This window comes from Mus caroli, unplaced genomic scaffold, assembly GCF_978045245.1.
Source record: "Mus caroli unplaced genomic scaffold, Mus_caroli_1 scaffold_16, whole genome shotgun sequence".
Classification (NCBI taxonomy): Eukaryota; Metazoa; Chordata; class Mammalia; order Rodentia; family Muridae; genus Mus; species Mus caroli.
Window position 1 is genome coordinate 7,286,709 of NW_028227271.1, and position 72,089 is coordinate 7,358,797.

A 72,089-nucleotide genomic window follows, 5' to 3' on the forward strand; every position below is an offset into this window, starting at 1 on the left:
CTTAAATCCCAGTTAGAGTGGGTTTAACACCAGTTCACACTGTTGGGGCTGGAGAGATAGTTCAGGGGTTAAGAGCACTGACTGGTCTTCCAAAGGACTTGGGTTCAAGTCTCAGCACCCACATGGCAGCTCACAACTGTCAGTAACTCCAGGGGATCCGACATCCTCACACAAGCATACATGCAAGCAAAACACCAATGCACATAAGATAAAATCAAGTTCACATTGTTATTAGTCTTATGTTGGTGAGATGTTAAAATGGGCTAATAATAACCTCAAAGCTTTTGGCCTGAATGTAGAAAAATAACATGTGTACACAAAGAAACCAAAAACTTCTCGGTGTCTGACTTCCCTTGTCTTAATAGGTCTTCCTGGCTTTCTGAGGCTTTGGATTATGTCATAAGAACTAAATGTACGCCTGCAATCCCATCACGCTAGAGGCAGAAACATGAGGATCATGAGTTTAAGGCCATCCTTGCCTACACAGCAAGTTCAAGGCCAGCCTCGGTTACACAAGACCCACTCTTAAAAAAAAAAAAAAAAAGAGCCAACTGAACATCTTAGACCTGTGCTGTGCTCAGTGTAGACACAGCATTTACGCAGCCCCGTCCCACTCCACAGAAGGGAGCAGTGTGTGCTTACATGTGGTACAGTCACAGTGGTGGCCTGCTCTCCTTACACATGAGTCTCTGCATGCCTCCCTCCAGCGCAGCAGTTTCAGAATATCCAGAGTCATCTGTCAATCACCAAAGTCTAGTCAGGCCCTTTTCTGGGTCAGAAGTGCCCCCATGAGTGAGGGTGAGGGTCTATCAGTGACACCATTGAGCATTACCCCCTATGACCCCTCACCCCCCCTACCCACAAGCTCCTCCTTAGGACTGTGCCCTTTGCCCAGGCTACCCCCTTCGGTGGCTACTTCTCCCACTGTCCTCTAGGCTCTTTAAGTACAACTCGAACATCCACCATCTTGGCTCTGTTACCCCTCCACAGCACCCCCTTCACCTGGAATTGCACCACTCTCTGCCTGCTGTAACTGTGGCATTTTTATACAGCACTGAGCTATCCGTTGGCATAGCCTCAGCTCCCCATACTCCCCATAGTCCTAGAGACCATGACTGTTTCCTTTCCCTATGTGGTGGTTTGAATGAGAATGACTCATAGATTCAAATGCTTGGTCCCAGGGAGTGGCACTATTTGAAAGGATTAGGAGGCATGACCTTGTTGGAGGAAGTGTGTCATTGGAGGTGGGCTTTGAGGTTTCAGAAGTCCGTGCCAAACCCAAAGTCTCTCTGCTTGTGAATCAGAATGTAGCTCTCAGCGACTTCTCCAGCATCATGTTTGCCTGTGCGCTGTCATGTTCCCCACCATGACATCAATGGACTAAAGCTCTGAAAATGTAAGCTCTAATCAAATGTTTTCTTTTATAAGAGTTGCTATGGCTATGGTGTCTCTTCACAGCAACAGAACACTAAGACACTGCCCTTTAACTAAGTATGTCACACACCGTAAGTTCTCACTAAACACCTAATGAATAGATGGATGAATGAACCGACCACACTCGTCTTCAGCAGCAGACACTCCCATAACCTGCCTTTTACCAGACGTGGCCTCTCACCACCACCTTATCCCCTTCTGTAGAGGAAAGCAAAAGAGACTTCCTCTACACCCTTCTTCCTATGGGGGCTCTCTGGTGGGCTCTAAGAACCCAATTAATCAGAAGTGTAACAGGAGACCAGCAGAAGTCTGCAGATCTTCACAAGGGGGGGTAAAGTCAGCAGAGCTGATGAAGGAATGGGGCTACCTCACTGTTTCAGACCAAGAACGGCACATCTGGGTCACGATATGGGGTCAAAGGAGAGGTGAGCCAGAGTAATAGCTTCGAAGGGTGTTACTAAGAAAGGGTTGAGGGTGGGTAGGCATAGAAGATAAGGGATACTTCAGTTTGTTCATCCGGGTTCAGTGTAGCTCCAATCCCAGTCTCTTGTGACCAAGGCTACTCCCCAGGCCTGGTGTGGGGAAGGGACCCCTCCTGAGACAAGTTTTATGGCTTACTGTAGTTAAGGAACTTGGGTCAAAGGGTTACTCTAAGGTTACAGGTCTTCGGGTGGTTTCAGCTTGAAATGATCAATGTATCCAGTTGGCACATCCATTGCTACAATGAAGTCTCCATCTTTAAACCTTGTTGTCCAATCAGTACCAAAACTTGACCCAGGTCCAGCGAGAGAGACTCTGTCTAAAACCGCAGGTGGAGAGCAATTGAGGAAAAAAGTTGACCTACGGTCTCCACCACACACGCGTGCACATATATGTGCCCACCAACTTGCAAACATACAAATCCACCCACTCCACCCAAAACATAACTCGGTCCAGGAAGTTTGGACGAATACACTGCTCTGCACAGTGCTTTCATAACATGCTGGATGCAAAAAGTTGAGCCAAAAAAGTAATACATTCTGACTGTGGGGCCTCTTAAGCTGATGAAAGTCATAAGTACCAGCTCACATTTAGAGTTCTATAACAGCTTCCAAACCTCCGTCAGTTCCTGAGAAGAAGTTCTCAGGCCCCAGGAAGTCGGTGAGTCTCACACTGGAAGGGCCAACATTCTTCTAGATCCACCGATCCTGAGAATATTTGAAAGTAGATATCTTTTATGTTTTAAAGTAAAGACTGTAGGCAGACATCATAGTTCATGCCCAGAATACAAGCATTTGGGAATCTGAGGCAGGGGATGGCAATGAGTTCAAGGCCTGTGTGAGCCATACAGTGATTTCTTTTTTCAGATAATGATGGGTGGTAGCGTGAGATCTCATCTAAAGGCAAACAAGACTCTGGAAATAAATTGCTTATTTAATTAAAAATAAAAAACAAGGCCTCACATAAAAAAAAAAAAGCTTAGCGAGAGCTTTCCACGGCATATCGGACTAAGAGGGCTGGAGTAACAAGTGCTTATCTCTAGTGTGAGAAGTTGCGATCATGAAACCTTAGTAGGGACTGAGTAGAGAGAACCCCCACACCCCACAGTCATCTCAGCCTTTCGCATGTCAAAACAGTGAGTGTGAGGGTGGGTGATCTCAGAGAGCAGCCAACACACATCTGGCTCACCCTCCCAGAGACCCACACAGCTCACCAAGTACGTGCCAGGCTCTCTCAGGATGACAATATTGATTGGTGTACCTCCCCAAAGGTGTCATCCTTCCAGAAGGGACGCATACTTCCCAATGGTACCTCTCATGAGGGTGCAATAACTTGTGCTTAAGACAGGTATACAGAATTCTGCCTGTTCTACGCCAAGATGGCCCCTCTCATCTGCCAAAGCAGAGAAACTATTATGTCATGGGCAGTGACTTATAAGTTGCTGGGTCAGAACTGCAACTAGGCCAATAGACCCACCTTCTTCCCAGTGCCCACTGCATGGTGACAGGGCCCATGCTGAGACATGAAAACAAACCCTCTTAAGTTCTTCCGGACTCATAACAGCATAAGGAGTATCTCAGACTAGAGATTTAGGGATCATGACAAGACTCATTGAAAGTCTTGGGCTATAGCATCACTCTGTGGAGATATACTCTCTTGAAAGAACTGATGCGTCCATTGTCAAACCTAAGATTCTCCATGGGTAACGGAATGCAAGCCACTTCCGGCAGACCCAGTCGCAACAAACTGTAGTGAAAGAAAATGCCATCTCCAGTGTAAAGTTTTCTGATACTCAGGCCACCAAACACACACAGGCACTTCTGGCATTTGATTCTAATGTGCTAAGATACGCTAGCCACCCAGGGCTGTGTACTGGTTTGGAATACAAAACAGAGCTGAGCTTCAAGTCAGGTTGGCGGGGCTCCAACCATTTTAGTGAGTTTGAGATTCCAAGGTCCACCCCTTTTAGTGAGTATGAGATTCTGGGGGCTCCACCCCTTTTAGTGAGTGTGAGATTCCTTCACTCCCTGACAGTCCATAACCCACAGCCGAGCAAAGCCCTGGTACCACAGACACACTGGGGTGATGGCCTGGGACTCAGCAACTTGCAGGTACTGAGCTCTCAATAAAAGGTGCTACAAGGCAGTTGTGCTGATGGTAACAGCCAAGGACCGTTCATAGGTAGTGCCAGGACTAGAACCTCGTTCTAGTATCCTGGTGGCTTTCTCTAGAGCACGACTTTGAAAACTGTTAGGGCTGCCAATCATTTTTAAGCAATTTGACGGCACTTCACTATGTGTGTGCACAATCAAGATTACCAATATCAACTGAGTCTGGTTTATTTTAGATAACCCGAATTATTTTCTCCATTTCATTTCATGAAAGGGGTCCAGGCATAGAAAGCAAAGGCCACTGGGCAAACCCCCGAATGATGGCTTTCATTAAAATTGTGTTTGCTGGAAATTTAGACAATAAACTGCCCTATCTCTGGGCTCCAGCTGTACACTTGACAATTACCAGCACGTAAACCTGTCTTTTCGCAAACGGACTCCCACAAGATGCCTCAGACTTTTACAAAGGCTAAGAAAGACTGCTGGAAAACAGCTGGGAACCTCCTAAGATGAATCCACAACCTCAAAGCAACGCCAAGAAAAAAGATAAGACAACCCTGCCTCTTTCCAATGTGGCAGCAATAAAATGCACCTCAATCTCCCACTGGAACAGGGGACAAGAGGGACCAGCAAAGCCAATCTTTCTCTCCCCTCTGCACTTAAGAGCATCATCATTGCCCAGACACAGAGCATATGAGAGTCGCATGGAGGGGGTCTTTTGGAAAGGGGATTTGTGATCAAAAGAAGCTTCAAAAATTCTTATTTGATCAAAAGTAAAGGGAGAAAATTAATCAAATTTCTTCACAGAAGTAAGTACTACCCAGGTCGCAGTCTCCACAGAAGTCCTACCCAGGTCGCAGTTTCCAAAGGCCTTCGCCAAGAAGGCACAGCCGTGCATGCAACTGTCAGACACAGGCACATTATCCATGGTTAAGCATGGTGGATTTTAAAAAGTCACATGATTTCTTTGCAGAGGAGCCATCAGAACTATGTGTTCAACAAGAAAGAACACTTTGGAGTGTCCTGGCTTACAGCTAGGTGTTAAAAATCCCCTTCCAGTACCGCAGAAGCTCTATTGTGAGAACATACTCTTCCACTAGATCCTCAGCTCAGGTATTTCATAATCACAATGTACACATTGCTCACACGGAGCACGGGATTTGAGTTCACACTCACCGTGAAGAGAGCATGCCTCACTTCACAGCAGAAGAGCAGGGCTTGTTTCTCTACCCACTGCCTACCCACTGGTTGCTATTGAAGCCTTAACTCTTGGTCTGGAAAACATGAACTCCATCTCCTTCTCTAGGTCACTAACACTCATCCAGCTGGCTGAGCAGGCAGGATGTTTTAAGCGTAACTTTAAGTCTCCTTCCTGTGAAATTACACTTTGCTAGTTAGATTAAAACTTGGGAAATACTGAAAGAGTCTTTAAAGAAATGATCGTGAGTCAATGTCGCAACTTGGAGAGAAACCTTGGCACGTCCCCTGCACAGCTTCTCTCTCCCAATCTTTCGACATATTAGCAACACACACAGGCACAGGCATCGTTAAGCATGGCAGATTAAAATCACGCGCTTGTTTTCTTTGCCGCTTGCTATAAAAAGAGCATATGGGGTGAATTTAAGAGTAAGCCTCACCCTTCCCTTTGGAGAGGTTGGAAATCAGATGAAGGTATGGATGCCGCACGGAAGAGGAAGCGCTGAGAGCAAGCATCTCTCTCAGACAACTTCATCAAAGAGGAAGCAAATTCACTGTAACCTTCCTCCCAAGTCCAAGATGTTATGCAGACATGGCAGCGAGACACACAACTGAGACAGCCTGGCTTCAAATCTTTATCAGCAGTAGACAACCGGGCTCCATAACTACCTACCAGAACTATGTTTATAGGACTGCCCCGCAGAGTCAGAGGATAGAAACTGTGGCTAAAAAGCCAGGGATGACCCAAAAGCCTAGCATTATAAAGAGGAGAGATAAAAGTGAAAATCAAGAGCCCACCCAGCCCACCACTGTCAGCCAAACTGATACCTGTAAGGTGCGTGTGGTGGTTTGAATAGGTTCTGCCTGCATGGATTCATGTGTTTCAATGCTTGGCCATAGGGAATGGCCCTATTAAGAAGTGTGACCTGGTTGGAGTAGGTGTGGTCTTGTTGGAGGAAGTGGAGGTGGGCTTTGAGGTCTCCTATGCCCAGTGTGGATTCAGAACCTCCACCTGACTGCCTTTAGATCAAGAAGTAGAGCTCTCGGCTCCTCCAGCACCATGTCTGCCTGCCTGCTGCCATGCTTCCTGTCATGATAATCATGGACTGAAGCTCTGAAACTGTAAGCCAGCTCCAATGAAATCATTGCCTTTGTAAGAGTCATCTTGGACATGGTGTCTCTTCACAGCAATAAAACCTGACTAGGATAGTATGGAACCATGAAATCCTTCTGTGGACGAGGAAACCATGTAAACTCATGCCCGCACAGAGTGACTAGTATTTCACGGATAGCCAGTCCTTTCCCTGGCATCCCACAGGATGCCCTCAGTTCTCAGGGCCTTTGCAGTGCTACTCTGACAGGAAACTGGAGAGACAGACCCACACCCAGAAGGAAGGCTTGCAACAGAAAAACAACCAAACAGGTTTGCAGTGGGAAGATGCCTGGAGGGAAAGGGCATGTGCTGTGTCAGCAGGGGATGGCAGCTTGAATCCCTAGAACCCACTGGAAAAGCCAGGAGGGCATGGCAGCCACTTGTCATCTCAGTCTAGGGAGGTACATACACAAGACTCTCAAGAAAATTCGCTAGCCAGACTCAACCAAACATCAAGCTAGGTCCTTCAAGAGAGCCTGCACTGATATATGGATACATGGATAACTGATACATGGATAACAGTAAAGAGAGAGAGATCTAATGTCAACCGGTGCAACTTGTGTCCAATGTATATTCAAGCACCCATATATGCACAGAACACACACATACACACAGTTTTTTTTTTAACTTGCCCTTAACCTCATCCATTTTAGGAACAAGGATGAATCAGTAATGCAAAGCTAGAATAAACATTGATAAATATCCATAAGAGAAAATACTGGAAAAGTTAAAATGAGAAATAAAATCCAGGACAGCAAGGAAGAGATAAAGGAAAATTGAAACACTTTTAATCGACAAAATTTTATAGGAGAAAATAAAACCGGTAAGAAAATTAGAAGATATTGAAGATATTCTTGGGAGTTGAACAGAAAGACCAACAAATCCACAGAAGAGGGAAATGAATAGTATTAAAAGGTTAAGCCAGGAAGTCTGGTATCTGACTGGGAAAGGCATCTATCAGCAGAGAAAATAAGGTGAGAGGTTAAGTGTATATGATGTTGCAGTAGACACACTTCTATGTGTGGAGAATGCTCTACGCAGACTGCTTTTAGACACTGCAGAAGTGAACAGAAAGGCATCTTTCCCACCTGCTCTCCCACACACGTAGCTTCCTATGAGCCACACACTCCAGCAGAGGGGCCCACACGGACATGGTATCACCCCAAACCCAAGGTCTGTACTGGAGTTTGCTCTTGGCATTGTGCTCTCTGTGACTCTAGAGAAGTGTTTACTGTATAATCGCTGTGAAGACAGTATGGAGTGATTTCCCTGCAGAGAGCATCCCACACGCTCTGCCTGGTTGTCGTCTTCTCTAACCTGCTGTCTTCACAGGTTTGCCTGTTGTCACAGTCATTCCAGTGTGTCTTAAGACAGCAACACTGTACTCATATACATAAAATAAATAAATCTTAAAAAAAAAAGAAATGTGAGGGGGAAATGTGACATCTGTGTATGCACATGTATGTGTGTGTATATATACATATATACACATACATGTACACAATGCATATATACATAAATCTATATATTACATATATACATATGTACATATACATGTACACGCATGCATATATATACATAAATCTATATATTACATATATACATATGTACCCATCTGTGTGTATATATATGCACATATCTGCATATATGAATATATGTGTATATGTCACATATATGTGTATAATACATACATATATACATACTTGAATACATATATGTGTGCACACATATTAATGCATATATGTGCATGTATGTATCAGTGCACACAGTTATGAACATCTGTGTGTGTGTGTGTGAGTATGTAGAGGCCACAGATCAACGCCGAGCGTTTCCCTCTATTACACACACTCTTATTTTCTGAAACAGGCTCTCTCACTGAGCCTGGAGTTCACCAGTTTATCCCTGAAGCCCAGGGGCATGCTTGTCCCCACCTCATCAGTGCCAGGATCTACAGGTGCATTTACAGGTGCATGCCTCCTCCACACCTGGCTTTTCACCCGGGAGCTGCGGATCCACACTTGGGCCCTTCCTTATGTAGCAAGCTCGATCTTTACCCACTGAGCTGTCTCTCCAGCCCAGATGTAGACGTTTACAAGTTTTCTTCCTATCCCAAGCTTCCATGGTGAATAGATGTGACTTTGTGACTTTGCCAAGTGCCCTTCCTGCGCCAACTGACATAATCATGTGATTCTTCCCTTCTTGGAGATAAAGGAGCTGGTGGCTTTGATCAGGACAGACTCTGTATGCTATACAACACGGAGGAGAGGAGGCTTCTGGATATGAGGTGCAGAAACTGACGGGGGGCGGCTGTTAGAGTAAATACCTACTGGGGGAAATACAATTTTACATTTTCAGAAGGAAATACAAGAAAGTATCACTATAACTTTGGGGTAAAGGTAGTTTTTTAATCCGTATGTCCGAAAATATTGCTAAGCAAGATGACACGAAACTGGAAATGTCCTAAATGTGTCACTAAAAACAGTAAAAAGACAGGTACCAGAAGGAGAATAGACATTAGCAAAATGTAAAACTGACAACTGATTAGTGTCTACATAAGTAAAATGTTCTTACAAATCAAGGGGAGGGGTGGTAAAAAATTGAATAAAAGAATTAGACAAAAAGATAGGAATGCACAAGGTCAGTTAGCCAAGGAATATCCAAGGTGGCCAACAGAGATATGCAAATCAAAACTTCCGGGGGTCTCGAGAGGTGGCTCAGCCGGGACGAGCGCCAGCTGCTGTTCCAGATGAGCTGTATTGGATTCTCAGTAGCCACATCAGACTCACGACCATCTGTAATCACAGTTCCAGCCGATCCAGTGCCCTCTTCTGGCTTCTGGGGGTACTGCATGCCCATGGTACACAGACTTGCATGCTGGCAAAACACCCATACATGTAAAACAAATATATATATATATATATGTTTTTGTTTTGTTTTGTTTTTAAATGAGCCAACAGTTCTAAGTGTTGGCTAATCTCACTTGCGTAGTGATTATGTTCCTAGATCTACCATTCCCCCATAAAATTATCCGAAGTATTGAAAAATCTGTGGACATCCTCTGACATAAGATATTATTCTTTATTATGAAAGCGTCATCCCCAAGCTGCTTACTGTATTCAGAGGGAGAGGCTCACAGTCCATATTCTCATACATAGTATAAATAGAGAAATTCAGGGTAAGCAGCAGGATAGTGGTAAGTCTCCACAAATTTTCCTCAATACAATTATTTCTATAAAAATCACAAATGCCCCAAACAGAAGAGGTACCATCTCAGAAGCCCCTGAGTGCCAGGCACATAACATTGAACTTGCCTGTCTCCACAGGTCTGCTGTTAATAGGATGGGCCAGGGATGGGTGGAAGAACTATCTTGTTAGCTGTTGCATATGGCCTTGCACCTACTTACCTACTTAGATATTTTAAAATTTAGTCTTACCCAGAATATTTCCACTTTCAGCAATGTTGGGACTGATAAGTGCATTGCTTTTGGTATGTGTGGGAGGGGGTTGAAGTGGGGATTAGAGGGTTGAGGTAGGAGATAGGGTTTGGGACTGGGGACACAACACGTGACCAAATGCTCAAGGGACATCTCATTTCCACCCTTCAGAGCACCCTTTGGAGTTCGCGTAATCCTGGAGAACGTAGATGGGTTGTTGTTATTTGTTTGTCTGGTTTTTTGGGGTTTTTTTTCCCCCTTTCCCATCTTCCAACCAGGTTTCATTCTTCCCTTAGCAGAGGGTCTAACCTGCTCTATCTTCCCTTAACAGAGGGTCTAACCTGCTCTACCTTTTCCTCCTCTGCCCAGGCAATGCAGGTGACAGAACTTCCCATTTGGTGAAGGTATTCCGGCCACATCTTGTTGGTGGCTGTCCATCTTGCACCTTTCCTTTCCTATTCTAGCTGACACAGTGAGTTGTCTTCTCTCTGTCTTCAATTCCTGAGCCAAATTTCTTTCCTTTCTTTCTTTCTTTTTTTTTCTTTTTGATTGTTTTCATTTATTTTTTGTTTTGTTTTTGCTTTTTGTTTGATTTGCCTTGGTTTGGTTTGGGGACATTTCTTTAAGTGCTTGTCTGCCACTCAAGATTCCTCTGTTGAGAATTCTGTTTATCTCTGTACCCCATTTTTTAAAATTGGGTTATTTGGATTGTTATTGCCTAGTTTCTTGAGTTCTTTATATGTTTTGGATATTAGGTCTCCGCTGGATGTAGTGAAGATCTTTTCCCCAATCTGTAGGCTGTTGATTTGTCCCAACAACAGTGTCCTTTGACTTAGAGAAGCTTTTCAGTTCCATGAGGTCCCATTTATTAATTCTTGACCTAGGTGCCTGAGCCATTGTGTTCTGTTCAAGAAGTTGTGTCCTGAACCAACGAGTTCAAGAATATTCCCCAGTTTCTGTTCTATCAGATTAATTGTGTCTGGTTTTGTGTTGAAGTCTGAGATCCCTTTGGACTTGAGTGTTGTGCAGGGAGATAAATATGGATGTATTTGCATTCTTCCACATGCAGACATCCATTTAAACCAATGCCATTTGTTGAGGATGCACCTTCTTTATCCCACCATCTGGTTTTGGCTTCTTTGTCAAAATTCAAGTGTCTGTAGGGGTGTGGATTTATTTCTGTCTTCAGTTCAATGTTTGATTTTTCAAGACAGAATTCCTCTGCATAGCCCCAACTGTTCTGAAACTGGATCTGTAGACCAGGCTGGCCTCAACTCACAGAAATCCGCCTACCTCTGCCTCCGACATGCTGAGATGAAGCGCATGAGCCATCACCACCATCCTTTCTTATTATCTATGTTCTCCATTATCTTTAAGGCCTCAATCTAGAAGAATGACAAAGGTCACTCAAACTCCTGTCAGGGACTTCAGACAGAGACAGACCTGGAGTCAGACTAGAACTCAGAACTGTGTGTGGGCTTGGGTGAGCATCTTAATCTCCCCAGCTTTGTTCTGTTATCTACTCCTTCAACAATTCTTTCAATGGATGCTCTGGCTGGTTTTCAGAGAAAGAATGTGTGCAAAGTACCTGCTGTTCAGCTAATACTGAATGAATACTATCTGTTATTGTTGCTTGACTTAACATCAGCCCCTGTCCCCTCCCCCTTGCCCCCTCCCCCTGCCCCCAGCCCCCAGCCCTGCCTCACTATCACCTTTTTCTCTGGCAGAAGGGCACTGACCTATAACCCAAATAGCTTATTCTCTTGGCTAAGGTGAGGTGGGTACCGCCCAGGAAAGAGCAGAAGACAGAACCTGTCCCATCCACTCTACTCTCTGAGTCATATTGTTTTGGGAAAAGGGCAATTACAGCTAGGTGAGACCGGAGAGTCATACAGTCAACCACCCTTCCTGCCTACAATGAGCGTGTAGAGATGTTTGTCAAAACTTGAAGACTTTGGGTGCTAATAGTCATCCCGAGACCCAGTCCTCCTTCCGGATGCCTCTGCATGCCTCTCTATAACCACAGCCAGTGTCTCCAGACCATGGGTCCCTGCAGATGCGCTCCTTGGCGAGCTGAACTGCTGAATCTTCTCACTGGCACTGGTTCAGTTTCTCTGCAGATTTCAGTGCCCTTGGGGGATGAAACTTGGCTGAAACTCACAGGCAAAAGTCCACCTCCCATTCCAGAACAGAGAGGAAAACCAGACCTGGAAGGGTCTGGGCCAAAGGAACTCAGAAAGCCTTTCTCTTGGGTCAGCCCTTTCCCTGAGCCCCGGAGCCTCCTGCTGCCGGCTTGCCTGTGACCTCTCAGAAGAGCTTCATTTTCTCAGCATCTTGGGCCACACTGGCTCGACCTCATGTCCGGATCCTATTGCATTAATAATGAGCCCCCAAACCATGGTCACTGTAGATAAAAAGATAAAAGCAAACACATCTCGATGCTTTAGTCAAGTCTGCGTAACTGAATCCCAGTTCTGATCAGCGTTTATCAATAATCATTGGTTCAGGATATCATCTGCCGTAACTGGCGTTACATAAAGACATTTTATTAAAAACCGTGCTGGCCTTTTCAGAGCAGTTGAATGACTCATGTGGGGAGTCAGCATGTAAGTATGCTCCATCTGTGGGGAGGAAGACAGTAAGAGTGGACAGTAATCACATATGCTCTAAAACACGCTCAGGAGCACGTGCTTGTGTGTGCACATGGGCGAGACCGCAGGTGTGCTTATATGCTTGTGTTGGGGGTGTTGTGAGAACTCTGGATGTGTGTATGTGTGTGTGTGTGTGCTTGCACGTGTGGGTTTAGCCAGAGCTATAATTACAGTGTTACTAAGGATGTGAGGTGTATTAGTTAAGATTTTGTCAGCACTTTTATTGTTAATACTTAGCGAGATTAGTCATTTTCTTTGCTCCCTTTTAATGCCAAAAATGGAAGACAGCTGTTTGTGCACTAAAATCCCCCTTTTAAAAGATAGTTCTTTCTGTTTATCAGGCATATTTTGCCCCTAGGGAAATGTATTTTTAAATTGCACCGTCAAATGAAGTGAGACAGAAGGATTACTTCAGCTGTTACTTCTAAATAATAAGAAAACTTGAACATGGGGGAAACGCTGCTAAGGGCTGGCGGGAAATATCTGACAGCACTCATAAGTACTCAGCCCTCCCCGCCCCCCATTGGAAGGCTCCCTCGGAACACTCAGTCCCTAGATTCATCCTAAGGCTGAGAAGTTCAATGGTAGACACATGGAAAAAGAAAAGGCTAGGATTGGTGACTTGCATCAGATTCAGCCTCCACCAGGACAGGAAGCCATCTTTTGTGAGACAGCCTTAGTCAATCAAATCCAAACCCCGTGCTTGTTGCTGCGCTGGGGTTATTCATCTTCCAACTATAAATTTCCAGCATTTGTTTCCACTAGCATGCATTCAATATTTACCACCCAACAGGCCAGAAACTTAGAAGCTTAATTACATTTTAAACAAAGCTCGTATTTATCATTTGTTCTTCGTCCCAACTTGTCAGGTTCCTCCGACAGAGGTAATATTTATATCTCCTCTGTGGATGTTTTTGAAGACGTCATTCTTTTTATTCCGGGGGGAGAAGGGGAATAGTCATCTCGTTCCTCAACTCCAACAATGACCTAAGAGGAAATCTACCAGGCTGCTCTGTAGAAGGGGTGTTTTCTTAATCCCATAAAGTAGCCCCAACTCTTAGTCAGGATACATTGTTATTGCTGAGGTAAAACCTAAAAGCCTGCAGCCTCTGAACCATCACAAATCAGCACACCAAAGATGTCTCTGGAACACAGTTCTGAGAAACTCCTGCATGCGCAGCTGCTGACTTCTCGACAGCTGGCTTCTTTGGCTTCTAAATCAAGTCGGATTCCTCTCAGGAGTCCTCCTGACGATGTCGTAGAGGAGCAGTGTGACAGTATGAGGCCTGGTCATCTCTCTAGTGAGTGTTCCTCTGGCCGGCCTTTGGACGGCAGTGGTTCTATCCTTCTGCAGTTCTGTGGCTCCTAGGCCTGGGCCTGAGTCTCCTTTTCCTTTCTTTGTTGTCCTTCCTCCATAAGCCTGTGCCGGAGGCTGATTGCTGAACCCTGTAACCTGCAATACCATCAAAATGTTAGGAGAAGTGCAGAGGAAGTTGGGCTCAGAACTATGGAGACATGTTGGGAGAAATGTTGAGTTCCTTAAGGAAGTTGTGTTTATTGGTGATCTTTGAGTCCTCTTGCCTTAAATGATGCCTGCCTTTGGAAAGCTAAGGAAGACCAGGAAATGAGCCAAAGAAGAAGAATCCCGCACAGTCCAAGGAAGCAGGGACAGAGGAGAGACTATGAAAGAGAACTTGGTAGTGATGTACCCAGGAAAGCTCAACTGAATCCTAGCTCTCTCTTCAGTGACCTGTGTGATCCTGCAGGCAGTAGCTCTCTCCTTAATGACCTGTGTGATCCTGTAGGAAGGCCACTCTACCTCCCTGGGCTTCCTTTGCTCCTGATTCACTTGCCTGCCCCACTGAGCAAGACTCTAGAGTCCAGTGGGATGGCCTAACCGCCCACCTCAAGAGAGCCTGAAGGATCATTATCACATGACATGAAAGAGGCTAAGAGGAAGCATGCGTAGGCATGGCTGAAGAACACCCAACATTCCCCAGATGCTGAGAATGGGTGGGGTCCACTCACTGAGAGGCAACACCCAGCTCTACCTCCTGAGGCTGAGGCAGACACCGCAACCACCCAGTCAGTGGGTCCTTACTTTCCAGGTGTCTTAGTTGTTCAAACCCAGACACTCGTCAAGTATGTGTTGCATGGAGTTAAATTGATCTCGGTCATTTATTCCTTCCCATTGCTTATGAAGGCTTCCACAAACTGTGTTCTAAATCACCAAAGAATTAAAATTGATTATTCTTGGTGACATGAGAGACTCTCGCTAGATGTTAAAAAACAAAACAAAACAGTCTAGCCACCACAGTCCATAGAGAACACATGAAAATAACTGTTTGTGAACATGAGTCCATATTCCATGAGTTGACCCCAGAAGCAATCCTTCAGTCCCTGAGGTCATGACTGTTTGGTATCATCTTGAAAATAACTGTCTTCTACACATGATGAAGAGGGACAGCCATTGTTTCCTCTTGCCCAGTGCACCTTTTGTTTTTCTCTGATAGGAACACTCCCTGGATCTCCTCCCACACTTTGTTAGGAGAGAATGTACCCAACAAATCTCTCCCTCTCCATCCTTTTAATTCTGAGGTAACTGCCAATCAGAATAATTATGGTTCTGGTCTCCAGGGACCAAACTCAGGGTGGGCTCCGTCTTGGTGTTCATTCCTCATGCCTCAGTGACTGACATGAAAGTCTAAACATCACCAAGGCCAGTTAATCTGTGTAATTTGTAGATGTGTGCCCAGAGTGGACTAGCCTCATCTTCCAGAAACCGCAGAGGGCTGGTATGATCATGAATCTATTGAAGTCAAACTCCTCTTTTCCTCATGTGGAAGGTGCTAAGAGGTGGGGGAAAAACAGGATCAAACTGGAAAGGGGAAATAGAGGCAATAAGGAAAAAAGAGAAAAGAGGAAAAAGAAGGAACCTGTGGTGGAGATATAGGGTGGGGAAGGAGGGGAGAAAGAAAGAGAGACAGAGAGGGGGAGGGGAGAGAGAGAGAGATCAAAAGAAGAGAAGGGGTTACTAAAGGAGAGAAGGTATCTGAGCCAGCAGGAGGAGAGAAAAGCGGGGAGGAAAGAAAGATAGAGACCAAAGGCCAAGATACAGTCATGGTACAGGATTGGCACAGTAAAAGGTCTTCAGTGCTGTGTTGACACACTCGGTTAAAGCTTTGAACGAGTATTAAGAAAACATGTTTGGCCATGGAGAAAATAGTTTCTTGTCTAGACGGGATGGTACAAAGACCTACAGGAAATTTTACAATCATTAACTTGTAAAATTTTGAATTATGCCAAATAAGGGGAAATTGCTTTTTTTCCATTTCTTATGGCTAAGTAAGTAAGTTAGATTTCTCTGTCAAAAACCATGTCCTTGTGTGTGTGTGTGTGTGTGTGGTGGGGGTCAGCCACCCGAGTGTCTTATCTCAGTAGTGTCAGTGAACACCTGTTAAGTGCGGAACAAACACTCTAAGCATGGAGACTCCCATGCTATCTCTCCAAGGCTATTGCTAGGGTCCCATCACACAGTAGGAAGGGACATTTGTCATGGGCAGCCTGCTTCTGGACACGTTTATCCCGTTGTGATGTCCCAACCCCAATGTTCTCTGCAGTTCCTGTACAGTAAAACCCACTTCAAAGACCAACTCGAAATCCCTGCTGGAGCTGTGAAGTCCAGTAAAAGTTAATGATCTCATGGCTCCCTCCCCGTACCCCATCCCCATCTCCCTCTCTCCCTCTCTCCCTCCTCCCTCTCTCCCTCTCTCCCCCTCCCTCTCTCCCTCTTTCCCTCTCCCCCTCCTCCTCTCCCTCTCTCCCTCCCCCCCACTCTCTCTCTTCTCCCTCCCCCCTCTCTCTCCTGACCCCTGGGACCTCCTAAAGGTCATCTAAAAGGAGGCAAGGATTAGACCTTAAATCACAGAGTAGAACGTCTGGCTCTGGACCTTCCAGCCCAGCGCTCCCATACAAGAAGCTTTGGAATGGCAGCACTGGCGGGCGGGAGGCCAGGGTCAGAGGGACTTCCATGCAGTGGAGGAGGAGTTCCGTGCTCATGCAGGGAGCCTCGGCTGCCAGGGTGCCAGGCTCAGAATCCCTGAGGTCCTCAGCTGCCAGGCTCAGAATCCCTGAGGTCTAACCGTGGGGGGCCCTGAGAGAAAGCAGTCCGTTTAAGCCTGAATCATTTTGCTTCTGTCTTTTTTTGCTTCCAGAAAAATAAAGATGGCTTTGGCCATAGTGTACTCACTCAAATCACAAGATGTTTCCAAGGCTTTTGAGGATCGCTCTGTAAAGAACAACCATATTACTATTCCACAGCATATATGCTACTATAATAACAACATAGTTCTCATTAACAAACACACATTCATGCGCATGAAGTCGGGAAACTAAAAATGGTGATCGCTGATCAGCTTTGACCCCGCCATAGAATTGTAGACTGCTTCAAGCTAGATTTACTTTTTAAAAAATATGTCTGGGTATTTTCTATCTCTAGACCCACAGTGTTATACTATGTCAGTCCTGAACACCACCCCGACAGAGCTTCAGCAGTCATAGCCAAGCGCGGCCATAATAAAAGGCTCGGTGAGCGATTAGTAATGTCTGCCATGGGTGAAGCGTTTCTCCCTGGGTAGGAAACAGGTTGATCTGTGTGTCCTTGATTCCAATTCTCCAGGTTTCCTTGAAGTGGCAGCTGTTGGGGGATGGTTGTGTGCACTGTGCATTCAGATGCCGATTACTGGGCCCAGAGATCTGGCTGCAGTCAGATGTTGGCATTGTCAAACATCTCCTGTCTCAAAGTTGTATAGAAATTGCTTCCATCACCTCTGATTGGTTAATAAGGATAAGTCAGCCAACAGCTGGGCAGGGGAGGAAGAGGAAGGACTTCGGATCCCTGTGAGGGGGTCCCAGCTGGAAAGAGGAGACAGGAGAGGTGGGCACGAGAGAGTCCCCAGGAGAGGACCGGTGGAGCAGAGGTAGCCAGGGAGAAACTAAGATTGCAGATAACACCCCATGACTGGGAACTTGCTGGGAAGTAGGCCAGGATATCATGGTCAGGTTAGAATAAATGAGAGCTTTGACCTATAGTGCAGGAAGCTTTTAATAAATATACCACATCTGGCCATTACCTCTGAACTAGGTGAGCTAGGTGTGTGTAGAATGGCCCTAGATTTTTACAAGCAACTAACTTTTTGCCAGTCTGAAAGCTCTACTGGGCCCAGCACAAGGACAGTAGCTTGGGTTAGAGGAAACCGTTAGCTCCCCGCTCCCCTAGTCTCAGGCTCAACACCAAAAATGAGCAACGGCCACACAGCAGCTTGCTTCTCTGCTTCTCCGTGAGGAAGAATGGAGTCCTTATAGGACTGAAGGCCTCCGGCACAGTTTGTGAGGGCGTGGAAGGTGTGTTTGTGTGTTGCGGGGGGAGGGGGGGCCAGTATTTTCCCACATAAAGCCACCCAGTGGAGACTGTAGTAGTTGTTGGTTTTATCAAATGTCCGGCAAGCCACACAGAGGTAAGGAAGCAGACAAAATGGGCAGAGCTATTCTCAACAAAGACATGCGATAAATCATCAGAGATTGGCCTCAATGATATGGAATCATGTGATTTATCTGAACGAGAATTTAAAATTCTAAAAAAAAGGAAGCTCTCATTAGAGTAAGGTAAACATGCATGAGCAACATGGGAACTCAAGAAAGGGAGAGAAAGCACTAAGATGTACAAAAGAAATTGAAGAACACGATAGCTGAACCAAAAACTTACAAGTCTACAAAGCAAACCGGATGACCCAGAAACCAAAACCAAACTGGATCATCCAGGAGATATGACCCGTGAAGCAAAAATACCTTATGCCCTACGTGGGAACTGCACATGGCTGTCAATGCATTTATCAAAAGACAAAGGAGAAGAACGATATCCTCAAAATGCTAACAACAGCACAAACCAAGCAAAAATATTATACTTTAGCTGGGTATGGTGGTGCAGGCCTCTAATCCCAGGACTCGGGGAGCTGAGACAGGAGATGAGAAGGCCAGCCTGAGTCCAATATAAATATTTATTTAGAACAAACAAATACATAATACATACATACCTGCATATATATGAAATGAAGACAGGAGAGAGCAACAAGATCCTATGCGAGCTCAGAAAACTAAAGAGCATGCGCGTGACACTGGTTCTCTACTTTCTGTTTTCTACGAGATTTAAAATATCAACACGGCTTTCCCCTACATACCGTGGTAACTGCACCTACTGTGTAAGAAGCCTCATGGAGTGTGTATGCATGTGTGTTCCTGTGTCTCACACACACACACAAACACACACACGTCTTTCACAATGAACTTGGAAGCTGTGATTTCTAGTTTGAACACCTATGAGAGGTGGCTGCCAGGTAAGTTATGTCTTCTACCTCCCAAGATGCTGACAGTGGTATGTGCTGTGTGGTCCTTTCTCTCCACAATAGCCTACTCAGACGCAACAAAAGAATTGAGAATCTGTTGCTAAAAGACCCGATGTCCCTTAGAACTGAGTCATTTGACATGGTGACATTTCTATGAAGCCTCAACTTTCCAAGGCTGATCTGTCCAACTTTTTTTTTTTGGATCTATAAAAGCACTTAGGATCATTTAAAATTACTCAGTAGGGGCTGGAGAGATGGCTCAGCGGTTAAGAGCACTGGCTGCTCTTCCAGAGGCCCTGAGTTCAATTCCCAGCAACCACATGGCGCTTCACAACCATCTGTAATGGGATCCGATATCCTCTTCTGGTGTGTCTGCAGACAGTGACAGAGTGCTCGTATAAAATAAATAAATCAAAAAAAAATTTTTAAATGATTAAGCAGTTTTTTTTAAAGTCATGTTCTGTGACTCCTTAACAAAAAGACATTCTCTTACTCTATGTGTATGGGGTTGGAGCAGGGAGAGTGTTACAGTGTCCCAGGCCAGATATTGACTCTTATTTATCAATTTATCACCTCATTTGTTCCTCATTAGCACTCTGAAATTTGATATTGTGGAGAACTAAGACAGGATAATAGGAGTGGTTTCCGGTTTTGTTTTGGTTTTGTTTTTATTGTTGGTTTGGTTTGGAAGGTTCTGGGGTAGGGGGTTGGTTTCGTTTGTTTGGGTTTGGTTTGGTTTTGTTTGTTGTCCTGGAAAACTCTTTATGTGCACACGGTTGAACTCAAATTCACAGAGGTCTACTTGCCTCTGCCTCCCATGGGCTGGGATTAAAGGTGCGTGCTCCCATGCCCCTTGGAGTAGTGTATTGATAGTTATATAGGGATTGGCGCAGCCTGCCTAATAATGCCTGTGACCTTCTAACTGGGAACACCTCTCTTTATTGATTCAAATTTCTCAAAGGCTACATTCTGTACATTTTATTCCAAACCCTATAGAACTTACACAGTGAAAGAGAATGATTTTATTGCCTTGTTGTTAGAATCCCTAATATGGAAAAGAATCAGCTTTGTAAGAAAGATGCATCCATTCTTTTTTAAAGGAAAACACCACACATTTGGAAGTCCCACGTTCATGCTTTATTGAGTGTCTCTGCCTTGCGATCGAACTTAACTGTAGAAGAAAAGAGTACTCAAAAAACCTACAGGGGGCTGGAGAGATGGCTCAGTGGGTAAGAGCATTGACTGCTCTTCCAGAGGTCCTGAGTTCACTTCCCAGCAACCACCTGGTAACTCACAATCATCTGTAATGGAACCCAATGCTCTTTTCTGGTGTGTCTGAAGACAGCTACAGTGTACTCATATACATTAAATAAATAAATACATAAATAAGTAAGTAAATAAATAAAAACCCTGCAGGATCCTTCGTGCTTGTAGGGGGGTTCTATTTATACTATCCCTAACATAGGTGAAAAGCCTCTGCTGTAGATCTAGCCGGTGGCAGCCAGCACCTTTGGAAAACCATCACTTCCTACAGAATCTTTCCCAGGTTGAAGTGGGGGTGGGATTTTGAAGAAACAGTTTCTCACCATTTACCCTTCCATTTTCCTCGTTTCAAATACCGATTAACTCCGCTTAACCACAGCGATGATCTAGCTAGCTAGCAATCAACTATGCAATCTACTCAATTTCATAAACTGTCCAAGCAATAAGGAATATCTCTAAATTCAGAACACATATTAAAAGTCTTGTTAAGTGTTTTATTCTCCCTATACGCTGATATTTATGCTAGCTATGTTAAATGATCTTTTAAATGTTCTTCAACGTGATCATTTTTTTTTTTTTTTTTTTGCATTGTGGCAAAATCTCTAGTGAGGAGAAGGAAGTTGTCCAAGACCCAGTGTTTAAACATAATTTTAGCTGGGCTTGGTGGCCCATATACCTTTGATCCCAGCACTCTGAAGGCAGAAGCAGAGAGATCTCTGTGAGTCTGAGGCCAGCCTGATCTACATAGTGAGACCTTGTCCCAAATATACAAAAAAAGACACCTACTTTTAAAAAGTGATTATCTATGGACACAAACACAGGGCTAGAAACTGGAATCCCACATGTTTGGTTGAATGTTTTATTTTAAAACTCTCCTTTTGAGGATGGACAGATGGCTCAGTGGTTAAGAGCACATGTGGTTTTTGAAGAATGTAGGAAGAATTAAATATGAGTCTTTTTTATAAGATACTATAAAACTTTATTATAAGGAATGCAGAACTTTTTGTCTCTCTCACCTTGAAAAACTTTTATGCACATGTTTTAATCTACCCTTGACCTAGTGAAACCCTTTGTTTACACAAAGGGCCTGTTCCACTCTCAGATTAAACTTCCTTCCTTTCCTTTGCACTGAGTCTTTTAAAACTAGCCAATCCTCAAAGACCTGTGAGGTCCAACCTCAGCCACTGTGGAAAAGACATAGACACCAACCGAGTTAAATCAAACCAATGAAACATATTTCCTGTGTGTTTGTACTTGGGAGTGTAAAGGCCAAAGTTAACCTGAAAGCCCACTTGCCCAAGGACAGGTAACTTCTTGGAATGCTGGCTGGAGGCTGTTGTTCAGGTAGGATAACAAGTCGTGTGTTCTTACATCAGTAAATAAGGTTGGTTGCCTCGACTGCATGGGATGTGCTTGACCAGACAGAGGCAAGGGGTACATCAACAGCAGGTACATCAGGCTGTAAGCTTGTCCTCATTGGACCAAAGCAGGAAGCACCATACCCTTGTGAGGTTTGCCTGTATGAGCACACGCGCAACCTAATCCAGTGCCATTCTCTGGGGATTCCAGGTATGGACCTGGCCGGTGTCCATCTTCCTGCCCAGTATTCAGTAAAGCTTGTTTTCACTGGGAAATTGTGGTTTTGCAGGAGTCCTGTCCTCTTGACCAAGAAGAGTAAAGTTTTGCCTCTCCCAGACATTTCCATTGGAGTGGCGGGCTCTTTCCTTGCCACCCTGAACTTATTTCCAGTGGGAATACCAGGGATCAATTCATTCCCATCACCTAGATGGCAGCTCACAACTACCTGTATCTCCAGTTACAGAGGATCCAATGCCCTGTTCTCAGCTACTCAGGCATGTGTCTAGTACACAGTCATTCATGAAGGAACAACGCCCATACACAGAAAATAATCTTTTTAGTTTAAAATAAAAATTAGAACAAAACAAACAAACAAATAAACAAACAAAAAACCCTCCCAACTCCCGCAAAAGAAGTCTTCTCTCTATTTAAATACATATCCAAGAAAGAAGGGTTTGGATTCTTATAAGAGATTGCCTTTGTGACTAGTTTTTCCTCAAAAACTACTTCCGATGTCTACCTTAGGACTAAGCTCAGGGCCACAAAGAATGAGATAGCCATTCTAAAATGAATTTAGGATGAAACTTTACTCTTGATCAGGAGGGAGCACTGCTCACCAGCGGGCAGAGAGAGCACCGCCAGGACCGGAAGTGTGCTTGGATTTTTATTCTGGTGTAAGTAGTGCCTGTGTCTTTTCCCTGTTGGTTAGAATCCCACGTCACAGACTTTGGTGATTGGCTACCCTTTGAGTCTTTTAAGACCATGTGCACAGGAAATGGGAAAGACTTTATTGCCCCTGGGGAAGAAGGGGTCACAGCTCGACATCAAGCGCCTGAAACAGAGCAGGCACGAAAGCTTTATTGGGTGGGGAAGAAAGATAAAACATTTACAGGAATGGTTTCCCAGTGTAGGGTAGGAAAAAAGAAAAAAAAAAAAAGACTTGTAAAAACTTGTCCTAAACACAAGTGTTAAAGTATTCACTAGAAAAGACTCAGATAAAATGTTTCTTATACTTAGAAAGTAACAGATTGTGGCAAGCAGTCAAGGCAACTGAACTCACATCTCTGAGCCTTTATCGGCCTCACCCTCCTCACACACGAAATGTCTCTGCGTTTGATGAAGGTCCGAAGGACACATTTATTACAGTGCCTGCCTGACCTTGTTCCCACTGTGGGAAGTCCCAACTTCTACTGCAGGTGAACCTTCCTCTGTATTCCACAGGTGGTGTACAAACAAGCTCAGAAAGCCATTGCAGTAAGAGTCATCTGTCTGTACCCATGGTTACAAGTGCTCTGTAATGCAGATTAGAGGGTAGATGCCCCCTCCCCCAAAACAAGGCAGTGCTTTCTGAATGAAAAAAAAATATTGGAAAGGACAGGACATGACGCTCCTAGGTATGGTGGAGGAAAAAATTATTATAGATACGTGGGCGAGCATAGCCAGGGGCAGAGAGGTATCTGGGAGAGTCCAGAGAGTTCATGACCCTGAACCATGAAAGGAGTGAGTGAGGGCAAGGGAGAGAAGGAAACCGAGTGCAACAGCCAGGAAGCCAAAGCTACAAAAGGAGCAAAAGGGAGTGAGTTACCAATATGTCTGGATTACATAGGGAAGAGCTGCTGGGCGACAGGCAGCCCAGGCTCTGGGCTGGAAAGTTCAGGGTAGAAGTCGGGATGTGCCAGCCATACCCTGTAAGGAGAAGAGACTGAAGGATGCTGGGAGAACCTGGCAGCCAGGTCCACTTTGATTATGTTAAATGTGCACCTCAGCTGCTTGTCCCTGGTTTGAAAGTTAATACTGTCCACTAAGGGAAACTTCCAGAATTGAAGTCTTTCTCCATATTGGCTATTCACTTAAATTTAGATAAATTGATGGTACCGAGAAGTCTCCCAACAAATGTAACTGAGTCTCCTTCTGGAAGCCCTTGATAGTGGTGAAAAGGGTGTTTACACTCTGTCTTCAAAGCAAGGTAATGCAAGGATGCCAAAAATTCAGCTGATGCCTCTCAGGTGACAATCCTGCCATCCTGGGAGCTGGGAGCTGGGGTTGTGGAATTTTCCATCCATTTTCCTTTCAATTTTCATAGTTTCTGACTTCAAGCGTCAGTTGGTTCCTCTCAGTCAGTACAAAGCACGAGGTTTTTAAAACTGGCCTCAGACCTATGCATTATTTATCCATTCCATTTTGTCTTAAGGGAATAAAGAAGTACTCTTATTTTCCAATGAAATATTTAAAGCTGCCCCCACCCCCACACCCAGGACTGGACAGAAAATTCCATCCGTGGTTGATGTAAATACAAAAAAAAAAAAAAAAAAAAGTTGTGTGTGAATGTGTGTATGTGTGAATGGGACTTTATTAGAATGTAGATCTGTGAAGTTTGCCTCCTCTTACGTCCCATAGTACTTGTGTATGAATATGTAACAAATTCAACGTTTTCATTAATTTGTGAGAAGACTTATGTACCATAATAATGCCAAGAACACCCTGTACTTTCCCTAGCACGTATTGACTCAAAAGACACTTTGTTGACATTTGTGGAACATCCTTGACTGAAAAAAAAAAAAAAACATATCACAGAATGTTGGTTTGCTTTCTTTTTTTCTGACTGTAAATAGACAGGAGCTTAAAATTAAGTGGTTATTGCACATGAAATAATTATGTTTGTCTCTGGGTTGTTATTGACTGAAGGCAGAGCAGGCGAAGGTCACCTTCCCCTCACCAGCGGGCTCCTCTGTCAATAACGGAAGGAGGTTCGCAGAGCTCAGCACATCCCTTCCTATCTGGCAGAATCCAGTTAAGTCCCAGAATTCCTATATGGAAAGAAGGAAGGAAATGTAGGTGTCAGCCCACACTTTCACAGAGTCATTCTACAATGCAGAGTAATCCCTTGCCTTCCAGGAGACAAGCCCACCACCCTGGCCGCCACAGAACCACTGTGGGAGGGGGGTTAGCACACACCGGGTGGGATCATCCCCCGCCCTCCAGGCTGGATCCCACTCTCTTTACCTGAAGAACTGAGTTCTTAGACAGCAACAGCCACACTGAGCGAAAAGGGGGTAGGGCCTGAGAACCATCTTCTCAACCAGGAGATAAAAGTCACATTTGCAGAAAAGGCAAGCGTGGCTCTGTCAGCCAAACAGACCGCTCACATCTGACCTCCTGAGCCAACACTCTCTCATCAGGAGGGCTCGTGGCTCTAGGTCAACAAACTGTGGAGAGGTCTGTCTGCAGGCAAGTGGAAACAGAGCTCGCTGAGAGCGAGGTGTGTGAGGGAGATGATGAAATGGACATACTTTCCTGATTAATTCATGAGGAGGAAACTGTGTGGACCCAAGCGGGCGTTTTAACCCTTCTGGTTGCAATATCAAACATGCGGGGATGCAACGGTGGCAATGTCTCCCACTGGTGACCTGTTCTGCACCTGAACACTTCTTATTCTAGGACTTAGATTTGTCTCAAGACTTGGTAGACACACCGTCCTTTTGCATACGGCAAGGCCCACATTTAGGCATCCTTCATTATTTTTGTTTAAGCATGTCCAGTCAAGGAGGTCGTATTCTGTGCCACAACCTGTCACTGACAGCTGAGGGTCATTTCTGGGACCCGTGGGAAGGTGGGTGGTCTTGTCACGGATGACTCTGGAAGGGAGTATAAATTCCTTCATGTGGATCGCCGCAGGATCGGGATTTTCCAGCTTTGCCCAAGCCGTGACACACACACACCCTTGGTGACCCCACCACCTTCCCTTGGCTTCAGACTGCCCTCTGTTCACTTCAGCCTGATTGGGTCTGGATAAACATGTTGGACTAAAGGAAAGACTGGGGTGTGGGGTGTTGTTTCCTATTTTTTTCTTCAAATGAGTTCAAATGTCTTGAAGGGTTAGCATAGCTTATGCTTATGTATAGGAGTCATAATGACTTGTGACTTTTGTTCACGGCTAAACTGAGTATAGGAGTGGGTAGAGATAGGACGCCCTAAGTCCTTAGCATATACCCAGTGAGCCTTCTCACTGGCCCCCACTGTAAAGAAAAAGCAAAATAAATAAATAAATGTAAATATTATTGCTTAGCCATTGTTAGCTGTGTCACCTGGAGTAATTTACTTCGACTCCCTGTGCCTCAGCTCCATCATGTATAAACTTGAGATAACAGTATGCTTGCTAAGACAAGCAAATCAGTGCTCATAAGAACCTACAGTAGAACCTGGAAATGTGTGTTTCATAAAAACCCTCTGCTCTATTATCACGGCTGTTGCCAACACTCAGACAAGTGGAACAAGTGCTTCTTGCTGATGAACTGCGGCTTGCTACACAAGGGGATGGTGGGACACAGCTCCCCTCACAGGTGACAGAGAAGGGGGCTGGACAGCTGTCTCCATGGCAAACGTCACTCATCGTTATACAAACACGTGTCTATGGTCATGTTGTACTAAAACACTCCGAGATTGGAAGCCCAGCCTTCCGGTGAGTCCCGCTTTTGGTTTTTAGGAACCTGGAGCAAGCCTGTCCCATGGTCATCTCCCTGTGCGGTGTGACTAGCAATCTCACCAAGATGGCTGTAAAGAATAACAGACCTACGCTCATCTTTGCGCTGTGCATTTTACAGCACATCGTGCATTCCTTGGAAGCATGATATCCTAAGCAGCTTTGCAATCCTAAACATTTTTCTCATCTTAATATCACCAGGGCTGGGGGAGGAGGTGGGGAAGGTAGGTCATTTCTGATTTCTTTCTAGAGTTTTGTGCTGACCATGGAAATAGAGCCACGTGGGCCAGAAGATCCATGGGAAAATGTGTTCAGAAGAAAGAGCCCTGAGCTCGGAGGTTTAGGGTTCCGGCCTGGCTCTCCTGTGGGCACTTCGCAGGGCGTGGTCTGGGCAAATCGTCTCCACTGTCCTGGCAGCCAGTTTCCTTCCTGTAAAATGCACATTTGAGCATCTCCTCCCTCTGATTCCATAACTCAAGCCGCCATGCCCCCGTTTGCATGAATCCATGAGTCACTAAAACCTGGCAGATTTCAGAAGACTATGTAATAAGCAAAATGTCTCATAAGCATTCAACAGAACTTGGCTCCGGTTCCCAAAACATTGCAAACTGTGTTTGAGCAAAGACTTCAAACTTAAGAAAAGCTGTTTCTTGCTTCTGCGGGGCGCAAAGCTGTGAGCGATGTTTAGACTCTTGGGCACGTGCATGCTTGCACTTTGGGGGGCTCAGCAGGGAAGGGTGGTGCCTCTTTCAATATGGAAGGGAAGCCGAAGAGGACACTGCGTCAGTGTGACACGTTTAGTATTTCATGTTGTTTTTTTTTTTTTAATGGTTTGGCTGTGTTGCTCCTTCATCTGTCACTTGGACAGTGTGGTCACTTGGCAAAACAGTGAAGTTATTGTGTTATATATTATCATGGTTCCCATTTTGCAAACGAATGTCCCGGGACAGATACGTCACGTGTCTTTTCTTGGTGCTGACCTTCCTCAAATATGGATCTTCTGTGCTCCGATGAGGCTTGACTGGATCTACGGGTGGCCTCTGTACTGAAGTCCTGGGCACAGTGCCACCCGTCTGCGTGTCACAGAAAGGCAAATCAGTAATGTGCCGAGAACAAAACGCTCCCCTGCCAACCACCCAGCCACTGTCTGTGGCCAAGGACAGAACTGAAGTGGTTCAGCACGTTTAAAGGACCTCTCTGGAAAACAGCAAGTTTCTAGATAGAAAGAAGAACCCTAAGAAGAAGAGCTGGATACAGCCCTGCCCCCCGGGCCCTGAGGTCTCTCATCCCGAATGTCTTTCCTGTGACTCAGTGGCCACGTTGGGAGGGTGGCAGAGGACATGCTCACTGGGGCTCTCTTTCTATCCCAAAGTTTTAGTCATAACTCGGTTTATTGAAAAGGGAGGAGAGACGAATTCGTGCCCTAGAGAGAAAAAAAATCTTACAAGGTACTAGACGTTTTATATCCTTAGGGATAATTTGGGGGATATGAGAGTTGTGGCCTTTTCCATTCAGAGACCAAGGAGTCACCAACCTCAGTTTGCACGTGCAGGCTTCTGAAAACAAAGCTCTGTGTAACCAACACCTCAAGCCCTTACTGGAAACAAAGCCCCTCTCTCCACGGAGCTTTTGCCAGCAGGGCTGGTAGGTTGCAAAGGAAAGAATCCCCCAGAGATTGCCACCACGGGGACTCCCACCTGCCAAGGTTGTCAAACCTTCACACATCTCTTACCCACGGCCTCTCGCTTTTTTTCCTCCATGCCACTTGGCAGAAACAGCTACGCGGCAGTCCACACCATCCCTTTTCCAGTTCTTTAAGACCAACACTGTCACTTTTTTCTCAGGTTACTGAAATAAAATAAACACAGATCTGACTACTGGCTCCTTTTCTTCAAGAGTGGAAGGCATCCTGTCTGTCACATGTACTACGGCGCCTAATTTTGGTCTACCCATGCCAAGGACCCACTGCAGGCAATCCATCCTGGTGGGTATAGGAAATCTAAACAAATCACAGCCCCAGTTTCCAAACCATCAAGTCCAAGGAGTCGTTCTTGACAGGAGAGGACGGGTCATAATGCAGTGATCACAAGTCTTCCACTTGCCACTGAGAATCAGTCTTGGTTTGGGTGTCTTGTTTTGTTTTTTGTTTTTGGTTGGTTAGTTTGGTTTTTACACCTAACATAGCATAGAAGATCTTGAAATGCTGCTACATTCCACCAGTCATACTTAAAACAATGGGGAGAGACCCTCCCTTTTCCTCCTCACATACTGCTAGGTTTCTTCCAGCAGAAAGGTCCCCACACACTGTTCTACCGGCCTGGTACAGCCTTCCCAGCATCTTTCTCCCTTGCTGGTATCTACGGCGACAGGACAGAAGATGGGATGACATAAAGCCAGGGCCCAGGCTTTGGAATCAACTGAGTTCTAACCCTATCCTCTCTTCACCACCCACTTGACTGAATGCTCAGTAGCAAGCCCCATGCTGTCCCTAAACTGATGCCTACCCACATGGTAATATGAGTCCAGACCTCACTGGGACACTTTTTACTAGCCTATGGACCTAACACATAACAACCGAGTAGCAACCTGTACTGGCTGGTTTTGTGTGTCAACTTGACAGAGGCTGGAGGTATAACAGAGAAAGGAACTTCAGCTGGGGAAGTGCCTCCATGAGATCCAGCTGTGGGGCATTTTCTTGGTTGGTTATCAAGTGGGGAGGGCCCATTGTAGGTGGTGCCACCCCTAGGCTGGTAGTCTTGACTTCTATAAGAAAGCAAGCTGAGCAAGCCAGGGGAAGGAAGCAAGCCAGCAAGGAACATCCCTCCATGGCCGCTCCTACTTCCTGACCTGCTTGAGTTCCAGTCCTGACTTTCTTTGGTGATGAACAGTAACGTGGAAATGTAAGCTGAATAAACCCTTTCCTCCACAACTTGCTTCTTGGTCATGATGTTTGTACAGGAATAGAAACCCTGACTAAGACACAACTATAACCTAGTCAAGATTATTTTTTCTATTGAGGCTGCCAGTGCTCCTCAGGGATGCTTTCATGCCCAGATCATGGTCTGCCTAGTCCCCTTGTACTCTGGCTCTTTGCACCTATTGTAGACTTAATTTTGAATTTACGCCATGCTTTGAGATGACTTCTGTCTTCTCCACTAGGCTGGTGGCTTCCTCAGAGCAGATCTTTGTGGGTTTGTCACGTACAGAGATCCCAGCCCCTCCCACAAAACCTGTGCCAATAGAGAGCTGGCTAGTTTATGTCAAGTTGACACAAGCAGCTGATCGGAGGGGTTCGCACATGAGAAGATGCTTTCACAAGACCGGCAATCTTAGATGTCCTTCTGGACTCCTCGCCTCTGGAAGGCCACCTCCCGTTCAGTCAAGCAGCACTGAAAAAACTTTCCCTTTGTGTTTCTGAGAACAGAAAAAGGAGTCTTGAGGTCTTCTCGGTTCCCAGGGACCCCAGCATAGTCCTGTGTCCTCTGATCCTTTCTCTGTTTGTCCCTGACCTGCTGTTATCTTCCTTGAAGCAATAAAAGCGCAACCCAGCAGCACTCTGTGGTAGCACCGATGCTAAGAACTGAAACCTCTCACGGCAGAGGTTAAGGCACTTCTTTGAAGAAACCCATCACTATCTGGCAAACTTCTAACAAAAATGTCTTGGCTTTTAGAACTGCGAAGCAGCTAAGGAAAGGTTTACAAAACACCAGTAGCAACCTTTGCCTTGCAAAGTCAGACCACTGTGAAAGATTGTAACCATCGGAAGATTAGACCGCCAGATTGACAGGAACCAGAAAGCAACATCAAGAGCCATTTACTAAAGTGGCAGATCAGAGAGGGTCCTTTTCTTTCTCTTGTTTGGTTTCTGCTCTTGTCATTACAATATTGTTGATACAACAAAAGGTTGTCAGCCGAGCGTATACACTGCGCTTAAGTTATTTTGGGAGATCATAACGTGCTTACAGTACAGACATTAAAAATTATAATCCACCTTAAAACTGAATGTAAAAAAGAGAGAGTTTTCTTCTTTGCTCTTCAAAAACGATTACTTATTCTACAGAATAAAGCAGAGAACAACTTTTAGACTTTTTTTTTAATCAGCTAAAATGAAATTCCTTCATTCCGTTTAGCATCCCAGACAATAGCCACAAAGCTACCCCCTTCAGTGAGAAAGGGCTAGCCAAAGTCGTGTTTATTAAGCTTTCTTTCTATTATCCAGTAGATCAGAGAACTTCCCTGGAGGCTGGAGGAAGACGACCACAAATTCGAGGAACCCTTATTGGGAGTAGCCCAGAAAATGTTTTATCTTCTACTTGCCTACGACAAGCACTGAAAGACAGGATGCTGGCTGGATGCAAAAGGCCAGACGTGAATCACTAAATTGCAGGTCTGCAGATTGAACTCAGAAAAAAAGGCACTGTTCCTGTTTCCTGACTGTTTATTCAGTCCTTCATCCGCCCCCAGAACCTATTGCCAGTAAACAGCACGGAATAGCGGGTTAGCATAGATAGTATCCTGGATGGACATTCCCTTCATTCCAGATATTTGCCTTTTAAATTAAATGGTTCCTACCCCTAAGAACAGACTGTTAGCTGGGCAGATCTTCGATTTTAGCACTCCAGTGGCAGAGGCAGGTGGATCTCTGTGAATTAGAGGCCAGCCTGCTCTCCTTAAAGATTCTGAAGCAGCCAAGACTACACAGTGAGACCCTGACTCAAAACAAACAAGCAAACAAAACCAAGCCAAACCAGGGTATCGGTGCTTTAAGGTCACGGTGGCAGGATGGTAATAAGAATTCGCCCCCCGTGAGATCAGATGAAAGAAAGTCACCGAGAGAGTAGTAAGGGAAACAGTTACAAAAAACAGGAATAAGACTGGGTGGGATGCTCTCCACAAAGGCCAGCTAGCACCTCCAGCCTTATTAACCTGCTCACTCTGAGCTCCGTCCCCCAAAGAGAATCTTGTTCAAGAACTCTGAGCACAGGTAGCCATAGACCCAGCAGGAGAAATAGTGTCTGCTACTAGAAACCCAAACTGGATGGAGAATTCAGTCTGTCTGGACTGAACAAATGACTGTAACACAGGAAGCTGTGGGCACAGGATCGGAAAGGGGCCTGGGAGTCTGCAATGTCCACCATTCCTTCACCTCTACCACTGCCCAGAGGAGCAAGGGATCGGAGGGGCGGGAGGGAGGGCACCGCAGAACTCGGAACCTGCAGTACCGTCTTGATGACAGCACAGATGGTGGAGACTGCAAAATTGTGATAGGAGTCTGAAGCTGGGAGATCTCTCTAGCTTGTAACACATTATACCTCCACTCCACCCCCATGTCCACGATAAGGAGGGGCAAGCTGTGGAATCTAGGGGTTGAGAACCTAGGATGTGTGCGTGATGGAACTTCCTTCAGTGTCCGGAGGCACTGAAGAAAGGTGAATGTAGGGGGCTAGGCCCTTCATATGACCTCAGGGTCTCAGGCAAAGACAACCCTACAGAGAAAAAGTGATCCCACAGAGCCCCAAAAATATCAACCTTGGGAATCAGACACCAGGGAGTCTGGCAAGAAAGTGGCTGTCTGGGCCTGCACTCTTTTTTTGCTGTCATAAAAACACCACAGAAAAAAACCAACGTGGGCAGGAGAGGGTTCGTTTGGTTTACACAGCCAATCACAGACCACCGTTGATGGAAGTCAGGGCAGGAACTCAAGCAGGAGTAGAGGCAGGGACCTCTGAGGAGAGAAAGCGGCTAACTGGCTTGCTCTTGGATTCACATTGAGCTACACTCTGAGGACCTCCTGCCTAGAGGTGGCCCCCTATACAATGGGTGGGGCTCTCCCATGCCATCACTAATCAAGAAATGCCCCATAGATTTGCCTACAGGCCAGTCTGCTGGAGGAGGGTCCTCGATTGAAGTTCCTTCTTCCCAGAGGACCCAAACGTATGTCAAGTTGACAGAAAAAGACTAAAAGTACAGGGTCTTCAACCACAAAACCTTTCTCTCTGGTAGGGTTGGGGGTTGAACATGCTTGAATCCCTGAGACTAGCAACACTCACCATCAGTTTTGGAGGCTGGTGTAAGGTGTGTGTGGTGGAGGAGGGAGGGAAGGAGGAAAGGACATAAAGAAAGCAAGCCTATGAAACAGGAAGCCCCAATCAGGATGAAATACTGACTTGGGGCACAATATCGTCTATTTCATTACATTGCTCATTTTTTTCTAATTTTGTTTTTAGTGTTTTTTAAAATCTCTTTATTTTATTATTTTTTAAATATAACTTTTTATTTGATTTAATAATTGCCCTCTGATTGGGGTTTTTTTTTAAATGTATGCTTTTATACTTTAATTCTGCGTGTGTTGTGCTATAACATGAGTGTCACTGGAAAAGTCCTTTCTGTTGTCTTTTCCTTTCTCTGAACCTAAAGCTCATATTTTCTCTGGCGATTCTCACACCCTAACACACACTTTCCTTCCATCTTTGCTTTGTCCCCTATCCCTGCCCTCCAATCCCATCCCGCTCACACAACTTAAATACTGATACTCCTATCCCTAAAAAACACCATGAGCTATATACAGGTGTGTGTGTGTGTGTGTGTGTGTGTGTGTGTGTGTGTGTGTGTGTGTCTGGTCCCCTGGAACTGGAGCTGTAAGCTTTCATGTGAGGCCTAGCAATCAAACTCTGGTTGGACATCCCCAGCCAGGTGTGTAGTATCACTGTGCCTTAGGAGAGCACGTGTGTCTTTTCCGGTGGCTAGCTCACTAGCTGCCGTCAAAGCACTGTGTTTATTACTGCTGCTGGCTTCCCTAAACATAAGCGCAAGCAAAGGCTACTTACCAAGAGGATGCACACACAGTGAAATGGGAAAAGGGTGGAGACAGAGAAAGAACTAAAAGCTGGAGGCCACATACACACCAACAGATATGTAAAACACAACAAAGGAACACACACACACACATCAGACAACACTCTACTATAACACCCGTGAGCTAGTGACTTCTCAGAAAACAATGAAAGATCTGAAAACCAGAAATATATTTCAGATCCCACTTTTAAAAGGACCAGTGTCCTTGTGTTAAATAAGCAAAGGAAGGAAGAAAGAAAATCAGTTTGGAACCTAAATAAGAAAGTTGCCAAATCAACCCAGGACCTGCACGAGAAAGACATCAAGGTGGATTAAACAGTCAGTAGCTTAAGGGAAGATTTTAAAACGTGGAGGGGAAAAAAGGGAAGGAGGTATAAAGGCCAAAAAAGAACCAACTAGAAAACCTAGAATGGAATAAAAGAAGAAAGAGGTGAAAGAAGAAAGAAAGAAAGAAAGAAAGAAAGAAAGAAAGAAAGAAAGAAAGAAAGAAGGGAGGGAGGGAGGGAGGGAGGGAGGGAGGGAGGGAGGGAGGGAGGGAGGGAGAGAGGGAGGGAGGGAAGGAAGGAAGAATTAAGCCATCAGCAGAACACATCATCAACAAGAAGACCTTGTAGAATAGAAGAAAAGATACAAATATAAGAGATGAGGATCCAGTCTGGCAGTAACACCTATAGACAAATACAGAAAAAAAATTAATGACCATGACCAACCCTCACAAAAACTCTGAGGTATGTTCAAGAGACCAAAGGGGCTGGAGAGATGGCTCAGCAGTGAAGAGCACTGACTGCTCTTCCAGAGGACCTGACTTTGATTCCTAGAACCAACACGGTAGCTCACAACTCCAGTTCCAGGAAAGCAGATATTCCAAGCTGACCCTTAAGGGCACCAGGTATACACGTGATATGCAGACATACAAACTGGTATAACATCCATACACATAAGATAAAAATTAACTTTAGAAAGGTTTTTAAGAGGAATCCATGGTATAAGAATGATGAGCTGAGATGAAAAATAAAAAAAGAATATAGTCGATAAAATTATAGCCAAGAATTTCCCAGTGCTGGTGAAAAGGGGAGGGTCTGGCTGTAAGTGACAAGAGTCGCTTAGAACTCCAAGCAGATATGATCAGATAAGAATCTCTCCATTATGCATCCCAGTCAAGATGTCAACAGTACAAGGCAAAGAAACAACGCTAAAAGCTGTGAAGGGAAAAACAAAACTCAAAGGGAGAGAGCCATGAGGATGGTATCCGATCACCTGCTCCATACTTTCACTCATAAGAAGTCAGGAAAGAATATGTTTTATATAATAAGTACCTGGAAGAGAGCCAAAGGGAGCCAGTTATGCCCAACAGGGGAATTATCCTGACCACGGAAGAAAGGGACAGACAGCCTCAGGTCACCCAACTAGATCAACCAACAACAAAGCAGGGAAGAACACACCCTTCGCAGTAGTGATCTTAAATGTAAAGGGTGTTGATTCACCAATTAAAAGATGCAGACTAACTGAATAGATTGTAAAACAAGATCCGGGGCCAGCGAGATGGCTCAGTGGGTGAGAGCGCCGGCTGCCAACCCAAATGGCCCGAGTGTGATTCACAGAACCTGCATTGTAGATAGAAAGAACTGACTCCTGCAAGTTGTCCTCTGATCTCCGCATACATCCCACGCCACACACGCACCCACATGTCATAGACATACCCAAAAAGATAACAATGAAATTTTTAAACAAAACCCAATCATCTGCTATCCCTGAAAAATCTCACAATTACTATCAGAGACACCCAAAAAGGAAGAGTCAAAAGCTGGCAGTCAATCTACCCAGTAAAGGGAAGAAACTAGAATCCTGGTTCTCCTGCCTGATTTAGTAGACTTCAAACTAAAACTGGTCAGAAGAGATAAAGAGGCTCACTTCATGGTTAATGCAGGATGTGATTCATCAAAAAGGTATAGCCATTGTAAATACTTATTCATTGACTCTTAGGGCTGCAATTTTTATGAAATTAATATTAAAAGGCACACCACATGGGTCCTGACACCGTAGTAGTAGGAGATGTCACTGCCCCCACTCCATCTTATTTAGATAAGTCTGTCAATCTAAGAATTAATAAAGAAAGCTTCGAGCTAAACAATACTGCAGATCTATGGACTTAACAGACAGTTAGAGATATTTCACTTAGCAGATAGGGAATACATAGTCTTTCAGGAGCTTATGGAAACTTCTTCCAAACAGATCACATTACAGGATGCAAATCAAGGTTTAACAAGGAAAGAAGTGACTCTTTGTATCCTATCAGACCATCACACACTGAACACACAAACCAATACCAAGAGAAACTCAGACACTACATAAATACTTGGAAACTGAACAATCCACTTTTGAATGAACAAGTGGGTCATTGAAGAAATCCGGAAGGAAATTTCGAAATTCCTAGAATCAAATGGACTGGAGCATAACTTAGCAGAACCTCTGATAGACAGCGCAGGCCGTCCTAAGAGGGAAGCACAAAGCTGAAAGTGCTCATGGTTGTGAAAAAGCAGATCTCAGAGGAATAAGCTACTGACGGGCCTCAAGGTTCCGGAAAAACAAGAACAAGTCAAACTCAAGTGCAGTGGACTGAAAGGAAGGCAAGAGATGAGGGCAGAAGTGAGTGAGATCCAGTATATAAACTAATCAATGGAGTGTTTGTTCTTAGAAAAGATTGACAAGATCAACAAACACCTAGCCAAACTAACCACAAACGTGAGAAGAAACAAATTAATTAAATTAGAGATAAAGACGGAGTTGTCGCTACAGACTCCAGTGATAACCCAACTTACTGGAAAGGCTTTCAATACTTATAATCCCCAAAGCTAAAAACCATAAAAGAAATTGGTAAATTTGTACCTGCATATGACCCATCAAATTAAACCCTGACAACATAGACAATTTCATCGGACCCATAACAAGAAATGAGACTGTAAAACTCTCCCACAAAATGAAAATGTCCAGGGCCAGAGGAGTCCACTCTGGTAGAAGACCCAACACCAACCATTTTCAAACTGTTCTTCCATAAAATAGAAATGAAAAATTAAACTCATTCTGTGAAGCCAGTATTACATTGATACTGTCCTGGCCAACTCTATATTATTTTGACCCAAGCTAAAGTCATCATAGAGGGAAAATAAACACCTTAATTGAAAAAAAAAATGTCTCCATAAGATCAGGCTGTAGGTAAGTAAGCTTGTAGGACATTTTCTTAATTAGTGATTGATGGGACAGTGCCCAACCCATTAGGGGTAGGGGGAACCACTGGGGGGTTGGTCCTAAGGTTATAAAACTGGCAGGCTGAGCAAGCCATAGGGAGCAAGCAGTAAGCAACACCCCTCCATGACCTCTGCATCAGCTCCTGCCTCCAGCTGGAGACTTGCCTGGTTTGAGTCCATGCCTTGGCATCCCACAATAGACTGTGATGTAGAATACACGAGCCCAATCAAGCTCTTCCAGTTTTTCTTTCCCAGTTGCTTTGGTCATAGTGTTTTTCATGACAGTAGTAAGAAAGTAACTAAGAAAGAAATCAAAACCAGAAAAAGACAGCCAAAAAAGAAAGAAAACTATAGGACAATTTCCCAGATGAGCAGAGATGCAATAACTCTCAACAAAATGCTTACAAACCAAATTCCAGACCCTAGCAAGATCATACTCGGTGGCTAAATTGATTTCATCACAGGGATGCAAGGTTGGTTCGGTGTACACCAATCAATAAATAATGCATCATTTAAATTGGCCTAAGCGTATGAATCATGGTCAACTCTATACATGCCCGGAGGACACTGGACAAAGTTTGACATGCTCTCACGATAGAAGTCTGAAGAAAATAAGAATTAACGGAACACACTGCAACGGATTCAAGCTGTTTACAACAAACCCACAGTCAACCTTCTACCAAGTGAAGAAACACCAAGACTATCTCCTCTGAAATCTAGAACATGGGAAGTGTGCCTGCTTTCTCCAGTCTTACTCAAAATGGTGCCCACAGTCTCAGCTGGAAGAGTAGGGTGAGCGAGCAAGATACAGAAAGACTAAAACACAAAGAGGAAGGAAGAAGTGAAAATACCCATTAGCCAACAGCATGGGTCTAAACCTGAAAGACCCCATAAACTCAGTGGAAAACTTTAAAGTTTGATGAGCACTTACAGTGAAATTGCAGGATACCATGGTAACGTGCACTCGGTCGTTTTTTACAAATGCCAACAACAAACTTTCAGAAAGAAATTGGAAAGTTACACCATCCAGAACAGCATAGAAGACAATTAAATACCGGAAAAATAAACCTGACCAAGGAGGTCAAGGGGCTCTGTGGTGAAAAGTGAAGCCACTTTGAGAAGAGATTTGAGCGTGAGATTGGAAAGACCTTCCATACTTGTAGATTGATAGATCAGTGTGAAAATACCTCTATCACACAGAATAATGTGGAGTCACTGCAAACTGCACTAAAATTACAGTGACACTCTTTACAGAACTAAAATAAATAGATAGATGGATAGATAGATAGATAGATAGATAGATAGATAGATAGATAAAAGCGTCTTAATTCCTACTTCCTATAGAGACAAAACATTGCGTGTGGAAAAAGGAAGACAAAGAAGAAAGCTCGTGGCCATTGATCCCACAACACTCCACCTCAGATTATTAGTGATGGCAGAAACAGTCCTGGAGACCAATGGGACAAAACCATGGGCCCAGAACTAATGGGCACACCTATGGATAACTTGTTTTTTCAAAAGGAGGAAGAAGAGATAATCCATTCACCAAACGGTGCTGGTGAAATTATATACACACATAAAGAAGAATGTCAACCATAACTCTCACCCGGCACAAAATCTCAAGCAGAAAAAAAGTGGACCAAAACCGTTCATTTAAAACCTGCAACACTGAACGACCTGAAGGCAAAGCACTTCATGGTACAGACAATATGTGAGACTTTCTGAACAGGATTCAAGAGCGTGGGGGATAACGCATCGATAAGTGGAATCACATGACACTAACAGACTTCTCTGTCCAACCAAGGAAGGTGTCAGCAGAGGGAAGAGGCAGCCCACACAGTGCGAGAGCATTGCCAGCTTCAGACAGGGAGTTAACATCTAGACTCCACAAAGAACTGCAAAAACTAACACACACACATGAACACACACATTCACCCTCGTGCACAGACAGCCAATCAGTAAACGGACCGATGAACTGAATAAGCAGCTCTCAAATGAAGAAACAGAAATGGTCCATAGCTAGGTTTTGTGTTCTGATGTTCAGCACCCTTAGCCAACAGGACAGTCCAAATTAAAAGTACCTGGAGATTCCAGATCACCTCACCAAATTAAAAGTACCTCAAGATTCCAGACCACCTCAATCGGAATGGCTAGTATAAACTGACCACATGTCCGCTTGATGCTCTGGTTAAGGGGAAGGTTTTTATTGAGATGACAGAGGGAACAGCCAGAGGCATCTGGAAATGTCCAGAGCAGAGAGAGGAAGAAGTAGACTGAGCATGGCCAGCAGCACGTACGTGGCCAGGGGTGAAGCAGGAGCTGAGCAGAGGGATAGGGATGGACAGAGTGTGTGAGCATGCATGCGGGTGTGCCTCTGTGTCTGTGTGTCTCTGTGTGTTGCCTGTGTCTGTGTGTGTTTATGTATGTCTCTTTGTGTGTCTTTGTCTGTGTCTGTGTGTGTCTCTGTGTGTGTCTGTGTATGTGTGTGTCTCTGTGTGTGTGTCTGTATGAGTCTGTGTGCCTATGTGTGTCTGTGTGCCTGTGTATGTCTCTGTGTGTCTGTGTGTGTGTGCCTGTGTGTGTCTGTGTGCCTGTGTCTGTGTCTGTTTGTAGGTGTGTTTCTGTATGTGTGTGTGTGTGTGTTTCTGTGTATGTGTCTGTGTGTGTCTGTGTGTATCTGTGTCTGTGTCTGTGTGTCTTTATGTGTGTCTTTGTGTGTGTCTTCGTGTGTGTCTGTGTGTCTTTGTGTGTGTCTTTGTGTGTGTCTGTGTGTCTTTGTGTGTGTCTGTGTGTTTTTATGTATGTCTGTGTGTGTCTGTGTGCCTGTGTGTGGTGGGGGCAGGGGCCATTTCTGGGTATTTGGACTGCCGTTTGGGGAACTGCCGTTTGGGGAACTGGAGTCTCATTTGGACTACAACTATCAAAAGGACAATGGCACCTAGTGACAATGTGAGTGTGGGAAATAAGAAATCCTTATTCCTTGCTACTGAAATTATAAACTCGAGCCACTGTGGAAATTCGAGTGGATAGAAACTGCTCATAAAACTACCGTAGGATCCAGTGATACCACTCTCTGGCATATGCCCAAAAGCGATCCCACCACAGAGATCCTCACATATCCTCCATTCACAGCAGCAAGGAAATGTAATCATCCCAGAAGCCCATTGTTCTCCTGGCTACGTTTTCATCAGCTTGGCACAAGCTACAATTATCCAGGAAGAGGAAGCTCAATTGAGAAAAATGTCTCCATCCAGATTGCCTCTGGGCAAGCCTAGGGGACTTTCCTTGATTGATGTGAGAGTCAGGCCACTGGAGGAGGTACAGCCCTTGGACATCTGGTTCTGAAGTGTCTAAGAAAGCAGGCTGAGCAAGCCGAGAGGAGCAAGCCAGCGAGCAGCCCTCCTCCGGGCTTCTGACTCAGTTCTTGTCTCCAGGTTCCCTCCTTGAGTGCATAGCCTTGCTTTCCTATGTGCACACTGAAATTAATCCTTCCTTCCCAAGCTGCTTTTGGTACAAACCATGGTGTTTTATCACAACAATAGAAACCCTGACTAAGATATCTATCAAGGGCCAAATGGATAATGAAATTTTCATACATACACACAATAGTCTTTTATTAAGCCATAAGGAAAACTGAGATTTGCATCAAACTGGATGGATCTGTGAATTATTATTTAAGTGAAGTATCCAAACTTAAACTAATAAGATTATAAACTATCACCAGAAACATAAATATTAGCTATTCTGTCTTATATTAGGATCTTAGCTTCAATTTTTTCTAAAGGTTTATTTATTTTACATGAATACACTGTAGCTGTCCTCAGACACACCAAAAGAGGGCATCAGATCTCATTAAAGATGATTGTGAGCTTCTATGTGGTTGCTAGAATTTGAACTCAGGACCTCTGGAAGAGCAGTCAGTGCTCTTAACCTCTGAGCCATCTCAACAGCCCCTTGACTTCTTATAAATTTGCATTAATGTGAGTGCGCTAGGCATGGGTCATGCAACTTTAAAGGGAAACACAATAGAGAAAAAGAGGGTTTAAGAAAGAGAACGGGAGGGTGACTGATGCATGAGATTTGAAAGTGGAAAGGACCTGCCGTAGGCTGCGAAGGGACAAGCTAAGGACAAGGAGATGACGGGGAGGATTGGCCAAAGCAAAAAGAGGGATGAAAGCATCATCAGGAAAGCTGTCACTGTGTATGCGAGTTCTTAAAAGTTAATTTAAAAAATTAAGCTGCATTTTCCTTCCAAAGTAACAGCAAAAGTCACCAGGCTATGGCCTTAGAACTCGGGTTCTTTCTTAGATGCCAGTTCAACCCAACAAAAGGGTACCCAGTTGAGTGGCTTCCCGGAGCTGTTGGGTCAACAAGCTCTCCTACAAGGCTATGGAGTCACTCTGTTGGCCCGTGAGCGCAAGTGGCTCATTATACTGTCACCCAGTTCATGCCACATAGCTTAGTTAAGAGCTGCTGGGCTGTGCACTCCTAACTCACCTCTTCATGGAATGGGTTAGACTTGGTAAGAATCGTTGGTAAAAACTGGTAAGTCCCCTGCTACAAAAAACAGAAATCTTTTTAGAACAGTGAAATACCCAATACTTCTGATTCCCATGAAGAACAGAAGACATGTTGTCCTTTGAAAAAGATAGTGACAGCATGATCTGAGGGTGGGATGAGAAATCAATCTAGAAGTGGAATAAATACAGATTGCAGAAGGTAAAGACAGAATTGTGAACAAACAGGAGGTTACCGGAATAGTTTAATTTACTTACACAAAAGCAATGGGACAGAGAAATGGAAAGAGAATAGAGAAATCAGTTTAAAGGGATACAGTTAATCAAGGGGATAAAGAAAGCAATAAGACGCAAGACTCTCCAGCCTAGGTTACTGCTAGTCTGGGTGGTGCCATTAATGGGCTTGAGGAGATAGAAGATTGGTTGGTACAGAGAGAAGACAATGAGTTGGTTTGGGATCCGTATGAGCTACTTCTCCGTTGGTGTGATAAGACACTATGAACAAAGGCAGCTTATGGAACAAAGAGTTTGGTTTGGCTTACTGCTCCACAGGGATAAGATTCCATCATGGTGGGGAGGCCTGGTAGCAAGTGGGAGGCAAGACATCAGAAACAGGAAGATGGGAGCTCATATCCTCAACCACAAGCTCAAAGGAGAGAGAGCAAACTGGCAGTAGGTGTGTCCTAGTTAGGGTTTTACTGCTGAGAACAGGCACCATGACCGAGGCAAGTCTTAGAAGGACAACATTTAATTGGGGCTGGCTTACAGGTTCAGAGGTTCAGTCCACTATCATCAAGGCGGGAGCATGGGCAGCATCCAGACAGGCATGGTACAGACAGAGGTGAGTTCTACATCTTCACCTGAAGGCTGGTATGAAGAGACTGACTTCCAGGAAGCTAGGGTGAGGGTCTTATAGCCCACGCCCACAGTGACACGCCTACTCCAACAGGCCAGCCACTCCCTGGGCCAAGCATATACAAACTATCACAAGGTAAGGCTTTAAGCTCTCAAATCCTGCAAGGCCATCCCTCCTAAACCTTCCCAGACAATGCCACCAATTAGTGACAGAGTACTCAAATGTAAGAGCCTGTGGTGGGCATTCTCTTTTAAACCACCATGGAGAGTAGCAGTTTGAGAATCTCTGGGGACATCCATGGGAAGCAATCCATCAGACTCTGAAGATAAACCAAAGCTTAAAAGGGGCAGTATAATAGTACATTCATTAGAATTAAACTAAAATTGAGTTAATTGATGAAATCAAACTTTCGTGTCACCCAGATTGAATAGCCTTGGGTGAGGTAGAGATTAACACTGAGCCTTCTAGTTTCAATATTTTTCAATATTTGAAAAGTGAAGATAGTAATTATTTACACCACAGGACTCTGAATAGTGAGACGCATGCATAAGAAACTCTTGCAGTGTCTGACACAAGGAAACACCCAAAAATCAACTCTCCTATCTCCCTCAGTCCACCTCTGCAGGACAAACCAAGAGATCTTGTAAAAATGAACAAGATGTTTCCTTCACTCCCCCCTTAAAACTGTCAGTTGTCCATCACCATGACAAAAACAAAACAAAACAAAACAAAAACCCTCAGATAAACAAGTTAAAGGAAGCACTATATGAGCTCATAATTTCAAATTGTTTAACCCATGGTAGGCTGTCTTTTATGTACATGGTAAGGCAGAAAGGACAAAGGACAGTCTATCCTCATCAAAGGATACCCTCCTACCCTATGATCTTTGAAAGAGGACTAGCCTATGTCCTAATATCCCGTTCATTGCTAAATTCATTAATGGATTAATCTATTGGTGAACTCGGTGCCTTCAGGATACCACCATTTCTCAATGGCACAACCAGCTGGAGACCAAGCCTTCAGCATGGCGTGTTTGAGGACACCCTTGATTGAGACTATAATGTGTGCTAAGACATCCATCTTACCCATGGTCCGTGTGACATCATTTTCCTTCCTGTCTGTGCCAGTGTCATGCTAGGGGCCTTTGCCACTGCTGTTTGTTCTGTGTGAAGTGTTCCTCTCATGTTTTCTAAGAACTGGCTTTTCATTCTTCTATAACTACCTCACATGACACTATGTTGTGGAAGCCCTTGATGACTCTCACTTCATCTATCCCAAACATCTCCTATCCTGTTATTGATATTTTACTATAGAACATTACGTCTATGAATATATGTAACACATATCCATGGTGTCACCTGTCCCACCTCTGCAGTCTTGTCATGTGCTTGTCTTATTCCCTACTCCTTACTGTTTGATACATAGTAGGTCTCCATAATAGTTGTTGAAAAAATAAATGAATATTCATGAAAGCATTATGGATCCTTAAGTGTACTGTGTACATTTCTTCCCCAGTAAGACAAAACACTTTGATTCAAAGTGTAACCCCATTGTGTTGGCCGTCTGTAACCCGGATGTTACACAGAGGTAAGGCAGTTAACCTCCTGACCTCTATTGTCTGTCTCATTAAGAAAGAACCAACAATTGCCACCCTCTTGGTGAAGATAGAGGTAGCAAAGAATAAAGGAAATGAATTCTGGCAAGTGTCTGGAATTTTACAAATGAAAGGCACTCTGTCTAACTATTCAACCCATCATAAAGATGACAGGCATAGGCTAAAGTGGTCTAATCAGAACCCCTGAAGTCACGTCAAACCACTGGACAATGACATCAATCCACCAGAATTTCCACCAAATACAATGACAGTGTAAATGGCAGGATTACAATTCAGGGTGGTAGTTCCTGAAGTAAGATTAAAAACAAGGTCACTACCCAGATAGACTGGCAATTACAAAGAGAATGTAGAATCCATTGGAGCAGAAAATGACCCACCCATGCACTCGCAATCTCCAGGCTTCCTTCCTTGCACAGACCCAGCCTCTCTGACACACAGGAAGCCACTTCTGGAGCACTCTGCCAGTGCCTTCTAGGAGACTTGTTCTAACTTTTAAAAAAGCTTTATGAGGTTGACAGCCTGGTCTGGTATTTTAATTTCAAGCCTAGAATACAGGAGCTGGTTTTGTAAGTGCGTGGATAGGGACTCAGCTCAGAAAAAAATATGGTTGTATGCACCTTCTGTGAATGCTCTTGTTAGAACATAGCTCTCGAGCAAGCCTACATCTGACATGGAAATTAATTAAATGGATTTTTCACTTAGGTACCCAAGGCTGTCTGTCTTTGTCACCTGAGAGCTGTGTAACCTCAGTGTGTTACCAGAGATTCTCAGGAGCTTCCACTTTTAATTTCCAAAATGAAAATAACACCTGCCTTTAAAGCAGTGGTTCTCAACCTTCTGAGTGCTGTAACCCTGTAATACAACTCCTCATGTTGTGGTGACTCCAACCATAAAATTATTTCCTTGCTACTTCATAACTGTAACTTTGCTACTGTTATGAATCATAATGTAAATATCTGATATGCAGGATGGTCTTATACTCCCTCCAAACATCATGTGATCCTCCACGGATCTTACCTTATTATGTGTTTTGCCTTAGCACATGGGTTTGTCTCAGCAAAACTCCACAAGAGTCTGCATCAGCTGACACCACTCTGCCAATCATCCAGAGTCCGCAGAAGTGGTAAGAAGCTACAGCACACTACCAGAAGTTTTCTGTTGCATTTCTTTCTATGGAATCCTGACAAATTGAGCTCAACTATGCAATATAAGGCAGACCAATACATGTGTGTCGTTAGCCAGGAATCCTTCGTCACGTGTCCTTTCACGTGCTTGCTTTAGCAGAACGTCTGCCTTTGTAAAAACATCCTTTCATCCGTGTTTCTTTGGGAACTTCATGTGTTTGCCCCAGCAAAACAACATCTTACACAACTGACTTTCCAAAGAACCCTTAAGTTTCCACTTCACATTACAATGTACTATAGTGGGTGCTATGATGGGGAAAGTTGAGAGCACCCACAAGGTTACTGGAAGGGACAAGCATATGTCAGCCAGTGGGAAAGGCCATGGGTGGAGATATACTGTATACTAAGGATGCAATATGAAAGTGAAAGAGGATGGGAACAAAAGAAATCCTATATAGAAGGAACATTATCTGCAGGTGCCCAACAAGTGCAAATCAATAAATTCTCATGTTTTGAAAAACAGAACCATCAGGAACACTGTGTGTTTTTTAATTCAAAAAGGTGGCATAATTGAATTCCTACTTTACAATGATTGATATAGTTATAGTATGAAAACTAAATTAGGTAAGACAGACATATTCTAGAGAGATTTAGGAAGGACAATAACAAGACTTAGCAATCAACAGGAGAGAAAAATGAAAAGGGGGGTGGGGCGGACAATAGTAGGTTTAATGGCAATGGCACCGAGACAGGACACACAGAGGAGAACAACTTTTGAAGACTCAATATGTCATGAGTTTGGGATGCCTCTGGGGCTGTCTGGTGGAGCATCCAGCAGTAAGGTGATGAATTGAGCCCTGACTTTCCTTTTCTCCATGTTCATCATGATAGCCACTTTCTGTTAATATTAAATGTCCTGTAATCCAGCCACACAGGACTTGCTCATGTCTGATTCTACAGCTTTGCTTTCACTGTTCTAATAGGAACCTCCTCCTATTATAGCAGTATAGAAAGCTAAATTCTGACACCAACTTGGACATGACCTCCACAGAGGGAGCCTCTCCTCCTAAAATGTATTGGTTACTTTTCTGTTACTGTGATAAAAGACCATGATGAAAAGCAACTTATGGAAGAGAGAGTTTATTTAGGTTTACTGTTACAGAAGGATAAATGTCCACTGCATATCTAATGCCAAGTGGACTTCCTTGAAACCATATACATATAAGTAACAGTCAGACTGAGCAGGCTGTGTTTCTTAATTAATGATAATGATAATAATAATAATAATAATAATAATAATAATAATAATAATAAGTGTGTGTGTGTGTGTGTGTGTGTGTGTGTGTAACAATAATTAAAGAAATAGAGGCCATGAGCTTGAGAAAGAACAAGAGTGGTGTATGGGAAAAGTTGGAGGAATTACAAAGGAAAGGAAGAAAAATAGGTAATTATATTTGTCTCAGTTAGGGTCCTACTGCTGTGAACAGACACCATGACAAAAGTAACTCTTATAAGGACATCGCTTAATTTAGCTGGCTAATGGGTTCAGAGGTTCAGTCCATTATAGGCAGGCATGGTGTAGGCAGAGCTGAGAATTTTACATCTCCATCTGAAGGCTGCTAGTGGAAGACTGACTTCCAGGCAGTTTAGATGAGGATCTTAAAGCCCACGCCCACAGTGACACACTTACTCCAACAGGGCCACACCTTCTAGTAGTGCCACTTCCTGGGCCAAGCATACACACACCATCACGATATTTTAGTTTTTAAAAATTAAACAACTATTTTTAAAAAGAATCCATTCTGTGGATGGAATGTGACAGCAAGCAGCAGGCACTAGATGATCACGTCCCAACCACAAACATGAAGCAGAGAGAGGGCATGGAAGGAGGGAGAAGCTGTGAACTCTCAGAGCCTACCCCCACTGGTATCTTCCTCTAGCAAAGTTCCCCGACCTTCCCAAGCAGTCCCACCAACTGCAGACCAAGTTCATATGACTGATCCTATGTGGGACACTTAATGTTCAAGCCATGACACCCTCTGTCCCCAGAGACACAAGGATGTTTTCCAAACTGTCAATTAGTACATTAGTTCATTGAGAAGCCTAGTAGCTTCTAACCGATACAAGTTTTATTGAAATACGGGAGAAAGTGAGAATGCATATCACATCAAACAGAAGGAATACAAGAATTTGTCAAAGAAAATCATGTATTTGTTTCCTAGATGAGATTATAAAATATACTTCTTACTGTATGTGATAGTTAAAACAAATATGTGTGTGTATACATATATAGATATAGACATAGATATAGATATATAGTACTTATAGTAATATGGGCCTGGTGTTGTTTGTTGATTCGGTAAATAGCATTAATTTACTCCTAACCATAGTTCTATGAGGTCAGAATCATTATGCCCATTTTAAAGGTTAAAAGAAGTTAATGGTATACATATCAAGTGCCTTCTTGAGATAACAAAACTTCTAAAACTGGGTCAAAAGTAAAATCTTGGCCCCGCAGATTATGAAACTGCAACTGACTACTCTAGAAATGGGTGGATATGGTGAGCCCACACAGTGTGAGAAATGAGGAGAAACTTGGCCTTGGAGCGTGGGCAGGGGAGAAAGATGCTGGAATACTCAAAGAGCAAGCAGAATAAAATCCCAGGAAGTAGGGAAGCACACAAGAAGGAATAATGGTGAACACTGAAGAATGGTCCCACCTTCAAGGAAGGGAAGACTGAAAGCTCGTGGAGATGAAGACTTGACTTGAAGAGAATAACAGTAAGTTAAGAATGCAGCGGCTGAAGGGTGAGGGTGAATGAGAGATGAGTGTAGAGCAACTCAACTAGCCTTGGCTCTAGAGCAACTCACCAGTCTTGGTTCTCTCTGTGAGAACGGAGGATTATCCAAGGCAAATTGTCTGCACATTTCCCTTTGATATAGAATGTTCTGAGAACATCTGTGTATTGTCAGAAGAGGAGAGGTCAACACAAACAGAAGGGGCGTGAAAGGTTCAGAGTTCCTACAGATATGGAAGGTTATAAAATATGATGAGAGATGGAGAGACCAGCCTTGGGGCACCCTCTTTGGTTCATTCAGGTTAAGGGAAAGATAAGGGTGACTCAAGCTTTAATCCTAGCCCTCAGGAGTACAGGCATGAGATTACTCTGAGTATGAGGTCAGCCTGAACCACAGAGTAAGACTGTGTCTCAGACAAACACACATCAGCAAGTCTATATTTACATTCAGGATATAGATGTATGCATAGTCCTGAACTACAAAACCAAAACAACCCCATTACAACCAAAGGAGAAGAAATGCACAACATCAAAAGACGTGAATTCCAGTAGGGTGAGGACGAGGGAGGGGCTCTCTGGGATACCCTAGAGGACTCCAGGAAGGCTGGCATCCATGAACTTCCAGTGACACCGGTCAGCAAACTTACTGGAAATAATCAAAAAATCTCTCAATCTGCTTTAGCTGTTTAACACAGTGGACATTGCACAACCAGAGCCTGACGTCATCCTGCTGTGAACAGTTACAGATAACCAAAGGCTCAGCAAAGAGCCAAAGAAAAACATACATTCTGTGAAATTTACCAGAGCTTCTCATGTATAACGTCCAAAGCAAAGATGTACCATTTTTACACTCTTTTGAGCATTTCTTGCCTTCAGTGAAACTCCCTGGGGTTCTTTGAATTAGGATGCTCCCGTAGGCTCAGCATTTGGACACTTGGTCCCCAGTTTTTGGTACTGCTTAAGGAGAATTAGGGGGCCTAGCCTTTGTGGAGGAAGAACATTATTGGGGGCCTCTCTCCACTTCCAGTTTACTCTCTCTGGTTCCTGTTCGCAGCTGAAGATATGATCTCCCAGCTTTCCCCAGCTGCCACCAGGCCTGCTACTTGCTTCCATGTTTCCTCCACCATGATGGATGCATTGCTCTGGTCTATAAGCCTAAGTAGTCTGTTCTATAAGTCACCATTTTATGACAGCAACAGAGAAGAAATAATACCATTCCCAATCTCAAATTGGCAGGCATATAAGATGTCATTAATAGGACACAGTTATCGTAAGTTCAACAAGCAAATGCATCCAAAGGTTGGTCCAGGGAGCTAGAGAGATGGCTCATCAGTTAAGAGCACTTGATGCTCTTGCAGAGGATCCAAGTTCCGTTCCCACCACCCTTTTCTGACAGCTCAAAATTGCCCGTAATTCCAATTCCAGGAGATTCGACACCCTCTTCTGTCCTCCAATGGGTTCCCAAGCACTTGAGGCATACACTTACACACACACACACTCACACACACACACAGAGAGACACACACAAAGTTCTTAAATTGTTCAGTTATTCCACATTGGATTTGCAAGTGCCATCTCCTCTTCACATGGTCACTCAATATGAATAGGAAATATGGACATCAATCCCACATCAATAATAAAACCAGCTCACCAGCTCTTACAGTTCGTGGGACATGCTTTTATTGCACCGCCTTCACAGCCCACTGCCCACCTGCAAGTCGGAATTCTCTGGCTGCAGAGTTCTTATCATCTTCTGCAGAGCCCCCAGGTGCCAATATTGCACACAGACTGGCAGTGAAGTGCATACTACCTTATGCCCTCATTAAAGGCCACGGTGGCTTCTGTAAGGCAGAACCATAGCCTCTTCCACTTTGTCAAGATGCTTACTGGTCTCAGCGCTGCCCAAAAACAGAGCTTGACAAGTGTGTGGAAGACCCTCAAAACCCTCGGGGGACTCTTACCCCACTCCCCACACCCAAAATATCCCAATTCGATTGGCATCTAAACGAGAAACATGAGCCCAGCTCAGTCCCCAGCACCCATGTGGCAGTTGACAACTGTCTGTCACCCCAGTTCCAGGAGATTCAATGTCTCTTCTGACCTCCACAGTATCCTGCACGCACACAGTGTACATTTGTATGCTCAGGCACACATGCATACACATAAAATCAAATAAATATTAAAAATTAAAACATGAAACAGTGAAAGTGTCAGAAGAAAAAGGCGAGAAAAGAAAAACCTTTCACAACTCCAAAGAGACACTGTGCCATTCGTATGTAATTCTTTAAAACCCACATTTAAGTTGCAATGAGATCATCATTCAACAATCTGATTGGCAAAGGTCAAAATTTTTTGAGAATTTGATTTTATTTAATGATATGTATAGGTGTGTGGCTCTGTGCTCACGTGTGCACGTGTAACACGTGGAGACCAGAAAAGGTCTGAATCTCCCCCCTCAGAGGCAGAGTTACAGGTAGGTGGGAGTGACCTGGAGAGGGTCTGAATGACCTTTGTCTGCAAGAGCTGATCCATCTCCAGCCAAGACAATTTGACAATCATCACTGAACTTATTTGGGCCTGGAAGTGACTCCCAGTATTTATTTGGTAATACATTCTCACGGGTGACATGCATCTTTGCTTGTAACAGCTAAGTATTTGGAAACAAACTAAATGCCCTGGTGGAAGGCTAAGGCCGAGTTACACCTTTAGATGGATAGACCTCCAGCATCTGGCAAGATTCAGAGAAGAATAGCATATGTAGATAGCATGCAGCCATCTGCATAATGGATTTGTAAATGCACAGATATGTATATATCCATACACTTGTGAGCATACAATATACTTAGAAATATATATGACTAATAGTTTGGAAAGAAATCAGATGCCTGGAAACAAGAGGGAGAAGAAGAATCTCTAGTCTATGTGGACATAATGAATTGTTGACAGCTAATAACAAACTCAAGGTATCCTCATTATCTAACAGACCAAATGAGAATAATGCAACTCCTATAAGCACAAAGCTCTCTCAATAGTATATGAAACATCAAGAAGACCATGTAAGCTCTGCAGACTTTTCTCTGAGCATAAACTGTAGCTAACCAATAATGCTTAATATTCTATTATGACAGAAACAACACCCTAGAATCAAAGGTCATAGAGTCAAGGGTCAGAGAATAAAGGGTCATAGAGTCAAGGGTCACAGAGTCAAGGGTCTTAGACTCAAGGGTCAAAGAGTTAAAGGTCACAGAATCAAGGGTCATAGAATCAAGGGTCATAGTGCCCCTGCTTCCTGGAGAACAGAACAAAGCCATTCCTGCAGCAGACATACAAACCTTGGCCCTCCTAGCAAACCACAGTTGTATGACTGTGGCTTAGTTCCCATGTAAATTAAAAGGATCTGTTGGTTTCAGTGACTTGCAATAATAGCACCAGAAAAATTAAAACAAAGCAAAATGTCCCTAAGTTGTCCTCCACCAAACCTGAGGAGCATTTCCTCTGTTCCCAGTTAAGAGAAAGCTACAACGGCCCCTGAGACAAACTTCAGACAAGTCAAAATCTCAGACCTGAGACTGGTCTTAGACCTTTGGGAAACTCTTTGTCTCCAGAGAGATCTGGCATGTTCTGTAGAGAAAAGGCCTGATGTGATTCCCAAGCAACCTAACAGTGAGACAGGAGCACAGTTACTCGAGCTGCTTTGAGGAGCACACCAGCTCTGCTGTCCAACAAAGCCGGCTGCTCGGGAAATGGGGAAGCAGTTTCATGTCTTACATTTCTCTCCTCCATCGCTTTGAGCAACCATACTGGGCCATGGATATTTATCCTGGCAGCTAGGTTGCCTATCTCCACCACCAAGGAAGCACTTCCCTGGGCTACAGACACTCAGCATGCTGACTCCTTATCCAAAAGGAAGTTCTGTTTGGTAAGAGGGGAGAGCATGCTCCCGAGCATGCGTGTAAACAGTGGTGTCAATCATTGTCAGAGGGACAAGAAGACAGTGCAGGACCTCGGATGCTGGATCCTGTGTAGGGGATGAGACTGTGGGCCCCACACTGACTTAAATATCAAGATCTTTACATTTCATAATAACTGTAATAAGTTTTCCTATTGTGCTGCATCAGACACAATTTCTCTCTGTTTCGTCATATAGAACTGTTAGCCTGGAGGCTGGCAAGATGGCTCAGCAGGTGAGAGCACTGGCTGCTCTTCCGAAGGTCCTGAGTTCAATTCCCAGAAACCACATGGTGTCTCACAACCACCCATGAAGAGATCTGATGCCCTTTTCTGGTGTGTCTGAAGCTAGCTATAGTATACTTAATTATAATAATAAATAAATCTTTGGGCCTGAGTGAACGGAGTTGACCAGAGCTAGTAAGTGAGCAGAGGTCCTAAAAATTCAATTCCCAACAACCACATGAAGGCTCGCAACCATCTATACAGCTACAGTGTACTCACATACATAAAATAAATAAATAAATCTTTTTTGAAAAGTTTTAAAACTGTAAGCCTAATTTACCTGTGTTCTGGTTGTGCTGTAATTCATATTTCTGTGCCTAACATTCTATCAGCCATGATGTGGAAAACCCATAAAATAAGCATATTTCAGAGCTTAATAGACAAAAAATGAGAATGTAGGAATTGCATAGTTGGCCAGGCCTTATTGGCTTCCTGCCATGGAGGCAGAGGCAGGCAGATCTCTGAGGTCAAGGCCAGCCTCATCTACAGACTGAGTTCCAGGACAGCCAGGGCTACACAGAGAAACCCTGTCTTGAAAAAACAAACAAACAAACAAACAAAAAAGAAAGTGCTTAGCTGTTGTTTGGGGGGGTGTCAGGTGGGGATCTGGTGATTTGTGGGTTAGCTCAGTGGTAGAGCGCTTGCTCAGCATGCTTGATCCCCGGCACTTCATAGACTGGGAATAATACTTCTGTAATCTGAACCTTCTGTAATCTGATACTCCTGTATCTCTGACCTTGGGAGGTCAGAGCAAGGGGATATGGAAAGGGGTTGAAGTCTGTTCTCAATGACCTGGTAGTTTCAAGTCCTGTCTAGGATACATGAGACCCTGTGGAAGAAAGAGGGTGGGGAAAGGGTTTCTCTATGTAGCCCTGGCTGTCCTGGAACTCAGTTTGTGGACTAGGCTCAGAGATCTGCTTGTCTCTGCCTCCCTAGTACTGGGATTCAAGGGTTATGTTACCACACCCAGCTAAAGAGAGAGTTCAGCATTTTTGTCTGTTTGGTTGATTGGCTGGTTTTAGAGACAGGGTTTCTCTGTGTGGCCCTGACTGTCCTGAAACTAGCTCTGCTGACCAAGCTGGCCTTGAACTCACAAAGATTCATCTGCCTCTGCCTCCCAAGTGCTGAAATTGAAGGTGTGCACCACCACCACCAATCTGAAATTGTAGCTTTATCTATCACAAAATTATAGCTGCAAACTTCTCTATTCAACTTACCCACAAATGTATTCATAGAATTTTGTCTTAATTTGATTGTATATTTCCTTCCTTTTCTGTCATAAAAACTAAAATAAAACTATCCTTGGACGCCTCCCAAATATGATGATTTTTTTTTCCTTTTGCCTGGGCATACAGCCAATAAAGATTAAGCTGGAGAGTAACACAGTTGGGGATGGGGGGTTGGGAGCAGTGTGTTAACCCTTTGAATGCCACTCTCTTTCTCGGCAAACCAAGAATGATGTAAGGGCCTGGGTGACTTGAGAATAGAATCTGTGCATCTAAAGATATTTTTACACAGTGTGGGAGACTCTGACAGACACCCAGGTTGGAAGACCTCTAAATTCAGTGATTCCTAGGGTCATTGTTCACTCTGACAACTGTTGATCCTTAAAGATGGCCTCTCTAGATACACAGGTGATTTCAAGGGCAAAGCTACAACAATAGCCAACTTTGTGAGGGGGTTGGATTTTTGTGTAGCTTCTTCTTCTTCTAGCCCTCCTCTTAAGAACACCATACATAACATAATATAATATCCATGACCTCAAAAACAGAAAGGCTGGCCTGGTCTCTTATTCAAGATGTGAGACGCAGAATCCCAAGGCTCAAATAACTTTTATTTTTAATTTAACCCAAGACAGCAATTCCCTTTGAACCCCATAACTTCTTTTTTCTTGCTTGCACAACCAGATGACCTCATGTGACCAGCCATTGGTTCTTCAGTCATGGTCTTCTGCCTTGTCTCCATGGAGAAGTTATTGTTTGTGCACTTGGTTATTCTTCGTCAACTGACTGACTGGCTCTGGAAAAGGAGGCTTCTAGTCTTCACCTCTGACTTTTGGATGCCAGTTAGAAGTCATCACCTTTCCTGACAGCAGAACGTCAGAGCTAATGAAAGCCGCAAAGAAAGTGGACCCTGGGGACTACATTACCACAGGCAAAGGAGTCTGAAGCCCAACAGTAGGTTTAAACCTATGACATAAAAACTTCTTCCAAAGCAGGTAAATAGAATTTAAAAAGCACCATACCTAGCCATATAAATATCATATGGCACATCTGAAAATGGATATGCTAGGTCTCACGTGATTGCGATTTAATTGTTTTCACAGAAGTCAGACCAAGAAAAGATATTGAATTCCTAAAGAAGAAGAGAATTGAATTGAAATTTCATTTGAATAGAAATGATAACTATATGGCTTCTGATTTGGCAAGAATGTAATAAATACTTCACCCGTGGATGGAGGTCTCCAAGAGACTATACTGACGTCTCCAACAGTGACTAACTGTGGTTGTGAAGTCAGGGTGAGTTCAGCCTCTCAGTCCTGCTCCCAAGGCTTTCGAAGGCTCCTCCACATAGTTAGCTTTCTGTCCATCCCAAACACCCCGATAAACAACCAGACACAAGAGCGCATGTGCAGATGCACTGCCCGTCTCTGAGGTACCCCACAGAGGTCTGCCAAGGCAGACAGCACAGTTTGTCCTCCCTTGGACATGCAATAGAGAGTACGTCAACCCTCAGCCAGGAAGGCTCTTCTCCCACTTTAGTTAATGCATATTATAAACTTAATTAAGGATTCAGCAGGAGCTGAAGATCAAAGAGTATGGCTGATTAGATACCCTCAAATCCATGAAGAAATCAATACGGAGCACACACATTGACCCGACTTCTGGTTACTTCTGGTGCTATCATGCTCTAGAGAGCTCAATGCTGAGAAGACTTCGGTCTTCAGAGCTGACAGGCAAATCTCCTGACTCTGGTATTGAAGTAAACATTAGTCATCATGATGTGACCAAGTCAGATCTTTAAAGAAGCTCAGGAACCAATCCCAGTCTGTCACCATTTCTGTGAGCCAAGGTGGCCAGACCCAGGCTTGGGAGCCACAAATGACACAGCAAAGGAGTTGTCCCTCAGACTTTCCTCAGCTCAACTCCTGCCCCCTTTCCCAAGTTTCTTCAAATAAAGCAACAGAGGCAATTGAGTCCTTTTCTCCAGTTGCACAGGGAACCGACTGCCCTCATTGTCTGATGTCATCATCTGTCTGAGCATCATCTCTGCTCAGCTCTACTGTCTCCCGAGGGGGGCAGAACTTAGTGAGGAGTGCAAATATTGGAATATAAATATATCTGAAACGTTGAAAACAGCTGTTCCATGTGATTTAGAAAACATTGCCATGAGTTGTTAGGCTAATGTAGAAGCAATAACTGGATCCGAGACAAAACGAGATAACCCATCAAGCAAGGCAAACCTAATCACAGAGAGCTAGAGTCTGCCGTTAACTGGACTCTGTATCCGGAGAAGAATGCCTCATGTAAATTAATGTCCAGGAGTATTCGAAAATTCCATCACACATGAGTATCTCTGTCAAATAATATACTAATTATTATTTTATTAAAATAAGCATGACCTCTCATATGCTCCATTTACATGATCTCTCACCCTTTAAATACTCATCCTCTACCCAGCTACTGAAATCCGACTATTCCCTCTGGTTCATCACTTTCTTTCCTTCAAGAAAGCACCCTGTCTCCCTGGAAGTTTCATCAGCACTAACACAAAATGTCAGCTCTCCTCATCCTGTATCAACAGTCAGCAGAACAGTTTTACGTGTATAGAACAGGTATGAACATTTCTTGTCATTCCTCGACAAACAATATATAATAGCTACTGGCATGCTGTTTACGTTGTATCAGGGATCATGTAAGTAATGCAAAGATGATCTCAGGCACACACGAGGTGCTCCCCATAAAGCAAAGCTGATCTCAGGCACACCTGAGGTACTCCCAGTAATGCAAAGGTGATCTCAGGCACACAAGGTGCTCCCAGTAATGCAAAGGTGATCTCAAGCACACATGAAGTGCTCCCAGTAATGCAAAAGTGATCCCAAGCACACATGAGGTGCTCCCAGTAATGCAAAAGTGATCTCAAGCACACATGAAGTGCTCCCAGTAATGCAAAAGTGATCTCAAGCACACATGAGGTGCTCCCAGGAAGGCAAAGGTGATCTCAGGCACACGTGAGGTGCTCCCAGTAATGCAAAGGTGATCTCAGGCACATGTGAGGTGCTCCCGGGCTTTCAGATCTTGTGTAATTATTATGAACTTTGTACAGATGACTTGAGCATCTGTGGATTTTGGAGGGTCCTTGGAGGATCTTGAACAGACCCTTGAAAGATCTGACAGTCTGGATAAAGCACTCTTGCAAGATCTGACCTATTAAATTTCCCTCTTATCCAGCTCTTCCCAGATCCCATTGCCCTGGCTTGAGCCAAACTCGTCTCCCTCTAGAGCACTACAACAATTGCCAAAATTTATCCCTCCACTTTCCCTCTTGCCCTCTTCAAAGCCATCCTCCAACAGCCACCAAGATGACCTTCACATAGCTTTCCCATGATTTAGAATAAAATGTGGAGGCCTGTACCTGGCCTGATGCAGCCAAGCTTATGCCTGGGTCTCCATCACGGTCTCTTACCATGCCCTCTTCCTCAACACCCTTGGTCAGTCTCTCACTCTGACCCCATCAACAGACCCAGAAAACTCCCCACCACCACACACCGACTTCTTGTTTACTCTTGGAAAGGCTGGATCTCGCCTCATTCGCTTTCAGTTCAGAGTCAGGACTCACAAAAGGGCATTTTTCTTCCTGTCTTTCTAAGGTAGTCCAAGTCCTAGGTCCCCTGAGTAGTTCCCCCATGGTAATCTTAAATAAAACTGCAAGAAGCCATCAGTCTGGAGAGGGTCCAGGGCTGAGCCGACAGACCAAACCGTTCATTCACACTAGCTGAGCTTTGGTTTGTTGAAGGGTGCCCTGTAGCCAATTACCTAATATTAGCTAATTAACTAGTTAAGCCGTAATCAGTCGGTGGCTGTTCAAGCTGCAGCAGCCAATTAAGCTGTTTCCTAGGCCCCATTTCCACCTTTGCATAGCTAGAATAACATTGTTTATTAAAATTCTGGCTCACGAGCTATCCTTTATTTTCATTTGTCAAATAAACTCTCCTAAGTTCAATTTATCTAAAGACTCACCTTCTCCTGGTTATAGTGCAATCGACAGACTCCTAACCATACTCCAGTTCCCTGGGAGCATCAGGCAGCCAGGGGGGAGATAGGACTGAGTTCACTGCGCTCTTTCTCTGCTGCAGTGAGGGGATTGTGGACCAGTCTTGCCCAAATTCTGAAATCCTACAGATTTGTATTTTGAGATATATGAGTCTGTATGAGTAAATGCTTTTGTCCAAACTATGTTTTGAACCCGTGACAGAAACAGGATTGGAGCCTTTAGAGAGGTCTCCATGTTCTGAGCTGGGCAGACAAGAAAAGACTGGACGAAGTTCCGTAGGTAGGTAAGTTCTTAGGGAACCACGACGCGTGCTGACTCGCGCATGCGCTTACAGGTGCTGTCTGGGGGAGCCGCTTCTCCTGCCTTGGAGGCTGCCATGTTGGTGCTGCACGGTGCCAGCTCACCTCCTCCTGAAGGCACAGGGGAAAAGAGCGGGGAGCGCCGGTGCTTCCTTCCTAGTCATCCCAATCTCGGCTCTGCCTGATCGCAGCATTAGAATTTACCAGATTTTGCCCTCCACCACCCTTCAGACTGCAGACTCTTCCTCGCTAAAATGGAATGAGTTTGTGGTCTTTTCTTTCCAGAGTGCGGTTGCGTTTTATAAATGGAATTCCTAGCCGGACGTGGTGGCGCACGCCTTTAATCCCAGCACTTGGGAGGCAGAGGCAGGCGGATTTCTGTAGACGAGGGCCAGCCTGGTCTACAGAGTGAGTTCCAGGACAGCCAGGGCTACACAGAGAAACCCTGTCTTGGAAAACAAAACAAACAAACAAACAAAAAATGGAATTCCTAGCACAGAAGTGGATCTGAAAAGGTACCCCAAAATCAGTGGTCAGTGCATAATTCTCAGGTGAGGTGAGGGTCATGAAGAGTGGGGGGCAATGCCTTCCTTCCCTCTAGTCTCTGTTTTATCCTGAGAGAGGGCAGATGGGGGTGGGGAATCAAGAGCTAGTATCTCCATATATGGAGAAAAGAACAGACATGTATTCTGTTGCAATTGAAAAATAAACAGTATAAGTCTGGTGGGGGGTGGGGTGGATAATAGAGCTAAAAGGCTGACATTTAAGCAAATGTGTCCTGACTATCAAAGGTAGGAATTAAAAAAAACAAACAAACAAAAAACAACAACAACAAAAAAAAACTTTTCATGCATTTTAGCCTGGGCTAGGCAGCTGGAAACCAGATTTCTAAATGTTCCTATTTGTCTTCTTATATTTCTCTGTTATTTTAAAGCTAGAAATGAGTCCATGAGAATTACAATAAACCATTAAGAAAAAAAAACCCTGGAAAATTTTTCAAAATCAGTTTATCAGTTTCCTTGTGTTCTTCACTGTATCTATTCATTTTTGTGCATTCTTTTTAAAAAGACATTTTATTCATTTATTTCAAGGGTGTATGTGTGCTTGAGCGTGTGTGTGTGTGTGTGTGTGTGTGTGTGTGTGTGTGTACCACAGTTCTCAAGTGACACTTAAAGGAGCCAGTTCTCTTCCCATGAGTCCCTGAGGATGGGTCCTGAGGCCCTTCCTTGGATCAACAGGCTTCGAGGCAAGGACTTTTACCCACTGAGCCACCTGGCTCATTCTGTGAATTCTTGAGGAGAAACTAGACATATCATTTCAAGGACTCCATGCAAATATAACAATATTATCATATGGACCAGGACCATGCTCCTTTATATTTTATTTGTATCTATTTTACATTTTCTGGGTCCTGTGTGTCTGTCTACATGGTATGAAAATGACTAAGGAAGAGAGGCATGCTGGGTAACAACATCTGGCTCCTCTGTAAGGAAACTCAGGTCAGGGGTCTGCTCTGTCCCCGGGGGCAGCTCATTTTCTCTACCTGCCCAGCAGTTTGCTTGTCTAACGTGGGGCAGTGAAGAACCAGGGACGCCATCCTCAATAGCAATATCACTTTGGCCCACATGGAAGGCATTTGGGAAGTGCGTTAGGTAAAACCAGTTTGTGAGATGCTTGGTTAAAGTCACAGACTCGTGATATCTTTAGGAATTGAGCTTCTGAAATTTTGTCATTAAAGATCCTTTCTAGAGCCGGGCCTCCTCCAAAATGTAACCTCTTTCCTGAGATTCAAGGGTTCGAAGGCTGCAGACAAAATCAGATTATCAGAATGCTCCTAGGCACCAATCTGGTTACAGAATTGCATTTCACGGAATCAAAGGGTTGGGAGGTGGGATTGTTACATGATGGTGTTTCTTGACTTGTCCATCATTTAACTAGGGAAGAGCAAAGCCCACGTCTCCTTCTCCGGTATAATTCAGGTCACTTTCTCCCAGTGTATTTTTAGCCTGCACAGGAGACACTAGAGACAAGGAAGCTGAAAATGTCACTTGACCTTTTACCTGTAAGGGTGCCAGTGCCACTGACACCTGCCGACAGTGACCCAGAGCCAAGCTGACAGCTTCTTTCTCGTTTGATCTGATAACCTCACCAGGAGTTTTACTAGGCCCTAGAATCGCTTTAGACATCAGTCGTTTTTGAGGCAGGGCCCAGCACACTTTACATTTAGAATTTACTCCTTCCGGGAGAAACAACAGGGATTTGATTCCAATGTCGTTCCCCACCGTCGACTGAGGAACGGAGCTGTGAACTGGGACTCTAGCGGAATTCCCTTCAGCTGAAGCAGCTAGACTGTCCACAGGGCGTTGCCCTGGGCCTTTCCTGTGCTCTGCACCTTGCCAGGACAGCTTTAGTAAAACCATCAGTGTCCGGCCATGCAAAATAATGTATCAACATTTTTTTTTCACTGATATGAAACAGTACATCTAGTTTGAAATTTCTTTCACACTCAGGATCTAATTCATAGGCAATGTTCTATAACATTTCTTCCTCCAGAGCTGCAAAGCCTCTCACCTAATTGGCTACATCAGAATGAATGTTCTAGTTCAGACTGGAGTCTTTGAGGGTGACATATGTTTCAAACCATGGTGGAGTGCTGGGGGGGGCGGGGCATACAGGCACCTGCAGAATAGCGAAATAAGAACAGCAACCATCCCTCGCGGTGATTAATCTATTCCGCTCGCTGAAAGCAAGAAGCGCATGAGGAAAACGTGAATCCATTTGTGAGGGCTCTGCCCCTTCGCCCTAAAGCATCCGACTAGGTGCCATCACCCAACACCAACACATTGCAAAACCAGGCATCACTGTGAGTTTTGTTGAGGACAAACGATACTTAAACCAGAGCACATGGGAGTCACGAGGGCCAATCGGAAGCAGAGTCTGCGAGAACCAGAGAAAAGTCGCCAGACAGATAAGACTGAGGAAGAACTACAAAAGGTGAAATAGGACTAGGTGAAGCGTTCAGCACTAAAGGGCCAGCAGGTGCTTCCAGGCACCGTGTGGTGCGCACTGAGCCGTCTAACAGAGAAGTGCCTTAACTGGGTCCAAGCTCCTGGCACAGCCCACTGTGAGACACAATTTGCATTGCTGTCAACCCAAGTGGGAGGCTAACCCAGGGGCCAGACTGGAAAGTTTGCCACAGCAAACCCAGAAGCACAAGGTATAGGAATCTAGAAACGGGAGTCTGCCAAAGCTCGCCAACCCACCTCCCCACTGTTGCCAAGGGAAACAGGGTTTCCGATAAGGTGGCTGCATGACTATGGGTAGCACTCGGACACAGCTAAAGATGGCTTGGCTTGCCCAGGTCAATCACAGATGAGCCTTGCTCAGCAAGGACTTTCAGAAAAACGCCGGAACCCCTGAATCTGAGAAAACCACAACATAGTAGGACTTCCCTCACCCCTAGCTATTGCTCTCTGGATTCCCTAGAGAACTGGGAGCTGGAAAGAGTGGCATAGATATTAGAACTTGGTTCTGGCACCCTGATGGAACTGACAGACTCCAAGCAGCACTGTCAAGACAGCAGTAAGAGAGTCTCAAAGCCACGGCTCTGCTCCACCCAGCCCATCACAATGGAAGGAGCACCACAGATGACAGCAAGTTTGGGATGAAACTGGGTACAGCTCATGACAGGTCTAAGCAAAGTAAATGGGAACTTTCCCCCAACTAGAAAGAAACAGTGACTGGGAACATATACTTTCCAATTTGTTTTATTGTTGACTGAAATTTATATAATTTTAATCTTGAATTTTTAATTTTTATTATCATGTATTTATTTTTATACTATTATACACTCAATATAGGAAAATAAATATATAATTAATATAGTATATATTAAATATTCTTAATATTAAATTAATTATTAAATTAATGTTATCATATTGTATATTATATTTATAATTATAATATGTGTGTATATATTTGCATTAAGTCTTTAAAACTTTTTGATAGGTACGTTTTGGTACCTGAAGTGCTCAGTTGCTGTGTCATAACTTGTATCTCACTGGGAAAGCCCTCTAAGTCTGTCTACACCCTGGAATATTGCTTTCTTTTCTTCCAGTCCTGACTCTTCCTCCCATTGGTGCCTTCTCCATCTTCTCCCACTTTACTACTTAAATGCTGACACACACTGCCAATGACCAAAACAGAGAACCAAAAACAAACAAAAAGCAAAACAAAACAAAAAACTAAAAAAACAAACAAACAGAAAACCCCCACAGAACCAAAAACAAAAACAATAAATAAATAATAAACGAATAATGAATTTAACTCACAACCTATGAATTAAAGTTATTAAATCAATCTATGGCCTAGAAAATAAAGTTACTGAGATGGATGAACGTATCAGGAATTTAGAGGGGAAACATCAAAACACAGGGAAATTCAGCAAGGAAACTGAGGCGCCAGAGGAGAATCAAGCAGGAATGAAAGAATCAATCAGTCCAATCAAGAACATCAGAAAGCATTGTTGGAGACAAGCCCAAACAGACAATCAAATGCCAGGGACAGGGGACAAAGTCAAAGCAATAATTCCACGAGGCAGAAGAATCTGAGATAAAAGTCAAGTGACTTACACAATTTAGTCAACGAAATGACGACTATGAATCTTCCAAATCTATAGAGAGATAAAATAGCCAAATCAAGGAAATATGTAGAACTCCAAACATCCATGGCCAGAGAACTCCCTCTCTCTAACATATTGTGATGGATGCCAAAATGACGTTTAATAAAGTTCAACATGGCCACATGATCAACATCTGGGAAAAATAGGAATGACTGGAACATGCCCCAGCAGAATCGGGGCTGTGCACAGGAAACCCACAGTCAACTCTGGACCAAGTGGAATCAAGAGCACTTCCTCTAAAGTCTGAACAAGGTAAGCATGCTTCTCTGCACTCCTATTCAACATAGTGCTCTCTCTACGTGCAGCCTATAGAAATAATACAAGAGAAAGTTACAAAAGAAGAGTAAAAATAAAATAAGAAAGAAGTTTCCTTAGTTAGGGTTCTATTGCTGTGCAGAGACAGCATGGCCAAGGCAACTCTTACAAAGGACAACATTTAACTGAGGCTGACTTACAGGTTCAGAGGTGCAGTTCATTATCATCAAGGCTGGAAACATGGCAGCATCCAGGCAGGCATGGCGCTGGTGGAGCTGAGAGTTCTATATCTTCATCCAAAGGAATCCAGGAGCAGACTAGGTCTCAGGCAGATAGGAAGAGGGTCTCAAATCTCCCCCCGACAGTGACACACTATTTCCAAAAGGCCACACCTACTCCAACAGGACCACACCTACTCCAACAGGGCCACACCTACTCCAACAAGGCTACACCTACTCCAAGGCCACACCTACTCCAACAAGGCCACGCCCACTTCAACAGAGCCACACCCGCTCCGACAAGGCCACGCCTCCTAATAGAGCCGCCAAGCATATTCAAACCACCACAGAAGTCAAGTTTTCCAAAAATGACCTGACTTTAACTAAACAAACCCACAAACTCCAACTTGGAGAGGAAAGAGTTTATTTGGCCCACACACCAGGTCACAATCCATCACTAAGGAACTCATGGCAGAAATCACGGAGAAATACTGCTTGCTGGCTCACTCACCCGTTCAAGCTTAGCTGGTTTTCATACAAAGCCTGGGACCACCTGCCTAGGAGAGGTGCCATCCACAGTGGGCTGGGCCCCTCTGCATCAATTAATTATTAAGATAAGGCCCGGAAGACATGCCCATAGGCCTATCAGATCTGGGTAATTCCTCAGTTGAGGCTTCTCCTTTAGGATGATCCAGGTCAACAATTCATGACACATGGCATTAAAAAGTTTCTGAATAGCACAAGAACGTGAACGGCCAGCTCATAAAACATGAGAAAATCTTTGCCAGCTGACACAGCACTAAGAGTCTGGGGGAAAAAAAAACAGAGAAAACTGAAAATACCTGCAGCTCAATAAAAAGGGCCAATGAACTTAGAAGACGTTTCTCAAAAGAAGAAATTTAAATAATCAATAAACATTTTTAAGCGTTCGGTATCCATAGACATTGTGCGAATGCAAAGCCAAGCTGTTTTGAGATTGTCTCATGCCCTTCAGAATGGATGTCGACGGGAAAACAATCACAACTGATGCATACGAGCTTGTGGAGAATGAAGAATCCCTTTCACTGTCCCTGGGAGTGTAAACTGGTATCGCCACTATGGAAATCAGTGTGGTGCTTTCTCAAGAAACTAAAAATAGACCGGCCATATGATCCATTCAAAGCACCCCTTTACATATACCCAAAAGACTGCATCCTGACACGAAGGTCTTTGCACATCCAGGTTTCTTGCTGCTCTGCTCACAGCAGAAAAGATCATCAGCCCAGATGTCTATCGACCGAAGAACAAGATACACAGGCACAGAGGGCTTTTATGCTGCCATAAGGAAAACTGAGCTTTTCAGGAAATAGATGGAACTGCAAATACCATACTAAGTGAACCCTTCCGGACACAGATAGGGAAACACCGGAAGTTCTTCCTTTTGAGCAGACTTGCTTCCGGGTTTATGGTCTGTGTAAGCGGTAGACTGAGGTCTTGAGACTCGGAAGAGAGAGAAAAGAGGCGTTAAGAAAAGGGTTTGGAAGCCGGGCGTGGTGGCGCACACCTTTAATCCCAGCACTCGGGAGGCAGAGGCAGGTGGATTTCTGAGTTCGAGGCCAGCCTGGTCTACAGAGTGAGTTCCAGGACAGCCAGGGCTATACAGAGAAACCCTGTCTCGAAAAACCAAAAAAATGCAAAACACATGAATACCAAAGTATGGATACTTCGTAGCTCCTTAGAATGGGGAACAAAATACCCATGTAAGGAGTTATAGAGACAAAGTTTGGAGATGAGATGGAAGGAACGACCATGCAGAGGCTGCCCCATCCGGGGATCCATCCCATAATCAACTACCAAACGCAGACACAATTGCATATGCCAGCAAGATTTTGCAGACAGGACCCTGATATAGCTGAATCTTGTGAGGCTATGCCAGTGCCTGGCAAATACAGAAGTGGATGCTCACAGTCATCTATAGGATGGAACACAGGGCCCCCAATAAAGGAGCTAGAGAAAGTACCCAAGTAGCTGAAGGGGTCTGCAACCCTATAGGTGGAACAACAATATGAACTAACCAGTACCCCCCCAGATCCCGTTCTCTAGCTGCATATGTAGCAGAAGATGGCCTAGTCAGCCATCATTGGGAGGAGAGACCCTTGGTCTTGCAAAGATTATATGCCCCAGTACAGAGGAATGCCAGGGCCAGGAAGCAGGAGTGCGTGGGTTGGAGAACAGGGTAGGGGGAGGGTATAAGGGACTTTGGGACAGCATTTGAATTGTAAATGAAGAAAATATCTAATAAAAAAATAAAAATAAAATTAAAGGAAAGGGTTTGGGAGGCTAATGGGGGGATCGGATAGGAGATGGGAGTAGGAAGACTGGGGGGGGGGGTGGTATCAAAACAAAAGATTCATGGAAATGTCCTAAGGAAACCTGTTCTTTTATATGTTCAGAATAAGCCAAGGGCTGACAGGCTGGCTGTGAGTGAAAACACTCACTGAATGAGCGTGGCAATGGGAGTTGAATAGTGAACCCAAGGAGGAAGTAGAGAACTGACCCCACCCCCCACATACACAAAGTTGACCTTTCACCTCTACACCGGAATCACAGCATGGATGCGTATGAGCGAGTGCACAGACACCCTCCCACCCCCCACCCACACACAGAGAGTTCTAAAAATCAAACCAGTCAAACTAAATTAAATCCAAAGCCTGTGCCTTCCCAGGCCGTCCACTGTTTGGCCTGGTAAGGTTCCTGATCCTTCAGGTTGTTCACAGGTACAGCAGCAACGGGTTTCAGGTTACCATACAGGCCCGGGGGTGCTCTCCGAGGCATTGCACTCCTGGTCAATCAGTTTTGTAGGTTTGTGTAATTCATGGATGATCAGAGAACAAAGTTGAACCTGGTTCTTCAGCCCTTCTAACTAACGCTTCTAATGAGTGGCTAGTTCCACGGTTAAAACTCTTCTAAAGTGAAATTACTTCTCCTTCCCTGCATTGTTAAAAAAAATTTTTTTAAAAACCTAAATATCTGTATACACCAAGTCAAGTTGCTAATCCTGCCCCCAAATTCATCACCTGAGCGAGACAGAAGGTGGTTTTTCTTCCGTGTAGCAGTCTAGAGGCAGTGCGATCATAAGGATGAAATGACCCTTTCCACTGTTATCAGGACTTCTGTCTGCTATCACTGTTATCAGACTTCTCTCTGAAGTCAAGAGCAGCTCCAATGGCAGACTTGTTTCTCAGCCAACTGAGAGAAGAAATTAGAGAAAATACAGAGCGATTTTTACATAGCTGTAAACCTCCCGTTCACAGAGTACTGGCTGACACTGATTCACGCAGGACTCCTACTCACAGAGAAGTCTGAGGGAGGTAGTCAGTGTATAGGCCATTGGGTGCCCAACTTGTGGAAAAAAGGGAAGTAGTCTATAAAGGAACACCTTTAACCCCAGCACTCAGGAGGCAGAGACAGGTGAATCTCCAAGTTCAAGGCCAGCCTGGTCTACAGAGAAACCCTGTCCAGGACAGCCTGGGCTACACAGAGAAACCCTGTCTCAACAAAAGAAAAAATAAAGTGGTTTCTAGAGTAAATTATCAGAACCGGCCATGCCCACCTGTAGTACGTTTTTGTGAAGAGCCCACTCACCCCCATCTTTAAGTAGGATTCTAATGTCTTCTAATCTCCATGACAGAAACAGTACTCAAAAGTCCTCCTCTGGCCAGAGTTGTACGTCAAATTACCCTTTCACTTACTGGTCTTTCTGCTTAGCCCACCCTCTCCTTGGTTGTCTATCATCCTGCTAAGACCAAAACACAGGGAAAATGGAGGGCAGACATTTGGTTCATGCTTCTAAGGTCTCCATCCACAGCTTTTTGGACCTCTGTTTCCAAGTCTGTGGTGAAACCAGACACCACAGTGAGGTGTGTGTCAAGAAAGCTGCCGTCTTCAGACAGCAAGGAGCAGAATAAGCCAGGATCCTTCAAAGGCATGCCCCAATGCGTCATGACAACCTCCCCTCCCAGAGTTTCCAGCATCCCCGAAGCACGATCAACCATGGACCAGGCTTTCAGCATACCGCCTTCAGGAAACATTTAGTATCCAAAACGTCATGCTGAAGCCTTCAGTGTCAGTTGTTTGAAATCACTGAGAAGGTGACATCTTGCCCTGAGTGATCTTCCGAGGTCTTGCCAGGGAGGGCTCTTTGAAGAAGTCTTCATTGTTCAATTTACCTGCTACTGTTTGGGGATGCTAATTTGACAACCAAGATTACATAGCCCAGTCTTTCAGGACACAGTCATTGGACTAGAAGTCACAGGCAAGATGGACTTCTCTCATTGGAGGTGTATTCCTTCTCATCTCTGTTTACTGGCTAATATGACTTCCTTTTCCTCTTTTAATACATTTGTTTTTTAAAAAATATTTATTTATTATTATATGTAAGTACACTGTAGCTGTCTTCAGACACACCAGAGGAGGGCATCAGATTTCATTACAGATGGTTGTGAGCCACCATATGGTTGCTAGGATTTGAACTCAGGACCTTTGGAAGAACAGCCAGTGCTCTTAACCTCTGAGCCATCTCTTCAGCCCAGTACATTGCTAATTGTGGTAAGGACTTGCCTACAACACCTGCAACGCCTTTTCAAAGTCTTGACCCTTGAGTTAGAAGCCAAGAACACAAGGCCAATCTTCCAAATAAGGGCATGTTTCTGGGATGCTACAGCATAACATTGTTGGCAATGTTTCTAGATAAATATTACGGCCATACCATCCTCTGTCTGTGTTATCCAATGAAGCACACTTAGATTTTTCACTATGAAGACTCCCCATTTCTAGTACAAATTTCTATATTTACTATGACACATGCTAAGTTCCTCTTTTAGAGACTTCCCCCAGATAGATAGATAGATAGATAGATAGATAGATAGATAGACAGACAGATAGCTAGATTGTAGATAGATGATAGATAGATAGATAGATAGATAGATAGATAGAGTGATAAATAGAGTGATAGAGTGATAGATAGAGTGGTAGATAGATAGATAGATAGATAGATAGATAGATAGATAGATAGATAGATAGATAGATAGAGTGGTAGATAGATAGATAGATAGATAGATAGAGTGATAGATAGATAGAGTGATAGATAGAGTGATAGAGTGATAGAGTGATAAATAGAGTGATAGAGTGATAGATAGAGTGGTAGATAGATAGATAGATAGAGTGATAGATAGATAGATAGAGTGATAGATAGATAGATAGATAGATAGATAGATAGATAGATAGAGTGATAAATAGAGTGATAGAGTGATAGATAGAGTGGTAGATAGATAGATAGATAGATAGATAGATAGATAGATAGATAGATAGATAGATAGATAGAGTGGTAGATAGATAGATAGATAGAATGTGGCCTCCCTTCCCCCAGCCTGGAACCTGCCTGCTCAAGGGTGGAGCTACCGGCTCATTCGTCCTGCCACGCCCACTGCTGGAACCTGCCCTCTGCTGCCTGGAGGCACACACGTGTTCGTCCTGCTACTGGACCCTGAGTTACTTGGCGGGAAATTGGGTTCCCTCCCCCTTCCTTTATAAACTGAGTGTCTGGAAATATTAAATTGAGTCTTGATCAGAGTTTTGTCTTGACTCCATTGTTTCTTCCGCCCTATCTAGTTACCTCTCTTTGCAGGGAACTGCCATTCTCAGTTGAACCGTTCGTGTTGTGGACCGCGGGCGGGCCGCAACAGTTGGCGCCAGAACTGGGACCTGAAGAATGGCAGAGGGATGTTAAGAGAAACGACTGCTGTGTGGAGCTCCACAAGAAAGGAAAGAATCGTCGTATCGGAGGAGCATCGGAGCAACGGACAGGTACACATGCTAGCGCTAGCCTAAAAAATTTCAGTTTTGAAAGTGTTGCGGGGATGCGGTAGGATACGAACAAGTTTGAAGCAGTGCTGACCCAACACTGGTTCTGCTTGGGGTCAGCAGTTCGTAAATCGGAACTAGATACGGAGACAGGCGGTGTGCCGCAGTTTTTTTAGAAAACTGCTTAGGTGGAAAAAAGAAGGGTTCAAAATCATGGATCAGGCGATTGTGTTTAGTTTTCAGGAGTTGCTTAAAGATAAAGGAAATTCATACCGGAGAAGGTATGGGCTAAGCTGAGACAGCGTTAAGCCCTAGCGCTGGTTCACTTAGGTTCAGCAGTGAAGCTTAAGAGGAGCTAGGCACAGGCGGTAGGCCGTGGCTAGAAAAAAGCTACATTGTTAGGTGTGAGAAAGGAAAGGGTTTATTAAAAGGAAATTAATACAGGCGGATTGCCGCAGTTATAAAAACTGCATCATGAGGGAGGAAATTGTCCCAAATAGCAGGAGTACTCTGCCCCATTTTGTGTCTTGTTTATGTCTGGTGCACCAATCTGTTCTCGTGTTCAATTCATGTATGTTCGTGTCCAGTCTGTATGAATGAATGTTCTATGTTTTATGTTGGATAATAAAAATGGTATAAAAAACTTTATCTGCAAGGCCGAGAGCTGCCACGTGTTTCAGCCAAAAACCAGACACGTGGCAAGAGGGCCCCTGATGGAAAAAATGTTCGTTTTAAGAAAAAGCAGCGAGTACACAGCCTCTTAGTTTCGAATCTGATAAATGGTTCATGATTAATGTGTTTGACAATGGTAAAGTGCTTTTTTATTCTATGATTGTAGCTACAAAGATTAATATTCTCTGATTGGTCTAAAATTAACTGCTTCATTTGGTTCTTTATTAAAAATGTGCTCTGCATGTTTTCGCATTCAGCTCATAAGTTGTTGGTTAAAATTAATAATTGTTACATTGCTACAGATGGTTAATGTTAAATTTGATAACTCAAGTTTAGAGTCCTTCCGACACGTGGCCTAAGGCAGCCCTAGAGGCTGAGTCTCTTAAGATATTTCTAGTTTAGATAATGATTAATGTGGTTCCTATCCTAAATAGTAAAATTTAAGATAAGATATAAAGCAATGCCTCTTTATTAAAGCGTTAAAGCTTGCTTTAATAGGTATTCATAGGTATTAATTGATATCCAAACTTCGTAATATGATAGTAATGCTTCTAATATTGATTTTAACAGTGATAAATTGTTTTAAACGTAGGTTTTGCTTTCCCAAAGTTGTAGATATTATCCTAACCTTGCACAAAAACTTAAAAATTATGGTTAAAACTGCCATTGTTCCATTGACTGCAGCTTGCAGTTTGATTGCAAATTTAAGATTGATGCTCAGATTAAAAAGTATTTTACCTTTGAGTCAATACAGGGCTCTGGGCAGTCCCAGAGCGGCTTGTGGCCTTTTCTTTTGTTTTGCAAACAATGCCTAAAAAAGTTTTTCCCTGTGTTCAAGAAAATTTCTTTTTAACAGTGTTACAGATCTATTCAGATGTTTAAAATAATGCTTAAATTCAAAGATTTTTGCTTCTAGTAAACTGGTAATCACTAGAAAATTTTGCCTCTATGTATGGCTAATATAGCTTTACATTATGTAAGAAAAAATGTTTATTGTTTCTGCTTCTTTACAAGAAGCCAAAAGTTTTAATCTTTCAGTATATATTGTTTCCTAAGTGGAAAGTATTTTATTAACTAATGCTTCTCAAGGGAAGTTTACCTTAAATCCTTGCTCTCACCCAAAAGATTCAGAGACAGTATCCTTTTGTTATTTGGTGTTTTGGTTTGCTGCAAAAGGTTTTACAAAAAATAAAGAAAGCTTTTATAATTGTTGTTAATTGGTAATTAAAAATTGGTTGTGCCCAAGACAATTCTTTGGCCAAAAAAAACATTATTGTAAAGTCATTTTTCTCATCCTCCCAGCTGATCGTTGGCCACGTGGGCCCAACTAGCTGCTGTGGGGCGGAGTCTTAAGACACACAGTTGCCCCTATTCCAGCACAAATAATCTGGTTGTGTGCTGTAGATGGTGTTTTAAAATGCTAAACAATCAAACCTTAATTTATATATTGATAGTCAATGCTATATCTCTGAGCTCATAATTACTTAAAATTGTTCGTCCCTCAGATACTATTAATTCTCAAATTTACAATTGTTTATACATATTTCTAGTTAATAAATAAATAAATTATGCACGTGTGACTCTTAATAACTTTTCTAGCCTTCTAGTTACAACCGTTCCTTAAGAAAAATAATTGAAAGTGCAATCAGTCACTGCCCCTTTACAGCCAAATATTTAAAATGTTTTGTCCAACAAGTTATTAATTCAAAAGGTTAGATATTGTAAAATTTTAAACTTTAACCTCTTAAAAGACAAAAGAGAGAAATTGTATCCCCATATATACTATTTAGTGCATTTCCATGCACACTATTTAAAACATACCTTTATTTTCAAAATTTGAGATTAAAATGTCAATTTAATAAATGCTTTTTAGTATCTTAAAAGGGTCTACTTATTGGCTTATAGATTGATCCTAAAACAGCTACCTTATTAGAAAAGGGAAAAACAGGTTCTCTCCACAGAACTCTACAGAAGCATATTGGTAATTCGTGTGCTGAGCTGACAGGTAAGTTAACTCAGTGTCCTGATTAAAAGGACTAAAAGATTAAATTCATGTTTTAGATCCATCCTTACTTGTCATTTTTCCAGTTTAGACTAGCTTCTAGCCTTTTAACTTTATGGCAATAGTACATCAGAGACTGTATATTCAGACTTAGTAAAATTAGTCATTTAATAGAGTTATAATGATTTTTCACTCTTCTTCAGTGTGACCAGCCATTCTAACTCAATCTTAGACTGGTCTAATATTCAGTTCAATTATTAGAGATTCCTATATTCTAAATTACCTAGTAAAGTTAATTCAGAGCATATTCCCCAAAGTCACCAAAGGCTCACCTCGCCTTTACCTTATTTGTCCTAAACTTTTTGCAAACTGACATTAAAGGTCAGTCTGCAGCGGAACGCCACTGGCACCCAGTTACTTCTAATTCTTATGCATTGGTAAAATGGAAGGACGCCCTGACTAATAAATGGAAGGGTCCAGATCCAGTTCTAATCTGGGAAAGGGCTCGGTTTGTGTTTTTTCGAGAGATTAATTAGTCAGATGAACGCACATTCCAAATCTTATAAGTATCACCTTGAGGACTAAAATTCCTCTTTTGCTTAAAATTCAGCTGGAAACTGAAGCTCCTAAAAAAAGCTGTTTTCCTGCTACTCTCTGAGCCAATTCCCCTACAAGAGGCTGGAGATTAACTTTAGCTTTACAATTTGCATCTAAATAAAGTACCTTGACTTCTCCAAACAGAAAATTTACATTACTACACTCTAATTGTTTAGTATTCTTCCTTCTCTCAAGCAGGTCAATCTACATTCTCCCGGTTCTCCGCCCCGCCCCTAAGAGCAAACAGGTGGTTCTCCTAATCTCCCTTCCAGGGACATCCCAGCATGTGGCTTTTCAGTCTAAGATAAGATTTAGATTTACCAGGAGAGCTAGGGAAGTAGAAATTTCATATATATTTACAAAGATTAGTTCTTATTTTGATAGATATAGGCTTAGTCCCTTAACTGGCCTCTGGCTTTTCACCCTTGCTGTTACTGCAAGGTGTCCTTAGTTCCTCAGGCTACTGGGAATAACAGAGATGAAGAGGAAAGACTTTCAGCTCCTAGTTTAACCAAAATTAATGGTGTTAATACTGACATAATTCTTGTCTAGGCCTTGCTAAATCTGAGGTTGACAAGTCTCATATAGAGACCTCGCAATAACTCAGAATTGCGATACTGATTCATAATCATATGAATACGGTATGGGTACCGCTTGGCGCAGGAGATTACTGCGGAGGAAAGGTCCAGTTTGACCGTTTCTGAGTTCCCTGTGCGACACACCTGATTTGACGGAGGTTGGTATCCGATTCCAGCTAAAAACCAAAAATACTTAAGGCTCTGCCTCCCCTCCCCAAAAGATACCAAGAGCCACAGATGTGAGTCG